At 49.6% G+C, this 71,842-nt stretch overlaps 1 protein-coding gene across 1 annotated transcript; it reads right to left on the bottom strand.

Moving 5' to 3' along the window:
• Positions 1-17,859: 17,859 nt before the first annotated feature.
• LOC149366957 (uncharacterized) lies at positions 17,860-32,415 on the bottom strand. The gene is made up of 9 exons (XM_089572378.1): positions 32,094-32,415; positions 29,843-30,207; positions 28,170-29,165; positions 26,725-27,147; positions 25,578-25,837; positions 25,108-25,503; positions 22,625-22,901; positions 20,802-21,076; positions 17,860-19,789 (listed from the first exon to the last, which is right to left on the bottom strand). The coding sequence occupies exons 1-9, from the start codon at positions 32,413-32,415 to the stop codon at positions 19,348-19,350; spliced, it is 3,756 nt and encodes a 1,251-aa protein (XP_089428504.1). The 3' UTR covers positions 17,860-19,347.
• Between the last annotated feature and the right edge of the window lie 39,427 nt (positions 32,416-71,842).

Raw genomic sequence — 71,842 nt, 5'->3', positions numbered from 1 at the left:
CTTTGGAAAGCGGACTTGCTCGTGGCGCCTGCTTTCTGATTATTGAGGAAACAGAAATCGATGCACCCCTGCTTTATTCTTCACACTTAGAAGCAGTGAAACGCTCCCGTATGTGACAAACGGCACGTGTCATGCATGCCTTCGCCCATGTACGCCGTGAACGGCGTGGCGATCTGTCGCTGGCTGTTCTTGCCCGCTATTCGTCGGCTCGACAACTAAACTCAAATTATCATAAGGTGGCACTAGTCTAAGCTTGCGGCACGAAAGGAGCAGAGAAAAGTGCCAAATGCGACTCCGACGCGTCGGTTTCTGGCAACGAAGAAACCAGGTCCGCGCGGGGGTTGACAGTAGCCAGGCTCTGCAACGACGCCTCGGGGAAGCGGCTTCACGGCCGCCCACAGGGCTGTAATGGCCTTTGCGGGACGCCGAGGAATGGGGGTACAAGGAATGGTACGACCTCGAAGCGTCCGGCAAAAACCGTCGATGTTGTGGAGTATCGGCGGAGTAGGCCCGGGCCATCTCACTCTCAGCCACGTTCTTGGTTTGCGGCCTTGTCGCCCGGCCTTGAACACTTCCTCCTCAGTAGGAGAAGAGCGAGCTAGGGGAGAAATAAGTGCATGGTTGGTTGGTTTGAAGCACAGATGAGTCCCCTCGGAGGTGTTAGGTCATGGTGCCGAGGACCGGTGGGCCGTTAGGCTGACGACCTGGGGCCTCTACTGGATGGATCACATCTCACATACTTCCGGTGTTTGAAAAACCGCGAAGAGCACTTGATGGTTAGTAGCTGGCTGGTCGGAAACAAACCCTGTCGTGGAGGCGCCCCAGGTAGCTCACCCCGTGTTAGGTTCTCCTGTCTCCAGCGGTCGGAGCCCGTTGCGTTTGGTGGGTTGTCGGGCATGGGCATCCCTTGAGCGGGGCCGCACCATTGGGCAATCTCGATGCCCTCCCTGCCCTGGCCAGGCAGGCCAGCAATGGAGTCGAGACAATCGAAGGATCAGAGCGAACACCTCACTGTCCCCATTCCCATGCACAATTCCATAACCCATTCCTCACAACCATTCAACCCATCCTTCCCGCTACTTCCCAGGGGAGATCAGGGGAGTCTCACCGGGCCCGCTCCCCCGGCTGTGGGTCGCTGTGGTAGCTTTTCCCTTTTCTTTTTACTTTTCCACCTACGGGTGGTAAAATTATCATTTTCCCACGAGCCTATTCTTTTATTTTCGAATTGGGTTAAGCCTATTGTACGTATGTGATGCAGGCAGGGGCTTATTATTAAGGCGAAAGCCTTTAATGCCTCATGCTGTCGTTAGCAATCTGTGTCGGCAGCCGTGTCTACGCCCGTGCCGACAGCCGTGTCGACAGATATGTCCGCGTTTTAAGGCGAAAGCCTTTAATGCCTCATACTGTCGTTAGCAGACGCGTCGGCAGATTTGCTGCCGTCACTGCTTAAGAAAACTGCGCCGAGGATGGGAATCGAACCAGGGCCTTTGGCATTTGAAGCGGAGACGCTACCACTCCGCCACGAAGGCTCAAGGTTCGAGCATGAATAAAGGTGCATCTAGTGAATGCATGGGTTTCATAAATGAAATAAAAGGAATAAATTCAAGAAAAGGAAAAATAAAAAATAAAACTGAGAAAATAAACGAAAATAAAAACAAAACAAAAATAAGATATGAAAATAAAAGTAAAAACAATAAATATAAGGGGCAAAAAAATAAATAAATAAAAACAAAATATGAAAAATAAAAAGTAAACAGAAACAAACAGTGCACCAGGAAACGCTTTCGCCTTGCAGCTCTTTAGAGAGCCAAAGTGCCCCCTGGTTTTTTTTTCTTTTCTAGGTCACCCCGACCTAATGCATGTATGCCTCCCTGCTGCATGTGTGTGTATATAAGTCGAACATACATTTCTTTCGGCTCCCATAACACTTTTGCAGAACCAAGCCGCTAGCAGAAGCCAACACGACTCGAACGTTTCACTGCCCGCACCGACGAATAGTCGCCGCCACCTAAATGAGTGCTTCAAGATAATAGTGCATCATTTAGCATTTACTCTGCGCTAAGTCCCCCAGGAATGCGACGATTACGATTACTGCAGCCCCTCTCTGAGGTTGTTTACACAGCTGTTCTCAACCAGTACTGATCATTTGCTTGGCATGACGCAGGGTGGGCTCTCCATATCTTAAATGTTATCTACTCTTGCTTAGAAAACATAGTTTGACTCGTTTACACACTGCGATAACACTGCAATAAGAGCCAGTGCTGCTATCGCCTGCTTGAAAAGCACTTCGGGTACGTACGGCGCTTCTTGCTAATTGTATCTGCCTCCTCTGATGTCAGCAATACTTGATTTTAAATCGCTTTACCTGAAAATACGTTTGGCACCACTTGCATTAATGAAAACAGCCAAATTTGTTGTCCATAGTCGACGCCAACGACTGCTGCTGCCGACCTTCAACACACATGCTGTACAGACCGGGTCACAACGCCATTTCTCCCTTACTGTACGGGCATCCTGCGATGTAGGCAGTCATCGCTTTCAAGTCACTGTAGCCAAAACTACGTTAGACGGCCATTTGAATGCGCTAAAACTTGTGAATTCACTCTCCGTAATCGCCGAAATCGCACACACGAATGCTCGGGACTCGCTAGGCCTCGTCACAAAAGGGGCAACGGGCCGGCGGTCTGCCGTCCCCCGAAATTTAAGAATCTGGCAGAAGTTCACCGAAGTTCACCGAAGCTCACTCTTTACACTACTACGATACGCAGTCGTTGGTCGTGCTGGCGTCATCGTCGGTTCCAGCGTGACATACCGTTGCGTCAGCCATTGCATGTGCATACCGACCAGCCCACCGACCGTCGATCGGCGTCGCATCGGCCTGGTGTGGCTGGATCCTACCGGAAAACTTCATTACTGTTATCGCTTTTCGGCACTAGTCACTCATATATGAGGGACGGCTGCTACTACGGTCGCCCGCGAAAGTACAGGGGACAAGAGACCTCGCTGCCCGCATTGCATCAACGAAAGCAGACGACGTTGCTCCCTGTACGCCCTAGTGACGTCACGAGAGCATTCAATGTGGCGGTCGCTGCTGGTGGAAGGAGTTTCCTTAAAATGATCGGAGTGTAAAACGTGGTCAACGCCAACGCCAACGAACACAACGAACGCCGACGGCCTATGGCTTCAGTGCCGCATTTCTGGCACAACGTTGTCAATGCCGACGCATGGAGCGCACACCTGTCACTACCGCCTCTTAGGTTTAAGCACGGTTGAGGTGCCCACTGTTCCAAGAGGGCAGTTAAACGCCTTCCCTCTGGTTCAGGTGTGCACCGAGATGTGGGCACCTCACCCTCACCTCACGCTACGTATATCCTGGCATATCAGAACTAGGCCACTGAGAATTTTTGAATGTTGACATAGGCGGTCTCCTGAGTGCGGACGGCGTCGAGTGACGACGCAGTAGGCGAAACGCCAGAGCAATCGTTGTCAGCGTGCACACAATTCATCCCATACGACACGCAAACAAGGATTCTGACCGAATTTCAGCTTGGGAAATGACTGAACAGCACTAACGTCGGACTGCAAGACCAATTTTGCTGGCTTCGCCGACAGCCCTACGCGACCAGTGGAGGCGGTCATTTTGATAAAGTCCGTGAGCACTATGGTGACCACCTTAAGCGCGGAGGGAAACATTTTTTTTCCCTTGCTTTTTTTTTATCTGAGTGCCGCGACATCACGCACTCGCGGCGATGCTATTGGCTGGTGGGAGGTTCTTTGAGCGGTGGATGCCGCTCCGTTATTCAGTTGCATCCGGCTATAGTAGTGGTCGGGAAACAGACGGTAGTTACTACGGAAGTCACTCGGAGGGTGGTGATAGCGGAGGAAGGTAGCATGGTCCTTCACCCTGCACTTTGCATGACAAGCAAAGCAATACAACTGTGATGACCTCTGTGAATATAGCGTATGTTCTCACCTGCTTTGCTTTTTTTACCGCAGTGCCAAGTATTTCCTTTATTTCACAGTTTGTTTTTCTATTCGACTTGCAGACAGTCCAGTGTCCTAAGAGATTGGCCTGTTGCGCAAGGTTAAATAAAACGGGAGATATATCCTACTTCAACAAAACGTTAAATAGAAATAAGCCTTTCTGCAAGAAATCGGTAAGCCAAATGATATGATTGTGTGATATAATGCTGCGAGCAATGCGACTGCTAAGGACCGTGCAATACCTACGACGAGAATGAAAACTGTCATTTGTTAATTTTTCACTGCGCACACGAAGTTTAGTTTTCAACGAATGTATTCATCACATTCCAGGTGTTCCATGTTAGTATGACCAGACAAGAACTTTAAAACCACTTTCAAAATCTTCTTGAAATAAAGGGCAACTTTTCTGAGCGAGAGAGAAACCCTCATTTTACATTGAGGTTAAATCTCTAACAACTGGAATTCTGTGAAGGTTGTTAAAAAAATGGGCTTCCAAAAACTTCCCGTCAACTTCGATACCTTCCCTGTTTTGCTCTTATTCATATCAATCTAGAAAATAAGTGGAGGCTCACGACTCTGCGTTTCTGCGTTCATTAACTCTTCTCGTATTTAAGCCTTTTTTTTTGAGCAGCAGGTGAAGCCCTGTAAATAGCCGCTGCTTGTCCATAGTCACGCTTATGAAATAGCAATAATTATATAGAAGCTCTAAAGTTAGAGAAAAAAAACCTCATGTAAGGTGAAGTTTGAAGGTAAAGAAGGGTGACATTGATGAGAAGGTGAAAAAAGGCAACCATCTGGCAACGCAGAAACAGGCAGGAAGCCAAAAATCGCAAAAGAAAAAAACTTACTTAATAACTGAATCTAAAAAATTGAACTCGGAGGTAAAAAGAGATAAAGCTGGAGTGCTGATACACCTGTAGCCAAAATTATTTATGTAACAAGCCTCCAGACTAACACGTGCAGTTTTATCAATGCTCTTGCCAAGAATATTCGTCTCATTTAATCGCACCTCACAACCCTCGCAGCTCATAACGTGCGCAACCAAATGTGCGGACTTATCTTTCAAACCTGAAAAATTTCGGGCATGGTCCCCCAAACGCTCGTTGAAGCAGTGGCCAGTCTGGTCGACATAAAACTCCCCAGACGTTAAGGGGATAGCGTAGACCCCTCCCACGGAACACTTGGTAAACGGAGTATCGTGCTTCATCTGGCAACCCCGCTTTCTGGAGACGCAAATTTGGGGGCACAACTTTTCCAGCTTGTTAGGAGCCGAAAAGGCGACACTCACGCCATACCTGTTGGCCACTTTTCTCAAGTTGTGCGAGGTTTTGTGTACGTAAGGCACAACTAGCGGCTTCTGTGTCCTGCGACGATCCTCTCCGGTATTGCTTCGTATTCCATGCTGTTCGTGTTCGTGTTCTAAGTTTTTGAAGGAGGGTCTCACAAACAGCAACCAACAGAGCAGGGAAATCCAGCTGCCGAAAGTCAGCTCATCTGATTTTGAAAGCTATCTTGCAACTGATGTGGGCAGGATTTTTTGAGAGAAGACGTCGCGTTTCCTGGAGTCTTCTGTCGCTAGTTACCACTACTAACTGAATTACCCTCAGAAGTTCAGGCGACAAAAAGCAATGCGGTGTCCGCGCGGGCAATGCTGCTTGTGAGTGCGTTTTCTTTTTCATGTTTTATAGTGTTCTGCTCGAAAATCTTATCTGTTGTTGGTTTTTCTTTCTTTTTGCAGAAAAACTAACCAACTGGCCCTAAATGATTTTCCTTTTTTCGTAACCACAAGCGGTAAGTTTTAAAACACCGTCGAACCCACTTATGACAGCCACAGTTATAACGAACGCTCACTTACTGCGGACGAGAGCGATGCTACCGTCAAAATATGGATTAGGGCAATGAGATTGCGTCACAGATATAACGAACAACCATGATGGTTTAACTCGGTTAGAACGAATGAGGCTCCCCGCTTTTAAGCTTCTGGCATAATTCCTGCAAACTTAAGCTTCCGGTAAGCGAACATATGGAAGAGCGTCTCCGGGCGCCCCGACACCCTCCTCCGAAAAGTACGCGGAGAGCCAAAAACGCCGTAAAAATAGGCTAGACATAGTCGAAAAACGGAACAGCTTTTACAAATGCTGCCGTCGAAAGCGACTGTCTTGAAAAGCGATACCTACACTGGTGAAAGCCACGGCAAGCTTTTACGTCAACATCCTAGTGTGCACGAGAAGGAACGGCAGCGACCGGCAACGGCTCTTTATGATCGTCAAGGCACGTGCACTGAGAAGCTTTAGGAGCTATGTTTTCGTACGCTACAGGCCGAAAACAAAAGCTCAGATAACGCGTGACTTTTTGTTTTCATGCGACGAGCGTACAACCAGGCATATGTGTTCCAAAGGTGTGATGGGCATTGAGCATGATTTCCTCTCCGAGTGGCTTGCACAGCTCGACCATGACATGGCGAAAAGAATACGAGCTCGTGCGTGATAACGTTGTAACGCACCGCGTGTTACCTTCTATAGCGGTAGTGGCAACGTTCTTCTCGTCACTAAGTGCGAAGTGCCCATTCCAGCTACCGGACATGGGTGTCAGCACGCGATGCAGATGTCATATCATCGGTGCATCATCCTGCTGATGCTGATAGCAATTTATACACCAGGTGGCCATGCTCCTGTTCGGGCATCTTTTTTCGCTGCTGTGAAAATGATTAAATCCACCTGGGTGCCACAGACTAAGGGGAGCATCGAGAATTGCTTCCCTCAAGAATGCTTTATGGGGCAATTAACGACTGGGAACACTTTTGAACATCCGCATGGGAGTTTTTAGCAATGTGTTGTTGATGCACAGACTGCCAGGCATGAATTAGCCAACACGAGATACGAGAACACGGCCCGGAGTAGCTAGCATAGGCCGTCATTTACGATCTTTGCAATGCAGTGGTCAGCAGACATGGGTGCAAATACCTGTGTGGGGTCCACCTCGTCGGTCAGCACTGGGATACTAAACCGTTCTGCACAAAAGAATTTTTAAGGGGAAAGAGTTTATGAACGCAATTGATTTCATATATTGCAAGACTTCACTTTAACAATCGATATATCCGCAAATATTCCGTCGATAGGCTTGCATACTTTAACGTGGCGGCCAGCCGAAGAATGAGGCGTGATGAACCATGAACAAGAGATGATTTAATGGCCGCTGGCCTAGCGCGAGCGCTCCGTCCCGCGCCACTGCCAGCTTCGTCTTCGTCACAATATTTTCGCTACTAACATTTTTTGCTATCGTGAAAGCGTTACCCATTGTCTTTCTATGGCAGACTTGATTGCTCGATGCGAGTGATGAAAACACAAAGAAAGGTTTTGCTACACATCAGAAGATTGGGTCATTATCTTCAGTATTTTCATATCAGTACCTTGCAGTTTTACAATAATCAAAATTTTTGGAAAAGGATTTTGGACATTACACTGCGTTGGCGTCGAGGCGCGAGCAGAGCATGCTGGAGGGAAAGAAGGACAAAAGGCGGAGAAGGTGACCTAAGAGGCAAGTTCAGATCGCGGAGGAGTTGCCCTCACCAAAACAGATTCCAAAATATTCTAAGAAGGGATCGTTCATAAAATGCTACGTTTTTCATACAAAACCACAGAAACAAGACGCTAATGGTGGCTACGTTTACTTTGCGCAGCATTAGTTGCAAGTATGGAGCTGATGGCCGTCGCTGAAGTAAGACGGCCAGTTGTTGCTTTTCACTGTGCTATCTGCAAACACACGAATTTGAGTGAAGTCTCACTGTTGCTTGCAGACATTTACACGAGCTCTCAAAGAGCTAAAAATACATTGCACACTGTATCGTATATAAGCTTCCAATTAGACATCCGGCATTCCTTGAACTTATCAGTTTGGCTAAGCCCAAGAACGTTCTCCCAAAGAACAAATTAACGATAAGCGGCTCTGGAAGGCTATTTTCATAAAAGGACAATGCGTAGAGCTGATCCGCCGGTACCCGATTGGAAGAAGAGAAATACTATCCACCCCTGTTAATCCCAGCATTCAGGGAACGTTAAAACGTCCTGTGCCGAAGATCTGCTGGTGGTACGCAGAATTCAGGCAGTTACTAAACTCGATCATGCCTCATATGTCTGACAGGAGCAAACCATAGCCATGTTTCCCGGTATGCAAGAAAAGTGGTTATGGCTGCGCTTAGTCGAAACGCCTTAGAGCACGTCACCTCGAGCGCTGCCTCCATGACAAAGCACTGGAAGAAACTCCAAACATCAAGCATCACGTCATGTGTGTCCTAAACAAACGTGCAGAACCCACTTGCAGGCTCTTCTCGGGCCCTAAGTTCAGCTCTCACAAGGCGGAAATTTTATTAGGTGAAATTGTAGTGCTTTTTTTTATATAGTAATGTAAACAATTACTGCATCAGAGTAATTTCGCGACGAAAGTAAATAGTTACCTTTGAAATTACTTTTATTAAAAACACCACGCATCTGTCCGCGCCTATAAAGGGGGGCAATATTTTCGATGTCCATTTAGAAGCAAGTTGCTCCTGGTGCGGTATAAACTAAGAAATCGGGAATTCTTGTGGGAGCTGTTACTTATTCTGACGCCTGTATCCCGCATCGCTTAATCCCGGCACCTATGTGCCTGGAGGGGTCTATAAATGTGAAGTACAGAATGACCTTCGACATATATGGGATTTAACCTATTATGCGATCGCATCATACCCTTAAAGTTGTCCTTAAACATCCCCTCCAATTTTCTTTTTCCTTTTTTGTATGGTATCATAGCGCCAAGTGACCACAAAGTGCTTTTGTGTCTCCTACTGCCCCCTTATATAAAACCCTGGCTAGAGGACTATAAGGGCTGCTACATGACGATGATGATGACTGCTCTCAAACTTTTAATCCAACAGTGTAATGAAACGCCTTATGTTGGTCGCTTCAAAGTTCCTAAAGGCAGGTTACACCGCCGCCATACTTTCAGCAAAGTCTAATGCAGTGTAACGCAAGTAGCTTTGCCTGAAAGTAAAGGCGTTGACGTTGTTTCTGACAACGCCATCATTATAAACTGTTTCATGCGCGGTGCGTTGGGGAAAGTTTGCCGTGCTTGCCACCAGAAAATATCACCGGCTAAAGTGAAACATTGTGAAGATTTCAGTCCTCAGAACACTTCTGCATAACAAAAACTTCATCTCTGAACTAATTCCTGTCATGCACGTTTCTGCAAGGTAATCAATTTACTGATGTCGTTTTTCTTTTTTTTTTTCACGGTTGTAGGCTGCGGATTTACCTCAGAAACTTCAGCGCTACACAACTTCAATATCTGCCTGTAAAGTTTTTGCCACGGCTTGAAAGTCTGTTATGCTTATTAACTTCCTCATTTCCTTTAAAGTCGATTCCATATCTACGATTAAAAATTTCTGATAAGAAACATAAATACCCGACTCTGACCTCAATCGCTAATTACATACACAGCTTACAGGTGCTTGTTTTGTAGCGTTAGACGAAGAGTTCCAGAGCATCAACAACTCTTTAAACTTCAAGAACTTTGGACATATGCTAGATAAGCGAATGCACTGTAATTTTTGTTCTAAAGTGTGCAAACTACGGCTGTGGCTTGCAGCTATAGTAGTACAATCGACGCTCGTTACAGTGAATCTGGATAAAACGGACAGTAGAACATCACGAACAATAGGACTAATTGTATTTCGTCACCCCTCATTTTCAATCTAACATGGTCCACTTCCGATTCATCGTTCTAATACAGCCGAAACCTCGAAAGCTGTCGGTGGCGGGGTCCCTGACCCTCGCCGGCCGTAGTTTGACATCTGCGTTCCGGTTGACTGGAAGTATATTGCTGCAAGGTATTTGCCCTTTCCGGCAAAACGAGGCATCGTTATTATTAAAACCTGCAAATATGTAAAAAGAAGAAAAGAAAACTCTTTCAGAAAGCACGAAAAGCCTAATGGATGTATACGTTCCAGCAATGTAGACATTAAAAATTCTGAACAGTTTTTCAGGCAAGGTGAACCATTATCGAGCTGTTCCCTCCGTGCCAAATATAACAGACAGACCGGCGCAACATAGATGATCACAAGTCACAGAATAACCATGTGTTAATTTGATAAGGAGAATTAGGAACACAGAGGGAGAGGCCCGGCTGAGAAGATATGCCGCCGGAACTTGCTGTCGAGGAGGTGGTACGTGATAGCAAAGCAGACATATCAGGTCTGCTTGACATGAAATAAAAAGCGAAGATAAAATAAAAACACACAGGTTTCTGTGTAATTTCGAGGTCTATATTTTACACACATGAAACAATTTACCAAGCAGTAAGCTCTGTTAATATACCTTTCCTTTACAAAAGGCATTTAATTTCGTGTTCCTAACGCCTCTCCTATAAGGTATCGTGTAGCGCTTTTCTGTGTTTAAATTTGCTAGTTTCCAACCGTGAACTCGTCGAAGAAGATGTGTCAAAAAAGCTCCCCAATGGACATTAAAACTCCCAATGCCATCCTTCGAGCTTTAAGGACATCCACTGGACGTCCAAGGGAGTTCCAGTGCTCATTTGAAGAGAGCACAAACATTCAAATCAGGGGTGCGCTGTCCCGAAGGCGGCGTCACGGTGTGGTATGATTCGAGTTGCTTGGCGGCTTGTGCCCGCGTACCCCGGAATTCATCTTTCTTCACTCCGCGCCCATGAGTTACAGGAGGCAGTGCGGATGGCCCGATGCGCGGAGTTCCCGGAGCTGTCCGATGAGCATTATTTATTTATTCAAACAAATACCTCACAGGTTCCACACTTGGAACATTGCGTGAGGGGAGGGGTTACAATATTTAGCAGGCAAAAGATGGTACAAAGTGGAAAGAACAAAAGTAAACAATATTAAATACATTGGACTGCAAACAATTATTACACCGTACTTGAAGAAAACCGTATTATATTGACACAGAAGAAAAAAAAACAGCAAACAAATAGCGACACTGCATGGATTTGACGACACATACGAACACAGTTTATGTACAATATCATGGATGCATAAGGGTGGTTAATTTGTTGTTGAACATTAATGGGTCACGTATGGTAGCAATGCAATCCGGAAGACCATTCCAACACTTGATAGCACGTGGCAAAGCAGAAGAATTAAACGCGAGTGTTCGGCCGAATAGACGTTGGAAGCTAAGATTATTATGTAGGCGACGTGAAGTGCGCATTGGGCGTGTAAGTGGTAGTATGGATGCGTGACGACTGTATATTAGTTTCTGTAGTAAGCAAAGAAGTGCAATATCCCTACGTGTCTGTAAACTTGTTAGCGATAAAGATAACTTAATGCTTGCTACGCTGGAATGACGGTTGTAGTCGTGAGAAATAAAACGCGCTGCGCGGTTCTGAATTGCTTCGAGGGAATGAATTAAATAATTTTGAGAATGGTTTGGTTTGGTTTGGTTTATGGGGTTTAACGTCCCAAAGCGACTAAGGCTATGAGAGACGCCGTAGTGGAGGGCTCCGGAAATTTCGACCACCTGGGGTTCTTTAACGTGCACTGATATCGCACAGTACACGGGCCTCTAGAATTTCTCCTCCAAAGAAATTCCAGCCGCCGCGGCCGGGATCGAACCCGCGTCTTTTGGGTCAGCAACCGAGCACCATAGCCGCTGAGCCACCGCGGCGGCTTTTGAGAATGGGAATGAATTAAATTAATTTTGAGGATGCTGCCGACGCTGCCCTGGTCCTTTGCTGGTTGTCCTGGAACAGCTTGCTGAGAATAGTCGGGTTGTTGTTCGGTCGATGAAGGCTTGGTCGCTGTCTTCGGAAGGTTGGGTTCGGTGCTCGGTTGAATTGATTTCCGTTCAGCTCCCATGGAGCCTGCGTTTGCATGCATCATACGTTTCTTCACCTTTACCGTAGTGAAAGCGTGGCAACATAATACAAACTGACCGAGAGTTGAAGGGAAGTCGCAGTATGATGGCTATAGCGGACTGATGCTGAGGAGGCATGAATATTTTTGATACATCAGTTTTTGTGTTTTTCATTCACCGGTAGGTATACGTCCCAGTTGGGTGCTTGAACATGCTTTAACATTAATAAATTTTAAGTTAACAAATCGTGATCAAATATTCAATGCAAGGAGGGCGTGTTTGCCCAAATGCTTCACTTGAGGTGACCCCTGCACTGTACACGCTTCCGGCGTGCGGCCACCGTATAGCGATCCCAACCAAACGTGGCTGACTCATTCATAGACAGGCGTTCTTAACGGCGCTTAGCGCTTATCCGCACTGGTTTCTATCTGAGAACATTTTGTACATGTTCCAAACTTTTGAAGCGAGAAGCTTCACTACTCGCACCACAGCCGCGCTTCGCGTGAGCAGTCGGAGCCAAGATTTGCCATAGCTGCGCATGCGCGAAACCGAGTGATGTCACGCGCTGCGCAGATGGCCGCAGGCGCCGCCACGCCGACTCCGCCGCCTGACCTTTCGGCGCAGCCGCGCGCTACTGCGCATGTGCGCCGCCTCCTCACCGCCGCTACTACTGCGCGCTCGCCTCCTCGCCACCGTTTGACCTTTCGTTGCAGCCGCGTTTTTGCCACAGTTGCTACGCATGCGGAAGGAGGGCCATATAACGCGCTTGCCTACACCGTTATCGTGGTGCTCCCAGTGCACTGTGCGCGAACTGCGACAGCCATGACGTCAAAGCATAACTGCAGCCTTTCGCTTGTATATCCAGGCTTAACCACAGCTAAGCCACTTCCAATTTTTTTTGATGCCCATTGACGGGACCCCATAAAAGTTGTCAGTCAGTCCCTTCTAGCGAAATTTCCTTTTGGTTCTACGAAATATTTATGCGCCGACAAAAAGCAGTACTAACATCGCCATTGAAGTACGGCCATCGCAGGCAATATTAATTCTGTGCACTCGCTATGTGTGCACAGCACAATAGCCACTGAACGCCCCGACGGGTCATGTACGGCCAAAAGGAATATCAGAGTACATGGACCGTGACGTGCGACGCGAATCGTATAAAGAGAATAACGTAAATTTCTAAGAAAAGAGCACTGAAGGTAGCGTTTCTCTATATTTCGATACAATTGATGAAAGCTGACAGCTACTGAAAATTTTAAGTCAGGCACCTTAAGGTGGTTCGATGCAGTTCCTAAAGCTGCATTTTAGGATGTATAGGCCCCGAGATCAGCCATAGAAGAAAAGCATAAGGTAAATGTCTAGAAATTCCATATCTGCACTGTATCTGTGTGCATATCTTGTGAAAGAAGTTTTCGTCTCCGGGCGAAAATGATTTCTTGAGCAGTTTGCCCGCTTCCAAGGCTTATGAGAACTACTCAAAGCACTTTCAAATCTACTAGCACGTACCTTGTCTGTCTGTCCTCGGTGGTTTCAATGGCCGAGGTTGTGTGTTCCTCGGAGTCATCGATGGCTTGTACGGGCCCTTTGGCAGCAATTGGCCCAGGACCTTCTGACACGGTGGCGCCTACTGGCGTGTCGCGAGGATTTAGATCTGCCGCATCCATCGGTCCCGTCCTGGAGCCCAGCTGGTTGTTGTCCACCTCTCTAGAAGGAGACGCCGTCGCTGCGGGGCTGCCGAAGAGGTGCCCCGCGACGGAGGCCTTTCGGGTGTCGCTGGGTGAGACGTGTTTCTTCTTCAAAGCCATGACACGTCTGATACGCACGGTGTCTTGCTTTTTCTCCGAGCAGTGATGATTGCAGAAGAACGAGCTCCACGTGGACTTCTTTTTCTTCAGTGCTTGAACTCTTAGTAGCCGCCCGTCTCAGCAGCTAAGTAGTCGCTGATTCTGATTGGTGAATCGTTAAGCCCAGGATTTTTACAGTCGGACTTTCTTGTACTGGGGTGCCTGCTAGACAAAGACTGATTGGACTTGCATCAAGTTTACGACGTTTCCAGCGGTTGAAGGCCGACGTGTATGTAGTTTTATGCACGGGAAGTTGAAGGCGGGTGGATGGCGCGTAATTAGGGGTAACATCCAAGGATGATTGAAGGGTAGCCTCCCGAGTAAGCAGATCGAGCCGTGATGTCATCAGCGTATTGCAGAAAGTTTATGTCACGGATGTCATGCAAGCGCCATGCCAGCGGGATGAAAGCAATATTAGATGCCACCAAATGTTTCAAAATGACTTTCGGACACTCGATGCACGTCTGGGCCTCTTAGACGTCGCGTGCATGCAACCAGCTTTCATCGTATTGTGCTTCTGTGGCCAGCGTTGCCTCCTGTCTTGAGTGCTGGCTAATGTTTCTACCATTAATCCCTGCTAATGACGTTTTTAATAAAAACTAAATCAGCAACGCTTGAAATCTGAGGAACTATATTTAAGGTGCAAAATTCCCACTCTTTCTAAACTTTCCAAGCAAACGCGCTTCAAGTCATATATAATTCCGCACTCTGATTCAGATTTGCCAGAACACAAACCACAAGGGGTGATGGGATTGTTTATGAAAAAAAAAAAAACATACGAGGTCTAGATAGCGTTGGCGTCTGTACCCGAAGAATACATACGGGCATGTGAAGTAGGACGTGCTGGCGACAGCGGACGAATGTCAGTCCGTTGTTTCAGTAGCCTCAGACGGCAAATCGGAGAGACTATTTAAACGGTCTTTATGTAAAGCGTAAAGGGTGAATTATCGTTGCCTGGTGGTTACCACGCAGGCAGGCCGGCCTAGAAGCGAGCGAGTGTTCTGCTTTCGTGTGAACGGCAGTGGCAGCTGCGTAGCAGTTAGGAGCAGTGAAGGGGCTTTAGGAACAAGTGGGGTAGTGGCGACCTCACCTAGTAGCGGCGGAAATCTGAAATAGTCCTCATTGCGAAAGCGGCATGCACAGAGCTCTTCCCTCGAAACCGGTCGTGACTGACGTGAAAAGGCTACGGTTTAATGGAGCCTTTCCGCTTGATGTTGCAAGATGAACATAAAGATTGTATAATGTTTCAACTGGCCTTATTTCTTCAAAAAAGAACAGTGTGCCGCTGTCGAGGTTGAGCATGCATGGTTGAAACGAGGGGATTAATAGGAAACTCTTAATGGAGATGGTCGGGGGAGGAGAGAAGGGGCTTGTTTTTTAGATGCAATTTCTAAACCGTCATGTTTGAAAAAAAGGAGGGACGGCGTTTTTGACGCACAGAATTCTTCGCTTGGGGGGACACTTCTTTAAGTCATGCTCTGATATCAACGCCTGTAGAAATAACTGCTGTGTCCTCCCCACTGTTCCTACAGCTTGCCGTTCCGAAACAAGAGCAAATAGAGACTGGTAGTAATTTCTTATCGTACATCTTTATTCAGAGAAATGGGTGCAACATCAAAAGAACAAAGCAAATGACACAACATATTTGAAGCCAGCCGCAAGAACACTAGATCAGAGAAGGGTTATGTGCAGAACCAACTCCGCAAGTACATACAGAGCCTCTACCTGCGACGAAGAAGGAAGAAAAGTGTCGATAAATTGAATCGGAACCAATGGTCCGTAGGCAAAAAAAACTTTTGCATTCTTGTTTTACAGAAATTCATATAGAAGTACTCAGATTCCACAGTTCTACAGTCATGCAGATTGCGATACTGAAACGCCAAGCAGGCAAAAGTTTTGCAAGGTACCACTTGACGGAGATATGCTTTAATTTTGTTTCCTGCAAGTAGATATGTGGTACTGGGTTGCGAGGCCATAGGCAGGTTACGCTGAAAATTTGGCGGGAACACTTAAGCTCCATCTTAAGAGTATGACGTATAGCGTAATGGGTTAATTCCCATATGTGCACAAGGTCATTCTAAACTTTTCATTCACAAGTCCCTGGCAGTCCTCACACCCCTCCTGGCGCAGTGGTGCGACGGTTACGTGATGCGCCAGTATGCCCTGCGATGGCAGGTGTTCCCTGCGGTGGGCCTTATGCGGCCCAGGTTCCCAAGCGAACAATCATTAATTTAACTGCCGCCTGCCACGGTGGGCAGTGTGCTCGCTATCCGGTGAGCAGGTTGTGGCCTCAAGGTCACGTGTCCCAGATGGCCCACCTGCCTTTTAGGTTGCTCTCTGCGCACCATCTGTCTGATTCATGCTCCTGGTTTCTCGCTCACAACGCCGACACCGGATTTTCTGCGTAACGGGGCCTTTAAAGCTATCGCGTTAGTAATAGTGCAACACTGTTCACCATAAACTACCTAAACGCACTTTCAACATTTCCTTGGAAAGTTGTCCGCTCTTAGAACGGAATGAAGTCGGAGTCGACTGAAGGGGTTGTAACGTCTAGTGCGTGAGATTCATGTGCTTTTACAGCTGAGGGCGACCACATAGGAAAGGGCCAAAAATGGGCTATTACCACACAAGGTGGAATTAGGTCCTTCGCAGTCGACGATCTATTGAAATCTGGGATTGGCCAAAGACCCTTTTCCTACACATTTCATCCCTGAGAAAGCTCAGCGCCACGGGAGAATGCTTGTGCACATTATGAGACGGTGCGGGCGCGGCCACTTGGCTTCTTCCTCTCCTCTGTATCAGGGAGATTCACACTTGGAGATACGACCACGTTGCGGAGGCTTATCCTATCTCTCTCAGTTCATTGGTTTGGTTTATGGGGTTTAACGTCCGAAAGCGACTAAAGCTATGAGAGACGCCGTAGTGGAGGGCTCCGGAAATTTCGACCACTTGGGGTTCTTTAACGTGCACTGACATCGCACAGTACACGAGCCTTTAGAATTTCTCCTCCAAAGAAAATTTCTTGACTTCGTGCGCGCTAATCCACTGCAACCTCTGCCGTGGTCAAGTGTAAGTTCTAGCGAGGCCGAATTACGGTTCCTGGCGCTTCTGTGCATACAATCGGGGCATTTCTTCAAAGTATGCAGTTAGTTTAAAATGCACATCGAATTAAATTAATATTTGCAATTGGAGTTAAGAGTTAAAGCTGCCCCTTCCACGCCGTCCCACTTTCGTAAGACTGGAATTTTACCGGCTAAGCCTCAAGGCCCTAGGTAGCAGCAAGACTTTATATGGACTACTGAATGCCCCTCAAATGAGGGTCTCGAGCCAATGTCGTCGCTTGGTACTGACCACATCGCGGTTAATCCCCTTGCGTGAAATCGCTGGTGACTGGCATATGCTTCCGTGAAATGGGATTAACCGCGACGTCATGACAATCGCTACACACCATTGGATGGAGGGCCTCGTTTGAGTGACCTCTACCGTTGCGTTCCTCAGAAACATCGGACTATAGTGCCACTAGCAAAGATTTCACAATACCGCTTTCCTTTCACTCGCGCCCTCTAACAGGGAAGGTAACTAAATGGCTGACGGAGTCCAATGTTGCCAGAAGAGCGAGCATCAACGTTTGCCGGGAACCTGATAAGGGCGCCGTCTGTGGTAGTCTATAGCAGTAATGTGAACTGAAGATCTTCTCTTCTGCCTGCTTGCTCACACCTTCCGTGAACGATGTCTTAACTATTGGCAGCAGTGGCTCAGTGGTTACAATGTTCAGCGTCGAGGACGTTTGATCAAATGTCGGCCGCCGAAGCTTCGTTTAGGTAGAGAGGCGAAATACATAAGATGCTCATGCGCTTTGCGAGGCTATAGTGAACGTCAAAGAACACCAGGCAGTCGAAATTCAACCGGAGCTCTCAAGAATGTGGCTTCCTCCACTCAGTCTTTCCTCCCTTCCCTGAGAGCGTGTTTTTTTTTTTCGACCACAGTCACCCACACCTGAGTTTTAGTGCAGTTGAGACTGAGAAAAATGTTTCAGTAGCTGCAGTGGGCGCAAGCCTGCGTCTTTTTTTTTATTGTAGCTCTGTTGCATAACACTGCGATTGACCTTGAAATATTCCTTGAAGGACGGCCGCCGCAAAACGCAAATCAAGATTCCTCTATTTTTTGTTTTGGCTTCAGTGACACTTGGCTTTTTTTTGTACACAACAGACTTGCGGCACCAGAGTACAGGCCGCGTATTTCAAAATTACCTGCACTTCATCCCGTAGGCCATTGCTGCTCAGAAGTCATTGCCAGAAAAGAAACATGAAAAGAAATGCCTTGTAAACGAAGTAAGAACACACAAAACAACACCAGAGGATGGCGCAGAAGGTGCAAAAGCGCAACACTATCAGGTTTGTACAAGTGTTTCGACAGTATTTAAGAAGCTTGGCGTTGTAAGGAGTGCACAGATAGTAACTCAAACTGTTCAATTCACTTGACAAGAACAAAAAGGGTAAAACCTGAACGCATCAAGTTATTTTTTATATTTTTTAACTTTTCAACCGTCGGCGTTTTTGCACCCTTTCAAAAAATTTTTTACGCAGCTGCTGTGATTTCAATATTTGCTCAATGCCGCCTTTTTATTGTTCTATATTCACTATGAAAACCGCGAAATTCATGTGCATGAAAGATAAACGTATTATAATTGGCCCACTAACCAAAGTGGTATACAACCATCACCATATTGCATTGTTCTTGGCACCGATGTTCTCAAGCGTACGACAGTCTCTCTCAAAACAGCTTTCCAAGCCGGTGAGTTGGGCGCTGGCCTCACTCATTACGCTCGACCAACTCAACGCCCTAAGTATCTCCCTTAATTGGGAACAGAATATAGTGGTGTGCGACACGCAAGAAGAGGTGGTCCGACGCCTGCTCGCAGACTTTCAACTCCCCTCCGGTCAGGGACTTATTTACATGCGTGGACGACGGAAACTCACTGGTGATGCTTGTCGTGGGGTTCTCACCGTGCACAACCGCGAAACCAGTGAATCACTTCAATCCAAAATCCAGTGGCGTGGTGGTGAACTTGTAGCCATCCGCAAGCTGGGAACAACCAACGTCGCGGTGAGCACTTTTGGGGGCTACACTGTCCCCCGTTTTATGCACCATAACTGCGAACTTGCCCCAGTTCGTGAGTACAAGCGTACGATCCCAGCCTGCTCCCGGTGTAGTGAAGTGCCATCCAGTCGACATCTGTCCGGCTCCAGTCGGCGAACGCTGCGACCTATGCGGCCAAAATGTTGGCGCCACTGAAGAGGGTATGGTGCCGCACGACTGCCAGCCAACTTGCTCGGTTTGCTCGTGTAGCCACCTGATCAGCTCCCGTGAATGCACAGGCAAATTCCGAAAACAAAACACTAGCTCCGTCCAACAGGAATATACATACAAGAACTTGAAGGTTTTGGCAACTTTGGCAAGAAGAAAGCTGTGATGAAGGCCTAAAATACTTGCAATACCACAAATGTAGTGAAGAAATCTTCAGTGCTTGCCATTATTGATGGTGATTATAGTTCGTGACGAAAGAACGCGCTCAGCTATTTTGTACAGTGTAGTGGGAAAATGTTCTTGAACGAAAATAGGTAACGTCCGTGAAAGTTCAGCATATCGGCCACTCTTCTTTAAGAAGCAGCGTGAGTCATGCGAAGGACGCCCTTGTATGCATCGTTTCGCGCCATGATGCTGCACTTGACAGACGGGTTCATTGGGCTGCCGGGCGCGCAGCCGAAGGCGGCGGAGAACTCTTGGACGTGTCGGAAGGTGACGTCGCACTCGTCGTCGTCGGCCGCAGGGAACACGCTCTCGCTGCCCAGGCAGGTTGAGTAGCACGCCGCGATGAAGAACAGGGCGGCGCTGCCGTAGCCCTCGAACCCTTCGAGAAGTTCGTCGTAGCCCTGCGAGGCGGCGCTGCGTTGTCTGTACGCTCTCAGCGACACCTCGAGGGCGAGCGTGTGCTCGAGCTGACGGAGAATGTCGAAGAGATTGCCGTATCCACTGCTCACGTTCGCGCCGCACTCCAGCGCCCTCCTGAAGGAGCCCACGGCTCCTGGCGAAATGATGTAGCTGCGATTTAAGCGGAGTACACTATCAGGGAGATTATTTTCTTGCGTGTGTGCGGGCGCACTACACACGTTTCCACATCTTTTGGAATGTGTGCTTGACTCGCCGGCCTTGATCTGTCTTACTGGCTGTCGAACAATTCGCAAAGGTTGGCGTTGAGGAAAAAAAAAGTACAATTGGCGTTCTTACACCTTTTGTTCATGGAAGAATTAAAATCTTTCCTAGTGGATCTCTTATATAATTATTTGCCGTTACTCCAACAGCTGCGCAGCTATCGAACACCTGAAAATAAGCATATCATTGATCCCTTCAAATACTTTTTAAGGATCAAATAGAATCCTTCGCAGTCGCATTACTGGACTTCTTAATTTTTTTTCTCAGGCCCATACGCTAACAAGCACCACTCAGTGAAAGAGAATGAATTCCAGCCGAATCCTTACTCACTCCTGGTGCAAATTATTTGATGATGATGATTAAGCCTGAGAACATCATCTTCATCGTCATCATAAAGTAATGGTGAGCAGAAATTATCGGGAGCCATCTGGCCTCAAACTTAAGAGGCCTGTCTTCGCGGGACAGCAAATCTGGGTCTTTGGGGTCATCAAACTATTTCCATGGAGAGAAGGAACGGATGGAAGAGGGGGAGAGAGTGGGCTGAGAGACATCCATCGGAAAGAGAACCTGCGTTCCACGCGTGACATTTCTAACCAAGCCGATTTATATCAGCCTGCATATCTGAGCCTATTAACACGGTATGCTTCGGTAGCAACAGGGAGCGTCTTTTACACTGTTCTTATCGTAGGAAGGAGGTGTGAAGCGTTACAACCATACGTGTTTCTTGCGCTGCGAGCACACGCCATGGGGTCGACAAAGCGAAATGTTACGCAGCTGTTCTGCGTCAAAAGCCAAACGAATTTCACAGAAGTGGTAAGTTGTGGTAGGAAGGAATATAGGCTTCCACTTCTCGATTCATGTTGTTCACTTATTTCAGCAGAGTTGCTCCACAGTAGTCTACCTGTCGCTGAATAGTCGGCTGAGTGCCAGGGCGACGCTGTATCCGAGGCCTCCGTGGTTCATGGCCGGCGCGGCGCTCTCGTTCAGCCAGGGAAAGGAGAATGCATACGGGAGCAGCGCCATGTCACGGCCGGGAAGAAGTGTGAACCACTCGGCGAACTCGATTCGCGCCGAGGCCGTGCGTGCGTTGGCGTCCACATGGTCCAGGTTGACCGCCTGCCAGTTGTCCACCAGCGAAGCGTTCATGTCAGGGAAAGTCGGCTCGTCCTGCTCGGGCTGTATAGTGGGGAAAAAAAAAGGTCGCAGAGTTGGAATTAGTAGCACTGGGAGGAGAGGAAAATATTTTCGCCAGTGTCTGTTTGAGCTATAAAGGGGAATATCAAAGCAATCGTAATCATCACAAAACAAATCCACTGCTGGGCAAAACCCTTTGTCATCGGCCTACAATTCACGCTTAACTGCACTAGATGGACGCAATTTATACCCGGAAGCTTCCTTGCTTCTTGCTAAATGTGCCTTGTCTTGAAGTACAGTTTGTTACCTCATGGGGCCGTCCGCTGTCGTCCCTTTTCATTGCAAGCCCTTTGTTTTCTCCCTTTAGTGCAGAGGGATGTTAAATGGAATAAGATATCATTAATGGAAAGCATCGCGACAGTCAGTGCTTTGTGTTAAAAGAGCTTGGCCTCGTCGTGGACGTTGGCAGCATATCTGACACCCTAACATCAGTTGCAGTGTCGCCACTATTCCAAAAAAGACTTTTGAACCTTCATGTTACGGCGGCGTCGTTGGAGGCATCAACGTAGCTCTGCTTTCCCAAGGCGCCGCCGCAGTGGCCCAGTGGTAATGGTGCTCGGGTGCTGAACCGGAAGACGCATGTTCGATCTCGGCCTCCGCGGTCGCAATTCATTGGAGGTGAAATGCTAGAGGCGCGCGTGTACTGTGTGGTGTCAGGGCACGTTAAAAAACCCCAGGTGGTCGAAATTATCCGGAGCCCTCCACTACGGCGTCCCTCGTAGCCTGAGTTGCATTGGAATGTTAAGCAGCATGTAACCATAACACCAAAAAACATCTTTGACAAAACGATCTGTCTCGACGAAATATCTCACACGCCACCATATCAAGCCGCTGAAACAACACCGCTCTACTCCCAACCATGGCTCCCCAATGGCTCAGCGCTGATTGGTTCTTCAGCCATCGGCCTCATATACTACACTGAAACACCAATGCGGTAGCGCAGCTTATTCCTCGGCTGTGCAAGATGTTGATTTTTGCGGTCCAAATTGATCGCACCGGAACGGAAGCTGTGAGGGCCCAGGATTTCGAGGCACTATCGAGCGCCTTGAAGCCGCGTAAGAATACGTCACCTATGTGAGGTGGATCATCGCGCTCGTAGTCCAGCTTCGAATGCACAGTAAAGCACCATTTTCATTGAATGAGGAAGTACTTCGGACGCCTCAGATGCCTGGAGTCCTAACAGATGGTTCTTGGAGGCTGGCAAGGGTGAATGCACCCACATCCGCTATGTTGGATTGCACGCTGGCGTTATTGATTTCGCCCTGCAAACCACTTTTAATAAAGGTATCGGCCAACAACAGCGAACATAGAAGGTATTACAAAGAACTGAAATTAATGACAGCCAGGTGCAAAAAAAAATGGCCGTGCTAATTTCAGGCCCCTCTGCATAAGCATTCTCTTCCGCCGCGTAGATTCTAATGTAGATCTTTACAACGCGCTCACGAATACACCTTCAATCTATCCAACATTTGCAGCGAATACGCTGGAAGGTGAGAAATGATTCTGTACATTTTCTCCTCCCCGTCGAACCTTGAGCGACCGCTGGTCGAAGCGCGGGTCGAAGTACCCAAGGACGACGTCAGAGCTGTTCCAGTCCTGGACGACTGTACGGTGAGGGTCCCAATGTATCCACTTCTCGAGGCGGGCAGCGAAGGTCCTGCGGGTGTCCACGACCAGAAGCTGCGCGGTGTGCTTGGCCCTGCCGGAGATGACTTCGTCGTAGTATGCGCCGAAGACCTCGGCGCCGCTCAGCATGTAAACCTTGCTAAGGCAGAGGGCGCCGTGGTACAGTTCAGCTCTCATTTCGCTGCGTGAAAACCATGAGCACGTCGAAATTTTACGGTAGTATACGAATCTGAAAAATGAGAAAGGAACGGGAGGGAAACGGCATGCCGCTGACCCTGAGGCTTCCGTTCCTCTCCTTGCCTGTGCTAAGAACGCATTGCAGTTCCGCTCTCAGTTCGGCTTGGACGATTGTCAGCTGGACGCCCCAATACAGCTGTAGTGTACATTGTGTCGTGCGCGCGTGCTCTTATTCCGCTTCCATTATGGACATCACACACGCCAGACCTGTATAATCTTACGGTGTAAATAGATTATTTGTACATTATACCTTTCCCCCTTATCTTTCTTACTGTGCCATCAACTCTTCAGTTAATTTGTACAGTCTGCCTCCTATCCCTTTATTTCGGCTACCACAAATTAGGGGGTTCCCGCTGCGATGGCAGATGGCGGGGCTAGAAAAATTATTTTCCTTCCTTTCATTATTATTTTATTTTAAATTAAGCAACAACTACTACTACAACGTTCGGCGCATCAAGATCACGCGCAGACACATATTTACCTAGTCTACGAAGCTAATAAAAATGACAAAGCAGGTGAAAAGAAGCCTCAGCCGTCTGGCCCTGAGGCCTCCGTTCCCCTTTCTGATAGGGTACATTGATCTGTGGTACATTCGGCTCTTAGTTCGCTGCTTCCGGGACACCTGCACGTCGAAATGTTGGAGTTGTGTACGACGTTGAACAGAAAATGAGGAAGATGCGGGAGGGGAGCCTCAACCCACTGACCCGTGGGATTCTGTTCCGCTCGTTGCTAAGGACAGTGAGCCGTGGCACATTTCGGCTCTTAGTTCGCTGCGTTAACATCACGCGCATGCCAAAATTTAGCGATTCGGTACGAAGTTGAACGGAAAATGAGAAAGATGCGGGAGGGGAGCCTGAGTCCAATGGCCCTAAGGCTTAAGTTCGGCTTCTTGCTATAGGGACCGAGAGCTAGTATAAAAAGTTGAACCGAAAATGAAAAGGACGCGAAAGGTAAGCCTCAACCCGCTGGACGTTAGGGTTATGTTCCGCTGCGTGTTAAGGCTGAAGGCGTCGTATTACAGTCAGGCTCTTAGGTCGCAGGGTGAAGATCACGCGCACGACAAAATTCAGCGGTCTGCGAAGTTGAACGCAAAATGAAGACGCGTGGAGGGGAAGCCTGAGGCCTGCCCCCGGAGGCTTTCTTTAGGGTACAGTGCTACAGTTCGGGTTTTAGTTCGCTGCGTTGAGGTCACGCGCACGACAAAATTTAGCGCTAGTGTAAGAAGTTGAACGTATTTTTTTCCCGCGAATAAGCATGCCACAAACTTTTGTGCATGACTGTACACATATGATGGGTCGCGAGGAGTGAGGAGCCGAGCCGGCTTCGCAGGTGCCGCGGGGAGGGGTCGCTGACTCGCCGGATATGCGCCTCGCACGTGGCTCGCCGGCGTCTTCAGCTGCCCGCTCCCTTTCTCCCCGCGGCAGGAATGGCTCGCCGCTCTGCGCTATCGCCGCTTTCTCTCCCTCTCTTTCCCGCTCTCCGGTTACCCCTTTCTTCCCGCGGGCGCTTGTTGGAAGAAGAACCAGTCTGCACAGAATCTCTACGTTGTCGAGATTTCTCTGCGTTTTCCTCTCGGACGAGCATGGCGCGTGCTACACATACATTCCCATTCACTCTAAGGCGATGATTACAAATTTTGGTTGCTCTCATTGTAAATCATTTGCAGGTATGTTTATGCGGTGTGTATGCAAGGGGCGCAATCCCTCGTCAAGCTGAACTACTTTCGACTTCCTGTCTCTTGAGTACTTTTATGTGTGAATGTGAAAACCATTCGATTTAATTTGACAACTCTATCAGTTTCATTGACTCAATCACTCCGACTTATAACAGTGTGTTTTCTTTCAATCGCGGCTAAATTAAGGTTCAAGTTTGTAAGCATCGTCCATCGAAACGGATGCTGATACAGTACAGTAGGGTCTAACGCGATTAGAAGGTGATCTTTCTGGCTAACCTACAACGATTAAGGTGCTGACCTAACACTGTACTTTTGGCAAGGACGCTGAAAGGATTACTTGAAATTAGATAGCCGAGGAACTGCTATATTCAGCAGCGTCGTGTCTGTAGCGCAATAAATGAACGTCATGCGTCAGTTTTAGCTGGAACGAACATTAATCTCCAGTTTACGCTAGGCTGGATAGCCCGCCCCTCACCGGGTGTAGAAGTTGAGCAGTAGCTTCTGGTTGGCGAAGAGTGCCGCCGTTTGCACGACACACCAGGAGAAGAAGAGGTGCATCTGGTCCTCTCCGTATGAACTCCACAGGAAGAGGAACGTGCGCACCAAACGTGGCTTCTCTGACACGAAGACGACGTCTCTCTCCGAGTTCCCCACATAGTAGTCCAGCTCTTGAAGCCAACGTTGCTTTGTGAGTCCCGGCACCTTTCGGAACATGGAGGCAGTGTCCAGGCCACTGTCAAAATGATGTGTGCTCTCGAAGGCATATCGCAGCTCAGTCAGGTGGGTTTGGCCGAGCCTTTTCGTGATTGCGAAGGTCACGGTGGTGTTGTCCTCGTCGTGCCCGTATTCACGGTGAGCTAGAAACTCCCGCCTGCGGAGAATATGCTGCCGTCAGACGCACCAAAATGCTTTCTTCTGCTACTGTTTCTCCAAACAATCGCTCACCTGAGCTCCTCAAAGTAGATCTTCGCTTTGTGGTCACTGCCCTCCAAGCCCTTGTGCTTTCGGAGGATGCGCTTAAAATCACTCAGCGGCTCCAGTACGACCGTGGTGACGTTCGGGTCCTGTTGCAGTACAACATGGAGCAGGGGGCTCCAGTGCAGCCTGATGGACACGTGAAACCAGGTGCGAAGCAGGTCCGGCCTGTTGGAGTCCTTGGGTAGGCGGGGCCACACAATGCCAGCGTCCAATAGCGCTCTTTTGACCTGTGACCACCGTTAGAACCGGAAGGATCTTTCTCAAAAGTGTGTTTTGGACAGCTGGAATTACGTTTGGCTTGTGAGTCATCTCACTCGCAAGCTAGAACCAATCTCAACGGGTTGTAGGAAGTGCGACATATCCAAAGATTTGCGGCGGCTAAACCTTGACATAGAAATATCAGTGCCCCCGGAGAAAGGTAAAATATAGCCATCAGCAGACTTCAGCAAGTTATAGCAATGAGATTTCTTGTCTAATGAAGGAGCAATGGACAAGGAAAGCTACTATCTACGCTAAACTATTCGGCACCTCAAGATTTTTGCATGAAAATGCTAATGGCCAAATAGAAGGGAAAGAAACATATTGTATCTCCACTCTGCGATACTGGGGAAGGGAGCATGCCTCTAATTGTGCATTGGTGTTGTGCATCATCAACATCAGCCTCACTATGCGAACTGCAGGGTAAAAGGCATCTCTGTTGACCCTCCACTTAACCCTGTCCTTTGCCAGCTGCAGCCATATGACCCTCGGAAGTTTCTTAATCTCATCCGCCAACCTAACTTTCAGCCGCCTCCTGTTACGCCTGCCTTCTCTGGGAATCCACTCCGTTACCCTTAGGCACCAGCGGTTGTCTTTCCTTCGCATTACATGCCCTGCCTAAGCCCTGTTCTTCCTATTGATTTCGACTTGGATGTCATTAACTCGCATTTGTTCCCTCATCCGCTCTGCCTGGTTCCGGGCAGAGTGGGTGAGTATTTCAGTGAATATTTCAGACCGGCGTTCCTGCGCCCCTCTTGGATCGCTCTACGCCTAGGTTCCACTTGCCAGTTCATAGCAGCAAGAAACCTGGGGGCGCTGCCCTCCCCAGAAATCCTCGTCCATGCACGCAGCTCACCTTTTCCAGCTCGTCAGCCCTTCCCCGAAGCACGTCGTCGCAGCTGCGGTAGAAGGCGGCCGCCCTCTGCAGCGACGTCTGTCCCGTGGTGGGCACGGGCACCGATCGCAGCAGGGACGATAGCTCCCGCTGAACGTCCAGGAAAGCCACCTCGCGCACGGTCAGCTGGTTGCTGCGCCGCCAGCCATCGCACACGAAACGCGTGAAGCTCTCGCACGGGTTAAGCGAGATGTTCAGCGTGTACCGAAGACGGCGTGCGTAGTCGAGGCACCGCTCGGTACGACACACGCGGATGCTGCCGTGCCACTTGGAGACTTTTGGGCGCACGAAGAACAGCAGCAGGAAGAGGGATGCGACGAGCACCCCTACCAGGAGAACCACGCCGAAGATAGGCACCATCGGTGGCTGGCTCTTCAAGAGCGCCTGCGATGACATCGTTGGTGTTCTGTTACGGTGTTCTGCACAGATGAGTCGCCCGGATGAGGCACGATTCGAAACGAGTGTGCGAGTCCGAATGAGTCGTGAGTTGAAAGTAAGTGGGCCTAGACGACTTTTGAATCTGAGTGAGACGAGTCTCTTTGAATGGTTGACCACAGATGTCTGGTGAGTCTGACTGAACCCAAGTTATTTGCGAGCCTAAACGAGTTTGAATTTATGCGTTAGAGTGAGCCCGGGCCTCTGTCAGTGTGAGTTTGAGTCGGCCAAACTTTTTTGAGTGTGAGCAGAACTTTTGTGTGAGCAGACAGAAGCATTCAAATTTCTTCCTGACCGTCCGAGTGGAAATGAAGCCGTATATAATGTTTGAAGATGGTTCCAAAAAATTTAATCTACAAGCACCTCTATGTAACTGCCGCAAACACAGTGCGCAAGGTTGCCGCAGTGGCACTCCTCCTAAATGACGGTCATAAATCAAAGTAAGGTGTGAAAGTTGGTTTATTGGGGTTTAACGTCCAAAAGCGACTGAGGCTATGAGAGACGCCGTAGTGAAGGGCTCCGGAAATTTCGACCACCTGGGGTTCTTTAACGTGCACTGACATCGCACAGCACACGGGCCTCTAGAATTTCGCCTTCAAGAAATTCAGCCGCCGCGGCCGGGATCGAACCCGCGTCTTTCGGGTCAGCAGCCGAGCGCCGTAACTACTGAGCCACCGCGGCGGGGCCGGTGTGTAAAAAAACTAGGAACTTTTTAAAATACGAATATGAAATTTGCATCGTGCTTTTACTGTACATGGTGTGACCCACGCAACGTAGACAGTACAACGAACAGTGCACAGTGCTCCCAAGCAACACAGGTAATTGGCCCTGTATTAGACATATATTGGCCAATGCCGATCCTACAGAGGAGCACAGTGGTATCATCCATTGCCGATATTGGGCCGATTACTTGTGTTTTCTTGGGACAGTAATCGCTAAGCCTTCGACAGCGGCTTAGTCTAAGATGTCACCTTTACGCTTTTGTTGGCGGAGGAGATTTGCGTTGTGCTGGACACGAACTGCGGTGTCCTTGTCACGCTGCGCGTTGTCTCCACGTACGCCGGCTGGATGCTTTGCCGATGGTTAGCTTGAGGAAGCGGCGAGTCTGACCTGGTCGACCTTGAGGACGCCTGCGAGTGTGCCGACTGGGCCTCGGTGCTACCGCAGAGGGACCGTGTGTTTCTCGGTGGGCTTCTCATCTGAATGGGCTCGAACTTGTGCGGCTCGGGCTGGCGTCGACCACATCTACGCTCGGGTGATTCCCCCGTTAAGGTCGTTGACACGCGCCGAGGTGAGTGTCTTCCGTAACTCGCCACGGACGTTACACTGTGTTCGGGAGTCCCGCGGCGACTGAGTGAGGAGGAGGACAGCGACTTCCCGGATAGGGATATTCTTCTTTGGGGTTTCTCATCTTCCCACCCTGCGCGCTTGTCGCGAAGATGCTCTCGGAGGCAACTTTTTTGTGACGAATGCCGCGAGCAAGACAGACTGCTGGTAGGTCGAACGATCATCTTGTTTTCATTGCGTTCATGCGCAATGTCTTTAGGGGAGCAAAGACCAGATACTGGTGGTGAAAATGAGCTCGGAGATGTGTGGCAACGTTGTACATATCTGCTAATGGCGTCTCTTTCAGGGCTTGAGCTCGGACGTTCGGAACGTTCGCGTCGCCGTTGAAATTCTTGCTGTTGCTGGTCGCGCTCTGATAAGGATGGCGTCCGACTCCCACTTATCACCATTGACATCAAACTTGAAGACGATGAGCTAGCCCCGGGTGAAGCTCGACCCTTACAATGGGGTCCACCTCTGATTCGTCGTTCTGATTCAGCCATAACCTCAACAGCCGTCGCTGGCGGCGTGCCTGACCCTGGGCGGCAGTAGTTTGACATCAGCGTTCCCGTTGACTGGAAGTCTTTCCCTGCAAGATATTTCCCCTCTCCGGCAAAGCGTGGTATCGTTATCCTTAAAACCTGCAAATATGTAAAAAGAAGTAGAAAATGCTTTCAGAAAGGGCGCACTGCTTAATGGATTTTGCTACAATTCGGCGATGTAGACATTAAAAATCTGAAATTCTTTTTTAGACAGGGTGAACAATTATAGAGCCGTTTCTTCAGTGGAAATGTAGCAGACAGACCAGCGAGACATGGATGAGCACAAGACACACACAAAGCAGAAGTGTTAATTTGATAAAGAGAATTAGGAACACAGAGGGAGGGGCCCGATTGAGAAGATATGACCCCTGAACTTGTTGTCGAGGAGGTGGTACGTGACAGCAAAGCAGACATATCAGCTCTGCTTGACATCAAATAACAAGAGAACATCAAATAAAAACACACACGTTTCTGTGTAACTTCGAGGTCTATATTTTACACACATGAAACAATTTACCAAGCAGTAAGCTCTGTTAATATAACTTTCCTTTACAAAGGGCATTTAAGTGCGTGTTCTTAACGCCGCTCCTATAGGGTATCGTGTAGCGCTTTTCTGCGTTTAAATTTTCTGGCTTCCAACCGTGAACTCGTCGGAGAAGATGTGTAAAAACAGCTCCCCCATGTACATTAAAACTCTCATTGTCATCCTGCGAGCTTTAAGGACATCCACTGGACGTCCAAGGCAGTTCCAGTGCTCATTTGAAAAGAGGGCAAACCTTCAAATCAGGGGTGCGCTGTCCCGAAGGCGGCGTCGCGGTGTGGTATGGTTCGAGTTGCTTGACGGCTTGTTGTGTCCGCGTGCCCCGGACCTCATCTTTGTTCACTTCGCGCCCATGAGTTACAGGAGGTAGTGGGGACGGCCCGAGGCGCGGAGTTGCCTGAGTTCCCGGAGGTGTCCGATGAGCATTATTTTTGAGGATGCTGCCGACGCTGCCCTGGTCCTTCGCTGGTCGTCCTGGAACATCGTGCTGAGAATAGTCGGATTGTTGTTCGGTCGATGAGTTTGGAGGCTTGATCGCTGTCTTCGGGAGGTCGGGATCGGTTATCGGTTGAGTTGACTTCCGTACAGCTCCCATGGAGCCTGTGTTTGCATGCATCGTACATTTCTTCACGTCTACCGTAGTGAAAGCTTGACAACACAATACAAACTGACCAAGATTTGAAGGGAAGTCGCACTATGCTGGCTGTAGCGGACTGAGGCTAAGGAGGCATTCGAATTTCGTATAATCAGTTTTTGTTCTTATCACTCTGACGATACGTCAGAGTGATAAGAAGTGTGCACCCCTGCGCTGTGCACACTTCCAGTGAGCGGCCACCATACGATTTCAACCAAACACGACTCACTGATTTCCAGACATGCGTCCTTATCTGTAGTAGTTTTTAAGGCGGAAGCCTTTAATGCCTCCTCGTTGTAAGCAGGAGTTGTCGACAGAAATGTCACGCTTTTCAATTGGTCGAAATGGTCTCTGACGTCACAGTGCGCGAATTTCAAGCGGGGCCATTGTACTTTGGCTAGTAACCATGCAACCAATTAAAGGGATGGTATACTGATGCTCCAAGTAAGTGTGACTGAGTTTAGTTAATTAGTTAATTAACCGACTAGCGTAATTAACCTTTCTAGTCAGACGAGATAAATAAACCGAGTAGGAGATTGGTCGAGTTGGGGAATCGAACCCCGGTCTCCGGAGTGCGACACGAGCACGCAACCACTGCGCCATGCCAGCTCGATGGTTTGGAATGAACAAAGGCGCGTCTAGTGAATACGGTGTCTTCGTCCACTCCCATCTTTCTCCCTTCCCTTACGGCGAGGTTCAGGTGTCCATCGAGACATGCGAGACAGACACATTTCCTTTCCTCAAAAACCAATTTACCGATGAGCAAGGCGCACAGCCGAACGGGCGATGACATTATGTGGACTCCCTGGCAGCGTTGCATCACAATGTCGCGTTCCACGCTTAGAGGAGAAGCTTTACACCTTAACCACACATCAGTGACACAAGCAGCAACACCGCGCTTAAGGCTTCCGCCTCACCGCACTTTGGGTCAACAAAGTGCCCCCTGAATTTTTTATCTCCGCGCATTCTGTAAATGTCCCATTATTTTTTCCGCCACTTTCACGTAACCTATATCAATAGGTGTCAGTTACTGTCCATGCCCTTTTAGCAAAATTTCCTTTTGGTTCTACGACAGAGTTATGCCCCGAAAGAAAACAATACTTGCATCGGCATTGAAGTAGGGCCGTCGCGGCGAATATTCTGTGCACTTGTGCTCATTGCACAGCACAATAGCTAATGACAGCGCAGAAGGGTCGTGTATGGCCGAAAGGAACATCAAAGCACAGTCTTTCTCAAAACTTTGGAGCCCAGGGGCTTCACTTCTAAGCTTTATATTGGGACTCCACGAGCATTCGTGGAAGTCCTACCTATTGCAGGAGGCAGTGCCAGAAATCTTCTGACTTTGAGGAAATTTGGAGCGCTAGTGACTCATTAAGAGTGACACAGTGTGGCTCAAAAGAAAACCCCCCGGCCTCAAAACTTTTGACAAAGGCTGTGCATGGACCGTGACGAGCGACGCGAATTGTGTAAATAGAATAACGGAAATTTTCAAGGAAAGAGCACTGCAGCTAGCGTTTGTTTACACTTCGATGCACCTGATAAATGCTGACAACTACTGAACATTTTAAAGCAAACACCTTCAAGTAGTTGGATGCTGTTCCTAAAGCTGCATTTTACGATTTATAGGCCTCGAGATCAGCCATGGACAAAAACCGTAAGGCAAATGTCTAGAAATTCCATGCCTGTACTGTATCTGTATGAATATCTCGTGAAAGAAGGATTGGTCTCCAAATGAAAAATATTTCTTGATGAGCAGTTTGCCCGCTTCTTTCTGCTGAATGTAAAGTCAATCTTGTAGAAACGAAGGGTGATGGGTACTACTCAAAGCGCTTTCAAATCGACTAGCACATACCCTGACCGGCAGTCGGCGACTCCTGCTGAGGGCTCTCCTCGGTGCTCTCACTTTCAGAGGTTGTGTGCCCCTCGGAGTCTTCGACTGCCTCTACGGTGCCTTTGGCAGCAATGGGCCCAGGACGTTCTCGCACGGTGGCGCTTACTGGTGTGTCGCGAGGATTCAGATCTGCCGCATCCATCGATCCCGTCCTGGAGCCCAGCTGGTTGTTGTCGACCTCCCCAGCAGGAGACGCCGTCGCTGCGGGGCTGTCGAAGAGATGCCCCGCGACGGAGGCCTCGCGGGTGTCGCTGGGTGAGGGGGATTCCTTCCTCGAAGCCATCGCACGTCCGATAACCACGGTGTCTTTCTTCTTCTGCAAGCAATGGCGCTTGCGGAAGAACGAGCTCCACGTGGACTTCTTTTTCGTTACGGCAAGAGTTTTTTACAATTGTTTATTATCCGCCTTATGTGGGCAGACTAGTTAAGGGCAGCCGAGATGTCAACTGGAATCGTTAACAAGGTAATTTTGGCAGGATAATTTTGTCATCTGTGCAAGGAAACACGCGCAGCTTGGTTAGTAAGACCATCAGCCATCTGCGACACCAGTCGTGCAACCCTTGTAGATCGCATTCAAGATCATTGTTATCTGCAGCGCTGTTAATGGAAGAGTAAATCACACAATCGTCGGCGAATAAGACTATGTTTAATGAAATATCATTAGGTAAGATGTTGATGTAAGTAAAGAAAAGGAGAAGGTTAAGAACTGTGCCTTGCGGTCCACCAGAGAGTATGTTAGAGAGCGAAGATTTGTGGTTGGCTTCCACTAATTGCTGACGGTTGGTGTGGAAATCCTGTAACCATTTAAAAACGAGCTGGTTAAGATTTAGCTGGGAAATTTTTAGTAGTAGGCTTTTTTGGGGGACATTGTCAAAAACCTTCCCGAAGTCGATAAAGAGACCGTCTACAGGTATGTTAAGGTCTACTTTAGTACTTATGCAGTGAAGAAATAGAGCAAGTTGGGTATCGCATGAAAGACCTTTTTGAAATCTGTGCTTGTTAGGGTGAAAGAAATGACGCACTCCATAGCACCCTGAGCCACTTCCCAATCATGAGGGATGATTCCGGATGACAGTGACTGCTGAAAAATGTGGGACAAAATTCTGGTGACTTCCTTGGTGTTTTTGAGCACTTTAGCATCGATGGCGTCGACGCCATCTGATGATGTCAATTTTGAAGATTTGATTATTTTCTAGATTCCTTTAGGATGAAAATATGATATCTGGCATGATGGAATAAATATACGAGGAAACAGGCGGGAAGTTATCTTCTGGTTCTCAGGCTTATTCCAGCATGTATGGGTATCAGCCCATTAAGCTGTTGCGTCATACCCTTAAGGAGAAGCTTAAGTGTCTCGTACAATATTTTTGCCCGTCCTGTTTGTTAATTTGCTGCCATTGTTAGCTTCTTGTGATTGTGTTCTTTCTTTATGGTTTTCAGCTGCTACCTCCCGGACGTCGTCTTTCACCTGCCCACCTTGATGATGATGATGATGATGTCCTCGGACTGAATGGCACATACCCACGGCGGGGGATTGGCCAGGGTGCATAGCGGATACAAACGCACTCATGTACAGGGAATGGAGTATAATTAGATCTAAAATTTGGGACACAGAGCTAGAATTTGTACAATACAAAAATACGGAGAAAGAAAAGTAGTGAATTCACATTCTAGCAGAGGAATCTACCAGATGAAATTATATAATTGTGAATAGAATCGAACACTGGTTTCAGGGCATATCCCTTGGCGCTTGCCCCGAAGGATAAGAGAATCGGAATAGATAGAGGAAGCCCAAGTCGAGCGAGGGGAATCTCCAAGTAAATTCTACGGAAAGCAGCGAGCCGCCGGCAGGAGAGGAAAAAATGTTCTATAGACTCAATTTCGCCACAAGACTCACAAAGGTTGGATATTGAAAGCCCCGATCGGCATAAATAAAGATTTAGCCGCGGTATCCTGCAGCGCAAAAGGGTCATGGACACCTCACATTGCCTCGAACTGCACATCCGCACACTCCAAGGAAATGCCAGGTGTTGAAAATCCGCTGCAGCGAGGAGAGGCTCATGGCTCAAGGTGTGGAAACGCTGGAATCGCTGAAAGCGTGCTAGAGTCAAGTAAATAGTAGTTGGGACGAAAGGGACAATAGGAGCATCAAGGGCAGACGTTGCTAAAAAATCAGCTCTCTCGTTAGAAACATTGCCACAGTGCCCAGGGACCCAGTGAAAGCGAACTTCTGAAACATGTGGAGGAATAAAAATTGAAGGGAACGGCTCATAGGAGTATCACTCGAGGTTTCGAGCGCTGCCAAAACAGAAAGGTTGTCTGAGAGTATAATAACCCGAGTGATACTGCAGGGAATCCTCATTAAGGCCAACTCAATGGCCAGAAACTCAGCTACAAAAATAGGGGTATAGTCAGGGGCCCGAAATGAGTAGCTCCAATCAAGAGCCCTTGAGTAAATACCAATAGCGGCCTTTTCATTTTGCTGGGAGGCATCTGTATAGACGGCAATATGGTTAGGAAAATTGTCTAGGTACTCCTCTATGAGCCCATTTAACATATTGGCGGGCAGGTTCTTAGCATTCCTTGGGAGGGTGTTGTCAAAGAAGACCGCCGTGTCAGCCCGCCTGTGGTTGATCAGTACTAAAGATCTCACTGATACAGAAATATTTGACAGCAGGGAGTTAGTGAACACCACCTGAGGGAGCTTATACCGAGGCCATGGAGTACCAAAGAAGAGAGTTGGGTTCGTTGTAAATATAGGGTTAGCCAATCCAGGAACAGGCTCCAAAGACCTTAAAAATGTCCGCACAGTGATAAGCTCAAACCGGGAATTGAGATCAGGTATCCGCGCCTCCAAGTACAACACAGCATTAGCTACTGATTTAGGCAGACCTAAGCAAAGGCGGAGAGCGCGTCGCTCCATAACAAACAGGGGTTCACGCTTGTACTTTGGGCACCCAGAAAAGAGAACGGAGCCGAATTCAAGGATTGGCCGTACATAGGTCTTATAAAGAAGTAGTAGAGTGTCTCGTCGCATACCGAATTTTTTGTTGCTGATCCTCACCAACCGGCCGAGGGCACGCTCACCCTTAAGCGCAATGCTTCTAATGTGTGGCCGCCAGTCTAAATGCGGGTCATATATTATACCAAAGTATTTTGTTGAATCAACTTGCGGGATGAGGATAGAGTGATACGACAGAGAGATGTAAAGAGGGGTTGCTTGTGGGAAAACAAGGACGGCACACTTGTTCACATTTAAAGTTAACTTTATGCTGTCTAGCCAAACTTCCAGAGCATTTAAATACTCTTGCAGTAATTGGTACAGGATATGAATGTCATTGGCAGAAGCGAAAAAAGCAATATCATCCGCATACACATAAACTTTGACGGCAGGGGGAATAGGGATATCACGCATTAGTATGTTAAACAATAACAGTGAAAGAACGGAGCCTTGTGGGACACCTCTAGACTGGGCGTATGTTGTAGAAGTTAACGTACCCTTAGAACAAAAGAACGCTCTATTCTTTAAGAACTCTCCTATCCACGCAAATAGGTACAAAGGAGGTTGTACATTAGCCAGTTTATGAAGCAAAATGCTGTGTTCAACGCTGTCGTAAGCCTTTGCAATATCTAAAGTAACCAGAGCTGATACCTCATTTTGCCTCATAGCAACCTTAATACGGCTCTCCAAGTCTATGTGCGCGGTCCAAATCGAACACCCCCGGCGAAAGCCAATCTGAGCCTCGCTAAAACCTTGAAGACTCAGAATATGACTCCTGAGGCGGCTGAAGACTACCCGCTCTACAAGCTTAACCAAATTTGATGTGAGAGCAATCGGCCGAATATTGTCGAGATCAATACCCTTCCCCTGCTCTTTCAGCAGTAAAATAATTTTCGCTGTTTTCCAATTTTGTGGAATCCAGGCTTTTTCCAAAGACCAGTTCACAATCTGCAAGAGGTACGGGGCAAAATCTTGCATTAGGATTTTAAGCATGCCAACTGTTACTCCGTCAATCCCAGGGGCAGCAGATTGCAGGCAATTAACTACGGACGCTAAATCCGATACAGATACCTTAGTGAAGTCTCCACCCAAATGAAACGGAGTTGATGGAAAGGTAGTGCGAGCTCGAAAACGCACAGCAAGGCCTTGAGCTATGGACTCTAGTATATCTTTTTCGTCCCGAGATGGCAATACTGTGGACTGAGAGATGTGAGAAGAAGGCAGCACATGAGTACGTTGTTCCATGAATCTATAAAGAGACTTCCGGTTGACAGGATTAGACAGATAGGTGTTCAGGCTGGCAGTGTACTTATCCTTACCCTTAGATATTGTTCTTTTAAAAGAGGCTGCAAAGAATTTGTAATTTATCCAGTTCTTTGGGCACTGGTTGTGCGTTAGACTCTTCCATGCAGCTTTCCTTCGACGATAGGCTTTTTCGCAGTCGTCATTCCACCAACTGGAAGGAGTCTTATTTACAACGCCTGACCGGACTGTAAAGACTGCTCGCCGAGAGGCGTCTAACACTGAATTTAATATCAGAGGGCCCCCGTAAGATTTATCGGAGGGGGAAACACACGAGAGGGCCTCACCTAGGAGGTTCTTGAACAGTGTAGTATTTATAAATTTTTGTGGCGAACCAGTCGCCCTGACTGGACTGCACGCAATAGTGAAAGTGATTGGGGAGTGGTCACTGGACGTACCGCAGTCAACTGTACACCACGAAGATACCGCTGTACCATTAACTGCTAGCGTTAAATCAATAGCTGATCGAGAATTAGCCCTCATGTAAGTTATGGCGCGACTATTGTAACAGCACACGCCGTTTGCTGACACCCAAGATCAAAGTAATTTCCCGCTAAAGTCTGATCTGAAACCCCAAATTACATGATGAGAATTGAAGTCCCCAGCTAGAACTACTCGTCTGCTGATGCGCAGTAACGCATCGAGCTCATCCGTCCTACGGACTCCTGCGGGGAAGTAGATATTTGCCACCGTAACAGGGGCGCACTGCGGAATAATGATTTCAACGGCAAGTATCTCACAATCAGGTCTCATAATTTTGTGAGACACTTTAGCACGATGATACAGTTTCGTTGAAATCAATGTTAGTAAGCCCCCACCCCTGCCGTTTGGGCGATCATTTCTAAAAACGGAGAAATTTTTAATTGCAAATGGGCGATGAGGATTGAGCCACGACTCCTGTATTAAAATAATGTCTGGACTATGTTTTAGTATAAGCTGCTGTAAATCGGGGAAAGATGATGATATAGAGCGACAATTCCACTGTAGAACAGATATTCCCGCCATGATTATTGCTTTAAAAACGTAGCCGCAACAGCCTCTTTCAACACATCTGTTTTCTATGAAATTCCAGGCGAACTTTTCTTAGTCTTACCATGATGATGGTCAGATTTCGATGGAGAAGAGGAAGCACGACGCTTCTGAGATGGAGTAGTCATTTCAACATCTGACTGACAAGCGTTAGAGAGGGAGACTTGGTCAGAGTCATTTACACCCACGGGCGTGGAGGTAGAAGGGGTGGTGGGCTGAATAGCAGCAGTGGGAGAGGAGGAAGGACAGGTAGACGAGTTGAGGTTACTTAAAGCCGATGAAGCAGCCTGCGCGGAAATGACCTGGGACAAGGCGTCGCTGAACGTACTGATCATGCGGTCAAGTACGCCAGCAACAGCCTTCTCCACCGCAGCAACAACGGACTTAGTTAAGGCTGCCTCCACATCAGCAGTGGACGTGCGGGCAATACTTGCGTATGAGCACTGCCGTCTGTCAAGGCGGGCGTATGCATCAGCGCGCGAGCACCTGTCACGCTGAATAATGTCCAAGACGTTCTGCTCATCGGCACGCTTGGGGCAGGTGGGGTCGTCAGCTGTGTGATCAGAGTGGCAAAGACAGCAGCTAAGCGACTCAGAAGTGCAAATATCGTGTGCATGATCACCGCCACAAACGCGACAGCGCGTTGCGGACTTGCAAGATTTGGCACTGTGACCGAACCGCCAGCAATTCTTACACTGTAAAGGACGGGGCTGCAGTGGGTCTACACGGTACACAATAGGCCAAACTTTGATCTCGGACGGACAAGAGTACCCTGCGAATGTCGCAATAACCGACTCAGTTGGTGTTCGAGAGCCTCCAGCCTCTCTGCTGCAGCGGTAAACTGAAAGGATGCCAACACCGGCGTCATGAAAGTCTGCAAGAATTTCCCCTGGTGTAGCGGAAGGATCCACACCGCGTATAATTCCTTTTACGCAGGTTAGCTGCTCTTGAATGAATACCTTCACCGGTAGTGAGGCGAAAGAGGTGCACTGCAGCAAATCAGCAACGCAATCCAAGTGAGCCGATTTGCATAGAATTCCTCTCTTGCCAAATGGTCGCACCTCCGAAATCTCAAGATAGTGGCTGGTGGCTGCCTTCAGCTGCTCCTGGATCAATCGAGAGTTTTTTATTTTAATTACTCCATCTCCTACAGGGACCAGCGCCACAGGGATTAGCTTTACACCGTTTTGACTAAAAGATGGTAACGGCAGATTTTCAGCCGGTAAACTGGCGAACCTGGTTACCGGACCTGAGCCCGGGGAAGACATAGCCATGGCGGAAAACCTACAAATCCTTCGAACCTACATCCAAAGGGGGAAAGACCTGGCCAAATCCCCCACTCGCGGAATGGCCTCACCAAAATTTGAAGACGGCCAGAAGACGCAGAGGCAGTCCGTGGTAGAAGCAGCTCCAACGGGGAGGAGAGGGAACAGCAGGAACAGGCAGCGCAAGTTCTGTCTCTTCGTTCTTTGTATGCTTGTGTTTTATATTTTTTAGTGGGACGATGATTGGTCTTCCTGGACTTAGAGCTCTTCCCTTGCTTCGTTTTTAAGCCGTTTTTTGATACATTATTACTTTAGAATGTGTTTTTTTGCGGTTTAGCTCCTTCTTAATTATTTTGCATTGGCTATAGGCCCGGCAAAGCTCTACTGGTCTGGGCTTACTCATATTTTCATTTTTATTATCATTGTCATTGTTTTGTCAGAAACACTCAACTAGGCAAGTAATGCATCAAATGGAGATACAATGGACTCGTTCACATTTACGCGATATATCGCGTAGCAAGTAAAGAGATTTTGAAATACGCGACTTTTGTTCATTCATTTCCAGTCAGAAAGATTTAGAGAGTGTTTGACCTAAGTCTTTACAGAATTTAGAAAAATAGGCTTTTTGAGATAGAAGTGAGCTTTTTTTGGCATAGCATTGTCAGCGGTGTATTACGTCAGAATACAGATAAGACATGCTCATTAACAGGCTGGTTAACTAATAGTGAACATGTAACTGTTAAACTATTACTGTTAGGCCCCTTAATTAGTGCGAGGCGTGTAGCCCGCCGTAATTAATATCCATATAAGGTTTTAGAATTTCGAAAACACTGTTAGAGTAGGCGCTGTATCCCATAAAATTGTGGCTATTTCGACGAGTAACGTGCACTGGAGAGGTTGCTTTGCCTGGAAGCTTCTCAAAAGCGCATGCATTTTGTCGCGTTGTAGCAAAAATTTGGTAGGCCACAGCGCCGAGGGTAACCGCTTATTCGAAATTCTAAAAACTGATATGGATATTACTTACGGAGGCCTACACGCCTCTCAATGATTCAGCAGTCTATCAGTAATAGTTTAAAAGCTAACTATTCAATATTAGTTGCCCAGCCTGCTGGTTAACACATCTTGGCTGTATTTTGATGCACTACAGCGCTGACAATGCTATGCCGAACAAAACCCTATTCTAACTGAAAGATCCTATTTTTAAAAATTTAGTAAAGTCTTAGAACACCCTGTACAGAGAACAGAAAAGCGATTGTTCTGCACGAAAAACGAAGGAACGCCGATGGCGAGGAATTTCCTGTTTGCAGCGCTCCAATGTGAACAATAACGCTATTATAATTTTTTCAGTACATTTACTGATGGCCATTTAACTCTCAACGAAAGTTGGTGGCGTTTTCAAGCTTTAGTCATGGTTTCTTGAGGCCAGACCAGAGTGTACAAAAAGATTCTCACTGTCATAACTGCGCTAGTATGGAGCGCTTAACATGGCATTTGAGCTGTGTTTCAGGGCAAATCGTTAAATGTCCTATAACACACTTCGTGTTAGCTAGGCTATGGACAAGACATGTAATGTTATATAGAAAACAAAAAAATTGGTAGGGGCTTAACGTCGCACTGCATTGGCAGGTGGCTGTTTCTATCCCAGCCACGTGTCGGGATTTCTGCGACCCATGTTGCGCTTCCCTAGCAACCTCTCGCGCAGATGGCACGACGCTCGTCCGAACTTACCCGAGTTACTGCCCGAGCTTACCCGAGTAACTCGTGTAAGCTCCGGTAGTAACTCGGGTTGCTAGGCAACGGCCCAAGATAGTACGTGCGCCTGCGCGAGGGTGGTGCCCTCTGGGTGTGTAGGCGACAGTATGCATGGATGGATGGATGGATAGGAGGGCCCCCTTTGAAACAGGGTGGTGGCAATTGCCACCATGCTCAGCTTTTCTTTCTTTATTTTTGTTCAACTGTGTCGTTAATTCTCATTAAGATTCGCCATCTTCTTTCACTACGGTTTCCTACACTTCTAACCTTATGTCACATCTCTGCTTTTCAGCCACCAATCCTCCAATTGCTTTTTGCTAACTTCCACTGCAGATTTATTTTCATGACCACTGTAATCTTTAAACCCTAGGGCCTCATGAAGAATGACTGTGCCTGCATCGACAGCCGGATTGATACCATCACATTTGAGTATGAGGCGTTCAATTGTTTCCACAGATCTACCACACACTGCAAATGTGTCATCTTTGCTGAATTTTTTTTTCTATCTGCGCGTACTCAGACACCCTGACCTAGCTTCAAAGAGTAGGGCACTGCCTCTTGAGTTATCACAGAAAAATTCTTTCCTGATCTGCCTTTTCCAGTATCGATACAGTCCTACACTATGCTTCTTTCCATTGAATTAATCCAATTTTTAACTTCCGCGTTTTTAACCTGTCGTTTAATGCTCTTTCTCCGTCCTCATGACCGGCATACTTACTGGTTAAATTTCTAGTTCTTTTCCGCCCCTGTGAGTCAACGCTGTTTCTGTATAAGTATTTAAATACCTTAGCTTCTCACCCGTTATCGTCCAATTTCCTCAGGCGTTCTTCATATAGTATTTTACTCTGAGCTTCCCGTGCTTCGAACGATGCCCAGCCCATATCCCCTTGTACTGCCTCGTTTGTGGTTTTACCGTGGCCACCTAGTGCTAATCTTCCAACAGCTCTCTGATTTACGTCTAATCTCGACTGAACTTCTGCCCTTAAGCACAGAACCGCATTGCCGAAAGTAAGTCCCGGCACCATTATTCGTTTCCAAATACCTCTTAGTACTTCATATTTGTTGTACCTCCATAATGCCCTATGCTTCATTATCCCGGCGTCTCTTCGTCCTTTTGCCCTAAGAGACTGTTCATTCTTTTCCATGTATATCTGCCCTTCGTTTAGCCATATCCCGAGGTATTTGTATTCGGCCACTTTGGCTATTTCGTGCCCTTGTATTGTAAGCACCTGATCATTTGTGTCGTTGAAAATCATCACACCTGACTTAGTTCCGATAAAACTGAAACCTAGAGCGACTCCTTCGTCTCCACAACAATTAATCAAAGCTACAACAATTAACCAAAGTTCACTTCCTAGGCTGTAGTTCCCCTCTTCGTCTATTTTCATTATTGCGAGCTTGCTACAGATTCCCTGTGACTTTAGACCGTAGCTAATGGTTGTCTGCCTGTTACGGCATTCCCACGTGATTTGTCCCTCACAATTAGTTTCTCTATTGACAATAACTAGGTTGTGCCGCTCACATAAGTCTAGCATTAACTTCCCGTTACAATGTGTTTATCCATCCAGATTCTCGATGTGGCCATTGATGACACCAAGCAGAATATAATCGGCACCATCTCCAAACTGCTTTATATCGTCATTCAGGCACTTAACTAGATCCTTGTTTGCTTCCCTGTATTTGTCCCCGGTTCCTATATAAACTACCCCTAGCCATGTTCTTTTACCAGCAATTGTACCTGATAACGAGACATGTTCTTTGCAAGTTGATTTTATTCTTTGCCAATTTGTTCCTTGATGTATCAGTATACCTACTCCTCCTCCCTTCTTCTACGTTGTTGTTCTGTTGCACCCTTCCCAGACATAGCCATCGATTAATGGTGTATCTTCTAGATCCATCAGATGTGTCTCGCATAGAGCGTACATATCTACTTCTTCGTCCTTTAACTGCTATTCTATTTCTAGCCATTTCGCTCTCTTTCTACGCCCTTGCATGTTTACGTGACCGATCCTGGCGTTAAATTTCTTTTTTGTAGCGTTCTTTCTCGACCTCCCAGTAGCCACTTTGTTGGGCTCAGCCGCCATTGTTACATTTACTACTTCGCTTCTACGTACCCCTACGCCCTGAACCACCGTGGACCTCCAAAAAAAGCTACAGCTCGGCCTGCCAGGCGCCCGACTATCTCTGCTCCTACCCTACCACTGAAATGGATGCCATCTTCTCTAAAGCCTCTGCCCAAGCCTACTCTGTGCACTTCCCTTTTTATGGCTGCCCCCCCCCCCCCCCCCCCAAAGACTTTCTCGAGGCTTAACTGCCTTATCTCTCGATTAAGATTCCCAACGTCGTTGGCAACCTCTACATTCCTTCCTTGCACCTCCGGCACTGTGCACACCACGATCTGCGCTTGCTGTGCTATCGCCCTTATACCGTCAACTGCCTCAGCTAATCTTTTAACTACTTGTGCGGCGTCACCATTCAGGACATCATTTAGCCCCGCTGCTACCACTACCAAGTTACGCCTTGCAACATTATCAGAAAGTTCACTTTTTGTCTCTCTCTGTACCTCGTCTATTGTCTTCCCTGGGAATACCTCGACTACTACCCGCCTATCACCCTTTACAACGCTCCATTATAGCTCTTTTGCAGCTCCTCATGTTTGAGTCCCCAGTGATAAGAACCAGGGTACTCTCCCGCTCCCTCTTAATTCCGGATTTTGCTGCCTCTTATCAGTGACTGTGACCTCATTCCTTGGGTTTAGCTTGTTGTCCTTCTTTCCATCGCCTCCAGACTTCCTAGCTGCCACCTGTGCGTAGTTCTTGTCTGAACCTGCCTGACCTACTTGCGTATCGCTGTCTATGCCAGTGCAAGCCCCATCCACGTGAATGGCGCTAGAATGTCCGCCAATGTGGCTTCCAATGGCGATGTCAGCCATTTTTGACTCCAACTGACCAAGCTGTTCTTGAAAGTTTTCGCTTCTCTGCCCTCGCTACCTGTAACTCGCTTTCTGGAGCATCCATACGTAGCATCAGTTTGCTGTTCGCCTGTCCAGCCCTATCCAGGCGTGCACCTAATACGCAGAATTTGCACATAAAATTTGCGCCTTCGGCCTCCTCCACGGATTTGAACCGCGTTTCTTTTAAATTCACCGACGCCTCACACTCCTTACATTTAACCTTTAGTAGCTTAACCATCTTAGCAGCACCCGATTATTGCTACCACCAAATTCTGGGATATCTACAGGCTCAAAACAAAAACACTATTTTTTTATTCGAGGTGTTTGCCATTAGGCATAACGTAAAAGGGAAAGAAAGTTATAAGAAGGAGTGTTAACAAGCCTCGCTTAAAAAGTGGCAAAAGTTCACGATAAAGCGATTATCATGAGTCCACTTACGATAGTCGCCTGCAACGTCCATCGCACGCCTACCTTCTTTAGGAAGCGTCGTCTCACGTCAGCTGTAGCCGGGCAAGTCCACAGCAAGTCTTTTCGTCACACCGGTCTGGCGCAGCACCGCAATGAGGACACTTGTCAGTCATTTCGAAACGTTTGTCACGCCACCGATGACGCACAGAAGGAGTCAGAGCCGCTCCTGCCCGAATCCGGCGCACAGATACCTCCTCCTCCCGAGCAAGACTCCGAGGGAGAGGGTACGAACACGGAGGAATTAGAGCGCGTGTTCGCTGACGCAAAGCCTGTTTCTCGGAAACATGGGAGAGGAACGGATCTGAGGGAAGTGGGGAAGGTGGCCCAGGATGTCTGATGTGTCAAGGTGTGTCATTTCATCCACATGAATATCATGGGGATCCTGGGCATGGCCCCGAATCCGGTGTATTCGCACAGGACAGGGGTATTTTGTGCAAAGTTGGTGAATGGATTGTGTAACTTGGAATGTGCGCCGGACAGCCTTAAGCTGCTTAAGGGTAGCAAGTGAGTCGGTGTAAATGTGAACAGTATCGAAAGTGGGTACGAGTGGAAGGGAAGCAATGGCATTGTGTATCGCTTGAAGCTCCAAGGCAAGGGGGGAGCAAGTATCCGCGCTATGGAGGTAAGATGAGGATGGGAGGGACTGTAACCTGCGGTAATTCCCTGCAGTGCTCTGTGTGATGCATCGGTGTATATTATGCACCCCGAACGAAGATGCGCGGCTGATATCGGCGTCGAAGCAGAGGAGCGATTGTCTGTGAGTTAACAGTATGACCATGGAGGAAGGTTCTGTAAACGATGAAGCTGAAGCGGCATCTTGCGTGCTCTGTTTGCCTCACGCTGGTCGATGATTTCACTTACTGTGTTAATTTGAGCGTACTCTTGCAGAATGGGTATGGAAGTGATACGAGGAAGATAAGTTATGGCACGCATAGCCTCTCGATTGATTGATTCAAGGTAGTCCCACTGTCGATGGGTGAGGCGATGAAATTGGGCCTGGTACGCTATCCGCGGCTGGAGGATGGAGCACACAAGCTGACGGGCAGTATCAAAACGCGCTCCGCCAGAGCGCATGGCTATGCGTCGAATCGGACCGAGAGTAGCGTGAGCCGATTTACGGGTCGCGTTTAGCCACGGAGTCTTAGAGCCATTTGTATGAAGTAGAAAGACCTAGACCACGGACACTTTCTACTTGTGGAATTTGAGAATTATCTATCCTGTTTCACGCGCATTGGAAACAGAAGTGGTTTACGGGAAGCAGCCGCTTTTACCTTCCCGGTAGATAATTTTAAAAACAAAATACACTTGAAAACACGAGGACAAATAAAATATAATTCTGCCTACCACATATATCGATCGATCACCTAGAAAATTAATACCTAACTTTCTAAAAAAGCTAACGCACAAATAAGCACTGAAAAACTATAGCTGCCGGCCAGAAGAGACCCGGCTGATTATAGGTCACTGACCTAAATTATATTCTTTATCCTGCACTTCCCCTAAAAGCCTAAAAACATAACACACCCTACTTTCAAAATATTAAAAGAAAGTACTCATCCATTTCACGCAGTCGCGTCGCTCTCGCAGTCGATCGGGTCCCGGTCTCCATGCGTGGAGCACCTAAACATGCGTCCGCACAGCACGGCTGTACGGACGCATGTTTGGCTCGCAGCGCCCCCGAAGAGTTGCGGCGATAGGTAGCAACTGCCCCTCATGCACAGGCCGTAAGAGAGAGCCGTTGAGAACCGGCCGTGGTTCGGTCAACATGGCGGCGCCCGGGCCTCTCGCTTCAGCACCAATTCGTGGTTGCCGCTGTACTGGGCTTTGCCGCAAGTTCATGGCAAACGGTTGGTTGGTTGGTTTATGGGGTTTAACGTCCCAAAGCGACTCAGGCTATGAGAGACACCGTAGTGGAGGGCTCCGGAAATTTCGACCACCTGGGGTTCTTTAACGTGCACTGACATCGCACAGTACACGGGCCTCTAGAATTTCTCCTCCAAAGAAATTCGACCGCCGCGGCCGGGATCGAACCCGCGTCTTTCGGGTCAGTAGCCGAGCACCATAACCACCGAGGCACCGCGGCGGTTTATGGCAAACGAACGGCACAAGAAGCTTTCGATTTGTCTGAAGATGCCCGCACTACAAAATTTAAACGACGAAACGCTCCAAATTTTCAGATTGCTTCAGGATTTTCAGAGCAACCAGGCTTTGCCAATGCGCGTTCTTTTACTTCAGAAAGCGCGGAGGGTACCGGTTAACGATTTTGTTCCAGAAAGGGGTCACAAAGAATAATTCTTCTTTGTCGTCATCGGATAAAGAAATGGCTTTATTGCAAATGCAAAGATGTTCTTTTCAACACTTTACTGACTTCATAGAATAGCGCCGTTTATAGAAACACTGAAATCATGGCGGTGGCGGTCTGACAGTAGCCGCCTGTTTTTCGTCGCATGAGGAGTAGCAGGGCCACGGCACGCCAGCGTTCCGCCGATCTGGTGTTGGCCGCGCGAAGTTCTTCACGGAAGTTCTGTTTGGTTTCGTTTATTGGGGTTTAAAGCCCCGAAACAACTGAGGCTATGAGGCACGCCGTTGTGGCTCGGTCTTAACGGCGCGTGCAGTTTTCCTCTCATACCTAGCGATTCTAGACAAGCGGATTTTTCTAACTTTAAGTTGTTGATTCAAGCAATGTTTTAGCATAATGTAAGACTGAACCATAACAATCAATACAACCGCAGATCCCTTCTCGGGATGGTTGCTGCTTTATGCTATTTAAGTCAAAAACGCACCCCACTGGTTTTCTATGGAAGTTCCAATTGCTCGATTCGAGCGCAGGACAAACTTGATAAGCAAGATATTGATACGAAGGTTAAACCATCCCCTTCAACACGTTCATAGCAGGACCGTACATTATTGCACAGCTGCCTCTCAATTAAAAGTGGTGTCTAAGATTTGGTTGTTTTTAGTTTGGTGGTTTTGTTTGTAAATTCGTCATCATTCTTTCTTCACGTTTATATGGGTTAGATTTGCGAGCTGCTTGCAGGGAATCGGCCACACGCGCACAAAGTAAGCTAAGCTTTATTCACCTGTTTTTCAAAGGCCGCGGTGGCCCAGTGGTTGCGGCGCTCGGCTGCTGACCCAAAAGACGCGAGTTCGATTCCGGCCGCGGCGGCCGAATTTCGATGCAGGCGAAATTCTAGAGGCCTGTGTATTGTGCGATGTCAGTGCCCGTTAGAGGACTCCAGGTGGTCGAAATTTCCGGAGACCTTCACTACGGCATCACTCATAGCCTGAGTTGCTTTGGAACGTTAAACCCCAATAAACCAACAAATCAGCTTTTCATGCAACCTCCCCCCAGGCACCGCTCCTTTGGTTTCTGTTTTGAAGAAGGCACTGGAAACTGCAGTATAGCTTTGAACGCCGGTTACAATACGGCGATGAGCCCGTATTTAAAGTCGAATTCCTGCCTCAAGGAGGAATCAACACACGAACACAATGAGTCTGGAGGTGCGAATAGTGAGAGTTCGGTAGCGCTCCGCGTGGGCAAAACCTGATGGTGCAGAATGAGTGAGTAAAAGTTTATTGAAGAGGATGGTGACTGGAGCGTACGTGGGTGCAGTGCTTAGTCCAGGGCTCCGTAGGGTCCTGCCTACATTCTGGCTATGAGAAGGAGAGCTGCCCGGTCGTCGAGGCGTGCGCTGGTCTGCTTCACCTCCCACAGCTGCAGGGCCGCATTACGCAGCTTTAGATGATGGGGATTTTGGTGTCATGTCCATGTGATATGTGTTAGGATCAGGGTGTCGCCGCACCATGCACATTTGTCTTCGTAAAGTGTTCGGTGCAGGCAATGTAAACAGTGTTGATTGGGGTAGGTGTTTGTTTGAAGACACCTTAGGAGGCAGGAGTCTGCAGAGAAGAGGAATGGAGAGGGTAGAGGCTTCTCTTGAGGCGTTGGGTTTCAAGCCGCGTGGCGAAGTGGGAGGATAAGGGGTATAGGGCAGAGGGAGGGGGGGGGGGGATGGCCGCGCTCGGCGAGTACACTCTTGAGCGAAGGTGTCCTCCCTGACATTGTCAGATCGACTATGAGAGGGCACCGCCTCTACAGTGAGCGCATGGTCCCAGCCCCGTGTTCGCCTCCTTTCCGTTGTCGCTGCTTTCTCTGAGCGTATGTGTGCTATAACCATGGGCCTAATATGACCATCATTCGGAATGCACGCAATGCCAGCAGGCGTACAACGTCGCGGCCGCCAGCGTACACTGATTATGTCAATTTTTAAGAAAAACAGCAAATGATCAGCTCTAAGAAGCTCATCTCCTATTGCCTAAAGAAGATGCTCAGAATCCTGAAGAAATGAACGCATATTTAAGCGGACTTCGACAGTTGAGCTGGAGTCTCGGGCTGGCACAGAATTATTTCTGCCACTCTTGCCAGTTGTTCTGACCTTCGGCACTAAATTTGCTAGGAGTGCCAACCGTGACAAATAACATTTAAATGCTGAAATAAAAAGAATTTTTGCATTTACGTGGCTCGATGTGTGCCCTATGCAATGAAATAGAATAAATGTAATGCGAGCAAAATTCAAGACGTATCTTTGCAAAACTGAACAAAGTCAAGAAAAATTACGTGGATTGATTATACCTATTCATCGATGAGCTGTAATGTTAGAGCCTTCTCATCAGTTTTATTTATCCTACTTCATTGCACGCCCCCCTCTAGCAGGAGTCGGCACACAAAATCTTCATTAGAAATATTCACTGAAAAAAAAAAGTTACCAGTGCGCGCGTAACACAAAGTTCAGCAAGAAGCTGTTCGGCAAAAAACAAGGATAGAGTTTTTAAACCATGTCAAAGATATAAATGTCATTACGTAGACATATTAAATGCACCGAGATTATAGCTGGGCCAACCCCGAGACAGCTGAGGTCTCCGTCTGCTCGCGGTGCTGCTCCTTATACCTTTTTAAGGCGAAAGCCTTTAATGGCTCATTCTCCCATCCATCGGTCCGGCCTAACATGCAGCTCCTGGGGTGCCTCATCGACGGGCCCAGCTGTCAAAAGGGTGATGTCATCTTCGTCGACAGGTGGAGCTGTCGACGTGGCGGCGTCGAGCGCTGCTCCGTCGTCAGTTGGTGTGCGGCAGCTAGTGGTGGAGATGGCTCCCAAGCGGTGCAGTCGTAACAAACATAGACAGTCACTGGCAGTCGAAGCAGCGCGAGAAGGGCTTTCACCTAGCGTACTTGAGGCTGCCAAAAGTGCCCTATAGTTTTTTTCACTCGTTTTAGCCAATTACCTTTGTATATACTGCTAATCTTTGGTGGGACAAGCCCTCTTGATTAATACCCTGGTTCTGTGCCAGCGCCTGCCTTACGTTGTCCGTGTTTTGCCTGCTGCCAATATTGAATTGACCTAATCCTCGTGGAAGTGTCGCCGCCGCGGTGGCTCAGTGGTTATGGTGCTCGGCTGCTGACCCAAAAGACGCGGAATTCGTATTCCGATGCAGTATTCAAATATTCAAATATTTATTCCAACATTACACCATACAGATATAATGTCGAGGATGGCAGGCAAAAAGCCTCCTGGAGGCTTGACCGGTCCTGCATCCTGGTGTACACTTGGCAGAGCGGCGGTGGCAGTCAGCTCATCAAAACACAAGAAGTGAATAAAGAAAGCCCAAAACAAAACATAGAAACATTCACAAATATTTCACAGTAGCATTTCTCTAGCCGACCAATGAGAGCGTCAGTAAATATTTTTCTGTCTACTGAGTCCGCGTGCCGTCTTCGAGCTTTGCACATTCCTTCCGTCGAGGGTCTTTGGTAACACGGTGAACCGGAGCTGCGCATGTGCTAGATCTTGAGCAACAAGCCTCGCATTCTTTGCACTTATTTCTGGAATGGTCTAAAGGCCATGCATTAAACACGGACACCGAAATGTCGAAAGCTGTGCTTGTAAAGCATCGCAGTAAGCTTACTGACGGGTCACCGTTTTGTAAAAGGATTGGCCCGTCACTCGTCCATATAGTTCCAGCAGTAACTAGTATTGGTGTTCAACAACGTGCTCAACAAAGTGTTCAACAACGTGGTGTTCAACAACGTACTAGTGTTCAACAACGTTACTTACATGGTTCAGCCGTGCAAGATGTAAACTGTGCCGAGAACGAGGAACCGAAAGCCAGGTTGCTGCCGAGGGGAAGCGCTGGTGCCATCTCTTATCTGCAGAGGAAAGCGCCACGACGCGAAAGGCGCCAAGGCGAGCGTTTCTAGGTGTGGTGGTCTTTCCCTTTGATGGCGCCACCGCTGCCCTTGAAACCCAGCGTTGGCGGCTTTCGGTTCCCCGATCTCGGCGCAGACAATTACGGGTTTGCATCATGCGCGGCAGAACCAGGTAAGCACCGTTGCCAAACTTGCTGCGAGACAGAAAATTCAGGGGGGCACTTTGTTGCCCTAAAGTGCGGTGAGGCGAAAGCCTTCAGCGCGGTGTTGCTGCTTGTGTCACCAATGTGTGGTTAAGATGTTAATTAAGTACACAATTGTTTGTGAATCTTAAATGCTGGAGACATTGGAGGGCTTTTGGAGGCATCTGTCTGATTTGACGCCTTTCTGCAAACACTCTCCAGCGTCCTAGACAAGGAGAACTACATTAATGTGTTGGCAGGAAGTAGCATAGCCATTAGTACGCTCGGCTGCGGAACGGAAGGATGGTGGTTCGAATCCCATCGTGCACAAAGATTTCTTTTCGGTCTGACACCTCTGCTGACCACCTTCTGCTGACCACCTTCTGCTGACAGACAGCCTTCTGTTGACAGCCTTCTGTTGCAGCCTTCTGCTGACAACCTTCTGTCGACAACGATCAGGCATTAAAGGCTTTCGCCTTAAAAGTTACCGCAACACGCACCTCTGTGCGCAGTTTCAGCACAAACAAGGCAGCGGATGTGGCAGGGAAACTTTTACAAGTCTTCTCAATAAAGATGCACAACACTGGAAGACAGAGGCCCGAAGTGTATCTCAGCCGTGCGGTCAGTCAGGAATGCTTGAATGTAGGCATACGTGCGCACACCCACATTCAATGGGGATAGAGCAGTCATGATCGCCTGATGTTCAATGCGATCAAAAGCTTTGGAGAGATCCAAAGCTAAGACTGCCTTGGTGTGACCTGGAAGAAGCGGGTCAAAAAGGTCGTGTGTGAGTTGCAGCATGGCATCCTGTGCGGATAGATGAGGGCGGAATCCCACCATGCTATGCGGGTAGAGATTGTTGTCCGCCATGTGACTTGTGAGTCTCGCTAACACAACATGCTCGAGGAGCTTCCCGAGGCATGAGGTTAGCGAAATCGGGCGAAGGTTTTGAATGGTGAGTGGTTTGTTGGGTTTTGGTATAAATATTACCTTCGCGTGGCGCCAGGACTGCGGGAGGTTACCCTCCCTCCAGCACTGGTTGAAGTATTTCGTAATGTGGGTGATCGATTGGTCATCCAGATTACGGAGCATGGAGTTTGTGATTTGGTCTGCACCAGGTGCGGAGTTGGCGCGGAGAGTCAGGAGGGCCGCTCTGACTTCCGTCTCCGTGATGTCGGTGTCGAGTGTTGGATTTGCTTGTCCTGTGTAGTGCGGTAGAGGTGTGGGGCCGCCTGGAGATGTGTACATGGTTTGAAGTGTGTCTAGAAGGGTGTCGGGATCATCAATGTGTTCATGTGTGAGGCGTGTCACGTGGTGCTGTGCTGCTGATTTGGTGCGTGTGGGGTCAATGAGGTGTCGGAGGAGTTGCCATGCACGTTTGCTGGACAGGTTTCCGGCGATGCCGTCACATATCTGTCCCCAGTTGGATCGACAGAGCTCCTCAGAGTGCTGTTGAATTTGTGTCTGCAGCGCGGCCAGCCGCTTTTTAAGCGTTCTGTTGTGTTTGTTGCCTTTCCAGCGTTCCAGGATGCTGTGATAAGCCTCCCAGAGGTGGGCTAGGCGTGTGTCAGGGGTCGGTGTTTCGGTTGTAGTTTCAATGTGTCGCGTGTTGTGGTGAACGTCATGCTTGAGTGATTGCACCCATGCATCGATGTCTGTGATGGGACTGTCTGGGAGGGCGGTGCGTGCAGCGCGAAAGGCATCCCAGTTAATGAGTTCGTGTGTCATATTTGCGTGACGGGGTGGTTTGTATGGGACAGTGATTTGTATAATGTAATGATCACTGCCCAGTGTATGTTGTGTTCTGTTCCAGGTAACGCCGCGGATACAGCGGCTCAGCGTCAGGTCCGGACTGGTGTCCATGCTGACACTGTTGCCGATCCGCGTAGGCGCCTGAAACGTGTTGTGCACAGTGAGTTGGAGGTTCTGCAGGAGCAGCCAGAGCCTGCGACCTCGATGTGTCGTGGTTGTGTATCCCCAGTCAGTATGCTGACTGTTGAAGTCCCCACCGATGAGTAGGGGATGTTTCCCTGCTAGATGGTGTAGCTTTCGCAGAAGTGATTCTAGCGGGGCCATCGGCAGGGAAGGGGGGTGGTATATGTTTGCTATAAATATAGAAGGAAGTGAATGTGTGTGATGTATAATTTCCGTGATCACGCAGGGCGTCTCAGACGTAATGTGATGAGTTTTGTAGGTGAGGCTGCGGTGGATGAGTGTGGACGCCCTGGGTGTGTTAGTGGTATCCGAGTGTGTAGATGTGTAGCTGGGGAGGGTTGCTCGGTGTGCAGTCTCCTGGAGAAGAAGTATGTGGGGCGTGGGTGTGATGGTGGGAAGGAGAAGTTGCAGAGGTGCGCGCTTTGCCCGGAAGCCGCGGCAGTTCCAAGTTATAATGGGGAGATTAGTGTTCCCCCCCGCCATATTGGATGGTGGGGGGATTGAGGAGGGTATTAAGACGGGTGTCAATTGGTATGTGTGGCTCAGGGAAGGTGTTTTGTGCTTGTGGAGGTAGGATGGGGGGAGTGGAGGGGGTTTGAAGTTGGGTGAAGCGATGGGTAAGATTATGATCCAAGAGCTCCATCATCTTGGTAAGCATAGCGTCCATGCGCTGCTCAAGTTTTTCGGTGAGGGCGGCGGCAAGGTGATTGAATCTGGCCTCGAGGCGGGCGTCTAGCTCCTTTAGTTTATGGTCAAATTTTGCTTCGAGTGCTGCTAATTTAGCGTCTATTTCTGGGGGCACGGGAGGGGGTGTGGCGTCTGTGGTGCGCTGTTTCTTTGCAGGAGGGGTGGTCGAAGTGTCTGTGGATGATGAGCTCGAATTAATGACAGGGGGTGCGGGTTGAGGGGGCATGGAGGGGGCGGGGGTGGTTAGGAGAGAGGAAAGGCGGCTTACTTCGTCACGCAAGGCCTTGAGTTCCTGGTCTCTCGGGTCTGCCTGGGAGGACTGGGGTGGTGGGGGTTGACGGGTGGTTTTGCCGGAAACGCGGTCTGCCCAGGTGAGACGCGTGGCGTTCTTGCTGCCATTCTGCCGGCTTGTAGAAGGCGACCGGGAAGCCTTTGAGCTGCGTCTGCTGGCTGTGCCTGGTTGATCGCAGCGGGAAAGCCGCGATGTACCCGGAGGAGAGAGAGCGTTCTTCGGGGACGCTAGTTTGCGGCCCCGTCCCTTGCAGTTCCCGGTGCCGGTCATATGAGGGCCTCCGCAGAGAATGCAGCTGGGGGTGCATGAGGGCACATCTTCCTTTGGGTGGGACTGCCCACAGCGGGGGCACTTATGGGATCTTGGGTGGACACACACGTCTGCCCGGTGACCAGGGACGCGGCAGTTAGTGCAGGCGTCTATATGCCCTCGATAGGGTGTGCACCTGTGGAGGGCTCCTCCAAAAGGACGGCGCGTGGGACAGGTCCAGCTCGGAAAGTGATCAGGATGGAACGCGTGGAGCCCATTCGGCGGGCGTCCACGATGAGGGCGTCTGGGTTGCCGGTGATCAGGTCTTGCAGGAGCTCTGTCGGGGTCTCATTCCAATAAGCATTGAAGATGACTCCGCGTACCGCTCCATCCGGCGGGGCTATGTAAGCTGCGACGGCGAAGTCCTTGCCTTGGTTTTTGATGCTGGCTACGCTAACCAGGGCCAGCGCGTCAGCTTTTATGGGCGTGCTTACGGTGCACGTATTGTTTACGGGGTGTACCCTGATTTGGGTACGCGTTGGTTTGTGTAGCTGGGACGCCGCTTGAAGGATGGCTTCCCGTAGTTGTCGGGGTGGAAGCAGGTCCAGCTGCAGCCCGCCTCGTGATCTGAACACGGCCTTGTAGTCTGCAGCAGGAAGCGGCGGCTGCTGCCGCGAACGCTGCGCAGCTGTGCGCGTTGCTTGTAGGTGCGCTGACTTGTCAAGGCGCGCAGACTTGAGGGCACCGGTAGCAGAGGCTGCGCCCTCCTGGCTTCGGGATGGTGAAAGGACGTCCTTGGAGCGGGCAGGCACACTAAGAATGTGCGTCCAGTCCCTTGGGTCGTAGTCGTGGGGGTTAAGAACCTCTCCCTGCACCTGCACCTCCATGATGGTGTTGGTGGCGGAAGCGTCCGACGCAGTAGGCCTAGCTCCCAGCGGAGCGAGGCCTAGCTCAGGCGAAGAGGTCACAAAGAAAGGGCCGTGGGTGCCCGAAAAATGGCTTAGGCGGGCCAAAAATTGATGGCGTGCGGCACTCACATTCGTAGATCAGTGGATGGTGAAATTTGGACCGATGATGCTGGCGATTGGCGAATTCCGCTGTCTTTGTGCGGAGCCGATGTGGGGTGCGTCTGTACTACTCGGCCCCCTAGCGGCCAATCCTCAGAGCTAATCACCCGGCAGCGGGCGGACGCCGATGTTCGGCCTCTCACTGACTGCCTTGAAGGTAGCGATACGGTTCTACGTCGACATTTCTCTCGACGTTTCGGCCCTATCGTCCCCTCTCGAGTTGTTCATGCACAAGAGACCTTGCCGCAAACAGGTAAAGCCGAAACATCGACAGAAGTGTCGACGTAGAGCTGTATCGCTGTCCTTCAAGGTACCCAATGAGAGGGTGAACGTCCGCGTCCGCCCGCTGCCGAGTCATTAGGCGTGAGGCGGTGAGGGTACCAAGGAAGCCGCTGTGGTAATCGAGTGCTGCGTGGCAAAGATCGACTGGTGTGCCCGACAGCATGTCGGCGTATTCGTGTCTGCGGCCGATTTGTATTCAAAAGTGATGTCACATTCCTGAAGCCGCAAGCTCCAGCGTGCCAGGCGTCCAGAAGGGCCTCGCAAATTTGCCAGTCAGCATAGACAGTGATCATCGGTTACGACTAATACGCGGCCTTTTAGATAAGGGCAAAATTTCTAACAGTGGCCCTTATTTTCTTGTTTCAGTAATTATTCAGGAATTTTCTGATCCATTTGCATTCTCTGTTGTTTGTTCTCGAAAAGACTGGTGTACGTAGTCGTGGCTCTATAGTACGAAGCCGAAGTTATTGCAGAAAAGAGTCACTTCGCCATCGCACGACATATGGCGCTCGTTTTAATTGTAGGCACCGTTTACCCAATTAAACATACCTTTTCACGTCAGCCTACTTTTAATACTTTGTATTGTCTTCAAATGATCTAAATATCACGGAAATAAAAAGTGCTTTTGTTTTAAAGTGACTTTGCGTCCGGGCGCAGGTTCACATGCATGGGGTGGAAGTTTTGACAAATGCCATTCGTTCGCAGTTGCTGAATTTGTTGTAGATCAGAAGCTTTCGTATTGTTTTATATTATGTGAAAAATATAACCGCGGTCCTTCGTACGAGTTTTTTTTTTGTGAGAGAATAAATAAATGTTCTTGAGCTTGTTTTGTGTGCACTCGTATTTTTATGTAGACATTACAGTGAACAAAACATCTAACCTTTCGTCTTTACATAAAAGCAAAAAAAAAGAGATATATTGTTTGGACCCAGGCTCTCTCTCTCTCTCTTTATTCTCTTTTGCTTCCAGTGGCATATAACACCCCCCCGCCCCCCAAAAAAAAAATATTTATGGCTACACCATTGCTGTACACTACCTCATACCTACAACTATCCAAACACGACATAAATGCTTTGGATGCCTCGATCAGCAATGCATCCAATGTAGCATTTCATCTTACCCTCAACACACCGACAGACAGATTACTAGGCCTGGGCCTCCACAACACGATCGGGGAACTGGTGGAGGCCCAGCGACAGGCCCAATACATCAGGCTCACACAAACATCCACAGGCCGCTATATCCTGGACTTCCTCGGAATCAGAATAGAAATTTTTTTTTCACGACATGAAATGACGTAGAAAACTGTCTCAAAAATCTCGGTGGACAACCGAACCACCCCGTAATGAAAGGGATAAAGAAGGGAGTGAAAGAAGACGGAAGAAAGAGGTGCCGTAGCGGACGTCTCCTCCCTAATAATTTCGACCACCTGGGGATCTTTAACGTGCACTTACATCGCACAGCGCACTGGCGCCTTTGTGTTACGCCTGCATCTAAGGGCGGCCGCCGCGGTCAGGTTCGAGGCGAGTTCAACAAAGATGGTGTGGTTCAGCTACTGCTGAACCTGGTTACAGATCGAAAGCTATGGCATGTGGGGCAACTATAAGCGGCTTGGCGTCTCTAACGTTGAATGCGTTCCGGACACTGGATAGACAGCACATCTAGCCTGCCACCCTGGCAGGTGGCAGTTAGTAGAGAGTTTTAGGATAGCGTGAGCGTGATAGCGGACCTAAGGGAAATTACGTTAGCGTGCCGCAAGCAACTTATCCGCACAGACAGTTTTAGTGTAGCGTTTTGAAAACGCTAAACGCCGTCTGCTTGACATGGATGCCAACGGTCCTTCTAAAATGGTCGACATTGCCGCTAGCTTTCCAAAGTATAATATTTCCGAGTTTTTTAAACGAATTATTAATGCAGCGTTCATTTTCGTCTGTAAAATTACCCCGAAATTAAAAAATAAATAAAATAGAAACGTAAAATAGTGGCGCCATCTAGTAAAGGCAATGTTAACTACAAGCCGTTGGAGCAAGAATATTTGTTATCACATGACGTCTAATGTTAAAAAAACATTTGTAAATTTAATATAAACTGTCTTTACATAATTTAAGTCCATAAAACAACGCGAAAAGCCTCCAAATTTATTTTTGTCTTGTTCCAGACGTTTTTGCTAGGTTCCTGCTGCGTTTCGGGCCGTTGCAGACGGTAGTAGTGCAGCTGGAGGTGCTATTAGGCTTGCGCGCTCCAGAATCGAGAGCGTATCTTAAAAACAGGGCTGAATTGCAGCTTAAACTTTATCGTGGAAGCAAGGTAAGTCATAGCGAAAAGCAAAAACACCAGTAGTTGCCGGTAAACATGCCGACCGGAATCGCAAGAGCTGATGAATCGTCTGAAGTGGGCGGCTGTCGCTTGAAAGGACGCCGCCATGTTTCCACGCTAAGGGCGCAAATGCCGCAACGCTAAATTCTGAAAATTGCGTGCGTACGCTAACGCTATTTCCCCGTTAGCGTTCTGCGCATGCGCACTCTGGACCCGCTATTCCGCTATGCACGCAATTACGCAAAGCCCGCTATACTAAAACTCTCTAATGGTTGATCGCGAGAGTTTGCTCACCCAATGAACGCTGCGGCCCATTGCCGCAGTTCCGCGTGTCCGACACATCGTTGTCAGCGCTAACGCATGCAGCCCACATCTCTCTCTCGTCACCCCACGTACAGCCCCCGTCAAAAGTATACAGCCCAAGGGGTTTGCTTATGAGGCCCGCAGCATGCCTTGTTATGTATCCTCAGCGACTGTAATCCATCTAAAGAGGAATGAATAGCTTCGCGTCCTCTGTCCTCCCAACCTTTGGACTGCTAGATGTGGCAGAGAGCCCCGCTAAACAGCTTAGAAGCAAACTCCTAGGGCTGTATATTTTTGACGGGGACTGTACCTATTAGACCGATTCAAGCGTCCACTGACCCAGGGAGTGTTATGCGATAAAACGGTTTCAACGCCACCGCCAATGAACGCCGACGGCCTATGGCTTCAGTGTCGCGTTTCTGCCACAACGTTGTCAGAGCAGTGCAGAGGGGGCAAACCCTGCCTCCCCTTACGTGACACGAGGCAAACCTTAGGGGGTTGCCCTTAAAGGGAAAAGGACAGTCCTTGCAGGGCTATTCGCTTCAAGGCGTCGGTAATTATCCGGAGCTGGTCAGCAGCAGCGGAGCTGGCCAAAACTCTCCCAGTATGACTCCACCGTGGTTGGGGATGAAGGGTGTGGGAAGGTGGGGTATGTGAGAAGGCTATGAATAAAGTCTCCAGGTTTGCCGTTAACCAAGTTAAGCCTCAGCCATTTTTTGAGCAGCGTTCGCTCTCGCGGACGCAGTTGTTGCTGCGACGCGCGTCATTTCTTTCCTTTTTCTCTTTCCTCTGATCTTTCAACTCTCCTCTGTCTGCACGTGGCAGCGGTGGTGGCTCGGCTCGAGCCAGTAGGCAGGCCCGTGCAATTTCCTTTTCATCCTTCTCTCAGTCACAACAACAACAACAACAGAGCCTAATGGGGGAAAGTAACTGATCGGGGTTGCGGGCATGAAGAAGAATCTTTGCCTCTCCCGTAACCGAGAGCAGAGTAAGCATGAAATGTTTACGGGCATAACACATTGGTTGTATATGGTACTAGTCAAAATCTTGAAATGGGCCAAGTGTTCAACTCAACTCAACACACCACACCACACATACTGTGCACTGCTTCATGTAGGCGCAATCGTTTCCTGTGAGTGTCTGGGGAATCTCTTCCGCCCTGCCTCGTCAGCTGTATCCGGATTCTGTTCGCCTTTCATCTTTGTAAAAGGTGTGGGCCTGCCAGTACAATGCACATATAGCCGTTACAAGTCTGTCAACTAGGGAGGGCTGGGAGGCGGCCCTGTCCAGCTCGGACCCGGAGGCCCACCGCTGCCAGGCAGTCCACGGAACACCACCACCCGTTCGGTGCGATGCCCTGCCCTTTGAACGCAAGGCTTTTTAAGGAAAGGAAATGGCGCAGTAATTCTCTGTCATCTCGGTGGACACCCGAACCGCACCGCACAGGAAGGGAGGCAAGGTTTTTTGAGGAAAGGAATTGGCGCAGTAATTCTCTGTCATCTCGGTGGACACCCGAACCGCACCGTACAAGAAGGGAGGAACGCCACCACCCGTTCGGCGCGATGACCTGCACTTTGAACGCAAGGCTTTTTGAGGAAAGGAAATGGCGCAGTAAATCTCTGTCATGTCGGTGGACACCCGAACCGCACCGTACAAGAAGGGAGGAACGCCACCACCCGTTCGGCGCGATGCCCTGCCCTTTGAACGCAAGGCTTTTTAAGGAAAGGAATTGGCGCAGTAATTCTCTGTCATCTCGGTGGACACCCGAACCGCACCGCACAGGAAGGGAGGCAAGGTTTTTTGAGGAAAGGAATTGGCGCAGTAATTCTCTGTCATCTCGGTGGACACCCGAACCGCACCGTACAAGAAGGGAGGAACGCCACCACCCGTTCGGCGCGATGCCCTGCCCTTTGAACGCAAGGCTTTTTGAGGAAAGGAAATGGCGCAGTAAATCTCTGTCATGTCGGTGGACACCCGAACCTCACTGTAAAGAAGGGAGGAACGCCACCACCCGTTCGGTGCGAAGCTACCGGCGCCCCATCTCTCTCACCTCATGTGTGGGCAGACGATGATGCGGGATCGGTTATCTACATATCTTGAACACAAACATGTCTTTGCGAGCACCATGTTCGGATTCCGCCCACACAGATCCGCACAGAATGTCCTCCTGCAACTCAATCGGGAAGTCCTTGACCCCCTCGAATGCCCCCCTAATGACCGGGCAGTACTCGCCTTGAATCTTAAAGGGGCATTTGACAATGTAACACATGAGATCCTACTCACTAACCTAAGTCACACCGACTGTGGCCTCAACACATTCCGATACATAAGCCAATTTTTAATGGATCGTCAATCCTACATTCGAATTCAAGATAGAGAGCATGGTCCTTACCTACTCGGCACGCCGCGAACCCCTGAAGGCGCGGTACTTTTCCCGCTGCTCTTCAATCTGGCCATGATGCACCTGCCGGCCAGCTGAGTGGTGTCGCCGGCGTGCAGCACGCCCTGTACGCCGATGACATCACTCTGTGGGCCACGCAGGGCAGCACAGGGGACATTGAAACCAGCCTGCAAACAGCGGCGACGATAGTTGACCGCTACGCCCGCCGCTGCGGTCTTCAATGTTCCCCTCAAAAATCGGAATTCGTGCACCTCCGCCCCTCACAGACGTGCACTACTAAAATATCTCTTTCTCTTGAAAGTGGTCCCATACACGAAAGTGATGAGATACGGGTACTCGGACTCTACATCCACAAACACAGGCGGCCAGACACTACATTGGCCAAACTCCGTAAGGTGGGGGACCAGGTGGGCCGCATGGTCCGCCGGGTTTCCAACAAACTTGGAGGGTTACGAAGTAAGGATGCCTTGCGGCTGGCAAACGCCTTCGTAACTAGTCGAATTCTCTATTCGAGTCCTTATCTCCACCTACGGAAACAAGAGGAGGACGCCCTTGAGGTCATCCTTCGCAAAATTGTTAAACGTACCCTTGACCTCCCCATCACTACTTCAAAACAGCCGGCTTATGGCCCTTGGGGTGGTGAATACTTTCCGGGAGCTCCGGGAGGCGCACCTTAAAAACCAGTACACGCGCTTGTCGCTAACGGAGTCGGGTCGCCGCCTTCTTGCTCGACTCCATATCCAACACACCCCTCCAATGGAAGACAGGTTTCACATCCCGGAACTGTGGAGACGTGCCCTCCACGTGCGGCCTCTTCCAGCAAACATGTCACATGAAGACCATAATGGTCGGCGTCTGGCACGAGCGGAAGCGCTAGCCCGATATTATGGCAACAAAACAGGTGCATACTACGTGGACGCCTCCGGCCCTCACCACGGGGGATGGTACACGGCCGCGGTAGTTCACAACAGCAACAGAGTTAACGGCCTCACTTTCAGAGCCCGCAGTGCAACACAAGCAGAAGAGGTCGCGATTGCTCTCGCGGCCTCACATTCCAATTCGGTTTGGTTTGGTTTGGTTTGGTTTATGGGGTTTAACGTCCCAAAGCGACTAAGGCTATGAGAGACGCCGTAGTGGAGGGCTCCGGAAATTTCGACCACCTGGGGTTCTTTAACGTGCACTGACATCGTACAACACACGGGCCTCGAATTTCTCCTCCAAAGAAATTCAACCGCCGCGGCCGGGATCGAACCCGCGTCTTTCGGGACAGCAGCCGAGCACCATAGCCACTGAGCCACCGCGGCGGCACATTCCAATTAAAAAAAAATACATAATCACCGACTCGCGAGGGGCCTGTCGGAATGTCGAACAAGGCTGCACTCCCTTCCTAGCCTATCGAATATACCAAAATTGCATACGGGATACCGACCCCGCACACCGTTACCTCATATGGGCCCCTGCTCATTAGGGGTTGGCAGGTAACGAGGCAGCAGACGAAGCCGCCCGCACGCTTTCTCACCAGGCTGTTTTCTCCTCCCCACCTGATCAGGTACCCGATTTTAAACCGGTCTATACGTTCAAAAATATCGCAACCCACTATCAAGATAGCCATCGCCTTTACCCTAGCCCATGTAAAGGCCTCAAGAAAGCGGATGAGCGGCTCCTTCTCCGCCTCTTCACCAATACATTGCTGTGCCCGGCAGCCCTAAAACATTTCGACCCCTCCTTTAGCAGCAACTGCCCGCACTGTAGTGCGGTGTCTTCGGACACCTATCACATGGTGTGGGCCTGCCCCTCCAACCCGGCCATTCCCCCCCTCCCCAACCCAACCCGGGAGGACTGGGAGGCGACCCTGCTCGGCTGCCACGACTTACAGGCCCAACATGCCTTAGTCGGGCACGCCCGGGCGGCAACTACCGCCACTGGGGTCCCAAACTAGGGACCTCCACCTAGTGTTTGTAGGGATCGGTCCCTTACGGGCTGATCCAAACACCTCCTGTCCGTTCTAAATAAATGTTTTCACCACCACCGCTTGTATGCCGGTCCTGTAGGAGGGCTTAGAGAGTCTCGTTAAATCTCGTACGGTGCCCGGATGTTCTCGTTTCAGTGCCCGGATGTTGGCTCTGGGTCTCGGCGTGACGTCACCACACTGCTGACAACGGGAGCTAAAAGCATTTCATGCTTATTAGGGTAGGGAGCAGTACGGGTCTGGAGTCGGCGCCAGTGGGAGACCTGGGTTAGGGTTAGAGAGGGAGCCAGCGGTGCGCAAACTAGTCGGATATCTCGGTAGTTGGTAAGGATATCTCTGAAGGTAAGCAGACGCTCCCGGGATGGCGGAGGGAGTCCAACTCCAGCCCGGCAAGTGAGACCTCGGGCGAGGAAGTGCACCTCCTCGTTACCAGGGAGGCCTGCGTGTGCGGGGGTCCAGATAAGGGTTTCAGGGCGGGTGGGGTGCCAGAAGCGTAGAAGCCGAGCCGCGGTGCGGTATATCAGGCCTTTAGCGAAATTGGATCGGGCGGATTTTGATTCGGAGAGGATTTTGGTGGCAGAGGTAGAGATGAGGGCGAGCGCAATGGCTACTTCCTCTGTAATTTCTGATGAGTCTGTGGTGATGGAGCCTGATGCTAGTAATCGGGCCTGATTGTTAGCGACGGCGAGGACCATGCGGGAGCCCGACGAGTACGCTGCCACGTCCACGTAGGCTACCTCGGAATTGTCGCCGTACAGTTTGTGCAGGGCTTTGTTGCGAGCTGCCCTGCGTTCTCCGTCGTGCTTAGGGATGCGATAGATGATGAGATGGGAGCGTAGGTCTGGAGGTTGGGGGGCCTCCTCGGTAGGATGGGTGATCAGGGTCTGAGGGGACCTAGAGAACCTCAAGACCTGGGAGGACTGGGAGACCCTGCTGCGCTCGGAGGACCAGGCCGTGCAGACCATCGCCACCGGCCGGGCTGCCAGTGTTATGGACCTTAGGAACATAAACACTTGAGTGCAGTGGGGTCGTGCGGGGACCCTGGGGCGTGCCCCTAATGCCTGTGTAAATAAAGTTTTTAGAGCGCAGCTCTTTGGCGTCCGTTCCTGGGTTTCGCGTCGTCGTCGGCGTCGGCGTCGGCGTCGGCCTCGTAACCAGCTCCGCCCCCAATGTCATGCTTTTCAATTGGTCGAAATGCTCGTGACGTCACAGTGCGCGAATTTCAAATGGGGCCAATTGTACTTTGGCTAGTAACCATGCAACCAATCAAAGGGATCGTATAGTGATGCTGCAACTAAGTTGGACTGAGTTTAGTTAATTGCTTAATTAATCAATTAGCCTAATTAATATAGAGGAGAATGAAGAGGTCAGAAGAAAAGAAAACAAAGACGCGCGCCGCAGCGACAACAGCGTCCGCGGAAGGAGACGCTGCTGAAAAAAAAAACATAAGTACGAAGCCGCGCTCCCTCCACCACCACGCACTTCCCCACTCAGTAAGACGTTGCTCGTTTCATATACGTTGTGTCGAACATCCTAGACAGTTCCAACAATTGACAGGTTAATGACAGAACACGATGGATAGAAATGCAATAATGTAAATATGAAATAGCCTAATTAACCTTTCTAGTTAGACCGCATAAATCTATAAAACCGAGAACGAAATTGGTCGAGTTGGGGAATCGAACCAGGGTCTCCGGAGTGCGATACGAGCACGCTAGCCACTCCGTAATGCCAGCTGAATGGTTTGGAATGAACAAAGGCGCGTCTAGCTAATACGGCGTCTTCGTTCACTCCCATCTTCCCCCTTCCCCTTACGGCGAGGTGCAGGTGTCCACCCAGATATGCGAGACAGATACATTTCCTTTCCTCAAAAAATAAATTTACCGTCCAGCAAGGCGTACAGCCGAATTGGCGATGGCGTTCTGTGGACTCCCTGGCAGCGTTGCAAGACGCTGTCGCGTTCCACTCTTACAGGCGAAGCTTAACATGTTAACCACACATCAGTAACACACGCAGACAGCCAATGGACGCGTCATTCGCTGGCAGCACTTGATTCATCATTCACAACCACATTCTTAACGTACGCTCCCTTGCCGCACATGCCAAGGACGTACACCACGATCACATTCTGCGCCATTCCTCTGTACTTTGCTTTGCTGAAACCTGGATGGATCCCGAAGAGCCTCTCGAAATCATAGATTTCCTATACTGCTGTGGTGCTCGCAGAGACCACAACACAGCGGCGGGAGTCGCTATCTACTTGCGCACAGGTCTCTCTGCAATACCAGTCGAAATGTTTGGCACGGCACATGAACTTGGCGAACTGTGCGCCGCAAAGTTGCCCAACGGCTTGCTGGTAGTAGCTGCCTACTTCGCCCCTACCGCACTCACGAAAGACGTCGTGCACTTCCTGCAACTCGCATTAACCGTCCATCGATCCACACCGATGTTAGTAGTGGGGGACTTTAATGTTGACATAAAGACAAACAGCAATTTCCTAACACTTATGCGGGAGAACATCCCGTTCCTCTCGCTCGTAACGCGTCCCACGGCTGTGACAACCTCGCGAGGCACTTGTATAGATCTCGTCTTTGAGAATCAAGCATTGGTGTACCAAGTCGAACATATACCAGTTCATTTCTCCGACCACAAAGCTTCCTTCATGACTGTCAAGAACTGTTAGTGGAATCTTTGTTAAAGGAATACGTGTGAAAAATAAAAAAAAAAACTCTGTGATAGCGCATACATGTGTTGCTCGATTTCTTTGCCTCAATCTATCGAAAAGGTGAAACAGCTTTTTGCTGCGCTCAAATTTCGCATTAAGAAGTAACGTAATCGTCGGTAAATTTTTTCTCTCTCTCTCTCTCCACTGTTCCAAGAGGGTAGTGATACGCCTTTCCTTTGCTTTCCCAGCTCCCGGTCCATTGGTTTCGTAGCTTAAAGCGCGACTGAGGTGGTAGTGGTGGTGAAAACATTTATTACGAATGAGCAGGAGGTATGTTTGGATCAGCCCGTAAGGGACCGATCGTTACAAACACTAGTTGGAGGTCTCTAGTATGGGACCCCAGTGACGGTTGCCGCCGCCCGGGCGCGCCCGTCTAAGGCTTGTTGGGCCTGTAATTCGTGGCAGCCGAGCAGGGTCGCCTCCCAGTCCTCCCGGGTTGGGTTGGGGATGGGGGGAATAGCGGGGTTGGAGGGGCAGGCCCACACCATGTGATAAGTGTCAGAAGACACTGCACTACAGTGTGGACAGCTGCCGCTAAAGGAGGGGTCAAAATGTTTTAGCGCTGCCGGGCACAGCAATGTATTGGTGAGAAGGCGGAGAAGGAGCCGCTCATCCGCCTTCTTCAGGCCTTTATATGGGCTAGGGTAAAGGCGATGACAATTTTGATAATATGTTGTAATACCTTTGAATGTATAGACCGGATTAAAATCGGGTTCCTGATCGGTCGAGGAGGAGAAAACAGCCCGGTGAGAGAGCGCACGGGCGGCTGCGTCTGCTGCCTCGTTTCCTGCCAACCCCTGATGAGCAGGGGCCCATATGAGGTAACGGTGTGCGGGGTCCGACTGAGGTGACCACTGTCCCAGGGGGCCAGTTGCGCGCCTCTCCTTTGCTTTCGAAGCTCAAGGTCATCTGAATGTCAAATTTTCATGTTCCGCTTGCACTGATGCCCGAAGTCCCGCTTTCTGTACGAAAAGAAAATTTTGAGCCCTTCGTGGTGGGCAGTTCTTTTCAATACAGTTCGAGAAAGAATTGGAATAAATATAACACACGCAAAGAGGTTTATTGTGTACCGTCAGAGCGCTCCCCCCTCCCCCACTTGGAAGGGGTTGATACAAAAGCACTGATAAAAAATTACCGACGATTACGTTACTTCCTCATGCGAAATTTGAGCGCAGCACATAAGCTGTTTCACCTTTTCGATAGATTGAGGCAAAGAAATCGAGCAACACATGTATGCGCTATCACAGAATTTTTTTTTTAGCAGACGGAGGACTTCCATCGGTCGTCTCGCTCATGGCTCAGAAAGAACTGGCAGATAATTTCGCAGTGGCGAACGGCAGCGGCAATTTCGGCTCGGGCGGTGCACATATACAGATCCGCCGCCACCGATCTGGCTCTCTGATTGCCACCGCACAGGGGTTGCATTGGAGGAGGAGCGAAGAAAGGAATTAAGTTCGAGCCGGCGCTTTGACAACCGGAGACTCGCAGGAAGAGGGGGGAGGGGGGCGGCGTGTACACCCAGCGGCAAACGATGGGGGCAGAAGCGCGCGCAGCAAGCGGACAACACGATAAAGGGAGGAGGGAAGAGATAGCAGCGACTGACTGATGCCGCTGACGCCGATAGTGAGTCAACCCCAGCTGCGGATGAAAGGGGGGCGGAGCTGGTTACGAGGCCGACGCCGATGACAACGCCGACGACGACGCGAAACCCAGGAACGGACGCCAAAGAGCTGCGCTCTAAAACTGCAAGACACAGATAGGTACTGCAGATACACAAATCTGGCCTATACACTATACACAATACACTACATATGGCCTATACACAATATGCACGGTAGCACCCAAAGGCTAACAACAACGCAAAGCTGCTAAGAACAAAACAAAAAAATGGAATGCAGCACTCAAAGGCGCAGTTCATACGTCCTGACACAGACTTGTACAAACTAACACATCAAAAAAAGTGTAATTGCTTCACGATTTTGCGTGTCATCACCACACCAGTGGGAGAATTACAGGTCAATGAATGAGAAGAGAAGTTCGACTTAGAGAAAAGCAGTAAAGGAACACACGCTTGTGCCGCAGTGAAGACTAGGAAAATGCACGTTTGCTCGGAATTCACCCAGGATCAGCAGAGCACTTTAATGATGTCACGAAGGCAGCAGAATTACGCGCAGTCTTGTTAGTTAATCCGCGAAGAAAGCGCTATTGAAGCTCTTAGCGCACCATGTAGCAGATGGTCATCAAAAAAAAATTGGCTGTGGCTTAGCTAAGGTTAAGCCTGGATATCTCGAAGCGAAAAGCTGCAGCAAGGCGGAGGAGGAGCCGCGCGTGTAGTGAATACGGTGCTGCCTTAGAAGGTTGCTTTAGAGACATGTACTGTGGCGTGCATTCCTGTCAGGTGTGCACCTAGATATGAGAGTCAGGCATTTCCTTTCCTTAACAAAATTTTTCATTTCATTTCACTTGACTAAGGCCCTTACGGCGCGGTTCAAGGTATCCACCGAGATATGAGAGAGACAGGCGTCGTTTTCTTTACTTAAAACCAATTTTCTTTTCGTTTTCCTTCCCTTACGGCGTGGTTCGGGTATCCACCGTGACGTCACGCAGTTCGCGCATGCGCACCTGTGGCTTTTTCTGACGACGGGGCCCACGCCAGCCTCAGTGTTGACTAGCCTAGTGAAGCTTTTCGCTTCAAAAGCGTTGACCGGTGAACGGTCCTTTCGGACGCGTGGGCGACGTTCCTACTATTGCGGGATTTTGCGAGTTTGTTTTTTGTTGCGAAGATTGGCCGCTAGGGGGCCGTGTAGTACAGACGCAACCCTCATCGGCTCCGCACAAAGACAGCGGAATTCGCCAATCGCCAGCATCATCAGCCAAAATTTCACCACCCACGGATCTGCGAATGTGAGCGCTGCACGCCATCAATTTTTGGCCCGCCTACGCCATTTTTCAGGCACCCACGGCCCTTTCTTCTCTGTGACCTCTCCGCCTGAGCGAGGCCTCGCTCCGCTGGGAGCTAGGCCGACTCCGACGGACGCTTCCGCCACCAACGCCATTATGGAGGTGCAGGTGCAGGGAGAGGTTCTTAAGCCCAACGACTACGACCCAAGGGACTGGACGCACATTCTTAGTGTGCCTGCCCGCTCCAAGGGCGTCCTTTCAACAACCTGACGCCAGGAGGGCGCAGCCTCTGCTACCGGTACCCCCAAGTCTCCATGCGGCCCCATACCTCCACCGCACTACACAGGACAAGCAAATCCAACACTCGACACCGACATCACGGAGACGGAAGTCAGAGCGGCCCTCCTGACTCTCCGCGCCAACTCCGCACCTGGTGCAGACCAAATCACAAACTCCATGCTCCGTAATCTGGATGATCAATCGATCACCCACATTACGAAATACTTCAACCAGTGCTGGAGGGAGGGTAACCTCCCGCAGTCCTGGCGCCACGCGAAGGTAATATTCATACCTAAACCCAACAAACCACTTACACTTCAAAACCTTCGCCCTATTTCGCTAACCTCATGCCTTGGGAAGCTCTTAGAGCATGTTGTGTTAGCGAGGCTCACAAGTCACATGGCGGACAACAATCTTTACCCGCATAGCATGGTAGGATTTCGCCCCCATCTATCCGCACAGGACGCTATGCTGCAACTGTCACACGACATTTTCGACCCGCTTCTTCCGGGTCACACCAAGGCAGTCTTAGCTTTGGATCTCTCCAAAGCTTTTGATCGCATTGAACATCAGGCGATCATGACTGCTCTATCCCCCTTGAATGTGGGTGTGCGCACGTATGCCTACATTCAAGCATTCCTCACTGACCACACAGCTGCGATACACTTCGGCCCTCTGTCTTCCCCCTCCTACACGCTTCAGAGTATCGGAACCCCTCAAGGGTCCGTCCTTTCCCCCTTTCTCTTTAACATTACCCTCATCCCCCTCGCCCGAAAATTGGCCACTATTCCCCACCTGAAGCACACTCTTTATGCCGACGATATCACCCTGTGGACCACTCACGGCAGTGACGGAGACATAGAGAACACCTTACAGGAAGCAGCCACCCTCACCCAAAATTACGCACGGACCATCGGACTGTCTTGCTCCCCAGAGAAGTCCGAACTCTTCCTCATCCGGCCTAAGAACCACCGCTGCCCCCGCTCCCCCATTGCCATTGAACTGAATGATGACCTGGTACCTGAGGTTGGAACCCTCCGTGTATTGGGCCTGCACATCCAGAACGATGGCAAAAACACCACCACCCTCAAGAAACTCAAGCAGGTTGTAGGCGCGATATCGCACCTCATCCGCAGGGTTTCTGGACGTCATAGAGGCATGAAGGAGCGCGACCTATGTCCACAATACGATCTGGGAACTGGTGGAGGCCCACCGACAGGCCCAATATATCAGGCTCACACAAACCTCCACAGGTGGGTATATCCTGGACCCCCTCGGAATCACAATACCGGCCAACGACCCAACCCTCCTCGCCATCCCACGATCCCTTCACCGAGAGCTCCTCATCAGGCCGCTCCCGAGGAATATGCACACGTCCCACAATGAGCAGCGCCGCAGAGCCCGTGCGAAGGCACTCCATCGAGCGTACGGCCCCCAGCCGGACGCCGTGTGGGTGGACGCTGCCTGCGCGGGTGATGAAGCGACAGCAGCTGTGGTGGACTCCTCTTTATCCGCCCTCCTCACACTACCTCTCCCTCCAGACACGTCCCCAGAGGCTGCAGAGGAAGCCGCCATTGCCCTTGCTATAACCCGCACGGAAGCCCGGTACATTTTAAGCGATTCTAAAACTGCGATTCTAAATTTTGCTCGAGGCCGAGTCCATGTCCCTGCTTTTCGCATACTGGACTCGCCCGATGCCCCCCCCCCGCCCCGCCAAGTGGAGCTGATATGGGTGCCCGCGCACTCCGGGAATCCCGGAAACGAGGCCGCCAACCTTTTAGCCCGAGGTTCTTTAAACCGGGCTCAGGTGGCCTCGGATCGGGGATTCACGAAGGATCGCATGCACTCATTCAGTGAGCTGACCCAGGCATACAGAGCCTCTCGCCAGCTCTACCCCCCGCCCCACCCCTCCCTAGATAACAGACACGCAACACTCTAGCGCAGATTACAAACGCATACTCTCCCCTCGCCCCTTACCCTAACCCACTATCATCCCTCCTTCCCCACTCCTGCTTGCGCCCTATGCCCAGAACCCTTCGCTTCTTCCCTCCACATCCTTTCCCTCTGCCTGGCGGACCCTCCCCCGCGGGACCTAGAGAACCTGAAGACCTGGGAGGACTGGGAGACCCTGCTGCGCTCGGAAGACCCGGCCGTACTGACCATCGCCACCGGCCGTGCTGCCAGTGTTATGGACCTTCGGAACATAAACACTTGAGTGCAGTCGGGTCGTGCGGGGACCCTGGGGCGTGCCCCGAATTCCTCTGTAAATAAAGTTTTCTCTCTCTCTCTCTCTCTTTTTGTTGCGAAGGAAACACTACGCTAGCCGCGGAGCCATTTCGCGGAGCTCTGGAAAGGCCAAGCTGCGCATGCGCGAGGAGCTGGTGACGTATTTACGTCTCACGCTCACGGAGAAGCATCGCCTGGATTGCCTTATCCGCAGCGGCGTCAAAACAGCCCTTGGTCTTCCTCTCTCTACTCCCAACGACAAGCTCCTCGCCCTTGGTGTCTCCAACACGGTTGACGAGCTCATTGAGGCGGCCCTCCTGGCCCAGCGCCAACGCCTCTCCCTAACTTCCGCAGGCCGCTCTATCCTCGAACGACTTCGCATCACTCCCTTCCGTCCGCCATCCTCGGTGGTCAATCTCCCACCTGCCATCAGGGCCAGCACCAACACTCTCCCTCTCCCCCGCAACATGCATCCAACTCATCATCAAGATTTTGATTTGATTTGATTTGATTTGATTTATTTGTTTCCTTTCTGATACAGAAAGAGGAGCAAGAGCAAAAGGCGGAACGCCTGACGGTGGCTCTTGCCCCGCATACAGTTTGGCACAAACAGTCATTTAACATAGTTTTACACAAAAAAATTACCGACGATTACGTTACTTCCTAATGCGAAATTTGAGCGCAGCAAATAAGCTGTTTCACCTTTTCGATAGATTGAGGCAAAGAAATCGAGCAACACATGTATGCGCTATCACAGAATTTTTTTTTTAGCAGACGGAGGACTTCCATCGGTCGTCTCGCTCATGGCTCAGAAAGAACTGGCAGATAATTTCGCAGTGGCGAACGGCAGCGGCAATTTCGGCTCGGGCGGTGCACATATACAGATCCGCCGCCACCGATCTGGCTCTCTAATTGCCACCGCACAGGGCGAACGGCAGCGGCAATTTCGGCTCGGGCGGTACACATATACAGATCCGCCGCCACCGATCTGGCTCTCTGATTGCCACCGCACAGGGGTTGCATTGGAGGAGGAGCGAAGAAAGGAATTAAGTTCGAGCCGGCGCTTTGACAACCGGAGACTCGCAGGAAGAGGGGGGAGGGGGGCGGCGTGTACACCGAGCGGCAAACGATGGGGGCAGAAGCGCGCGCAGCAGGCGGACAACACGATAAAGGGAGGAGGGAAGAGATAGCAGCGACTGACTGATGCCGCTGACGCCAATAGTGAGTCAACCCCACCTGCGGATGAAAGGGGGGCGGAGCTGGTTACGAGGCCGACGCCGACGACAATGCCGACGACGACGACGACGCGAAACCCAGGAACGGACGCCAAAGAGCTGCGCTCTAAAAGTTCCACACCAAGGTCTTCGGGGGGAAGCTCGCAGAGAAGCTCGGGCCGCGTCACTCCAGCAGCGATATGCTGGCCGACTTGACGTGCTTTACACATACGCGGCAGACCATCCTACTCGGACTGCTGCAACAGCGGTTGCAACAGATGAGAACATGACTCTTCATGCCTCCTGCTCCGTACGCACTTCACATATCACTACAGCGGAGGAAGTAGCTATTGCTCTCGCGCTCTCCACTTCTAAAGCTAGAGTAGTCATAAGTGACTCACAGCGCGCCATTCTTAATTTTACTCATGCCCGTATTTCAGTCGAAGCGTTTCGCGTACTCGTATCAAATCCTCCTAAACACCTGACCCTATTGATATGGGCTCCACCCCACGTGGGTCTGAAGGGTAATGAGGGAGCACATGAGCTAGCTCGAGGGCTCACTTTCCGAGCAGCTAATCACCCCGCCCCCAACATGCCCGCCTTGGTCAGGAAGGACACCATAATCACTTCACGCGATCTGCTCCAGCACTATCGTCTTTCTCGCCAACTCTATCCAGGTCCGCACCAAGAACTTACAAAGACAGAGG

This window comes from Amblyomma mixtum, chromosome 1 (genome assembly GCF_055824585.1).
Source record: "Amblyomma mixtum isolate Tamu chromosome 1, ASM5582458v1, whole genome shotgun sequence".
NCBI lineage: Eukaryota > Metazoa > Arthropoda > Arachnida > Ixodida > Ixodidae > Amblyomma > Amblyomma mixtum.
This window is presented reverse-complemented; position numbering and strand designations above follow the sequence as displayed.

Coding starts and splice junctions, on each gene's coding strand:
- LOC149366957 (XM_089572378.1), bottom strand. CDS start 32,415: ATGGCTTCGAGGAAGGAATCCCCCTCACCCAGCGACACCCGCGAGGCC. Junction 30,208..32,093: donor GTCGCCGACTGCCGGTCAGG/GTATGTGCTAGT, acceptor ATGCAAACACAG/GCTCCATGGGAGCTGTACGG. Junction 25,504..25,577: donor ATCTACTTTGAGGAGCTCAG/GTGAGCGATTGT, acceptor TATTCTCCGCAG/GCGGGAGTTTCTAGCTCACC.